The following is a 72,089-nucleotide window of genomic DNA, read 5'->3' as shown; positions in this document are numbered from 1 at the left end:
GAAAATGCAATTGCACGGCTTCCGAGAACTTTTTGGAGAAAATATTTTAAACTATTTAGCTCTCAAAAGAAACGTTATATCACCAACTTCTTATTAATTTCAAAAGAAACCCCCTTGTTTCACCTAATTATGTCATTGTAGATATAACTAATATATATTTGCAAATAAACCCCTGAGATAAAAATTGCATCTATGCTGCTGGCCAAGAGCATGAATTGAATTCCAAAATATTCCAGATTTGCTTCTATTCTGCGCACCCGTACGGAAAAATTCATAACTCCCTCGTCTGACATCGAATTAACGAACCGTTTGAACCGATGGAAAGAGGACTTGACGAACTAACTTTTTCCAGTTCAAAGCTCTTCCAAATTCTGTTGCAGTACCCACTGAAAAAATCATCAAAAGTACCATAGCCGCAGTGACCTGTGAATTAGGACACAAGAATGAATCCATAAGCCACCAAACACTTTGTATCACTGCTGCCCATGCTTGCAATGCTCTGAACTGCTACCAACAATATTTTCTGAGCCACTGGACACTGCAATAGCCTTAAGACTGGCCATCTCATCATTGCTCAGCACTTGGTTGCCAACAATGACAACCTATATGCAACACCTTTTCTTTTTTTTTTTCGAACCGCTCAACCTCTCATGACTTATGAATAAGTAAGAGAAGAGGGACTTCAAAAGTCAAAAGGAGTCTTGAAAGCACTTGAACATATCTGCAGTTATTTGAAAATAAGTCTATGATCCAAGAAAATCCACATATGGAATGCCTCTTAAGTCTTCACTCAGCTTGAGTACAGCATTTTGAAGGCTTATCCTTCAATATGACTGCAATTAAATCCGAGAACGTTATGCACAAGATGAGATGATACCGTTGCTAGGTCCTTCATATTCATTTCTCCAACTGTTTTTTACTGTGATGTATGGTTACACAGAGCTATGACCATGATTGACCCTTTTATTTCACTTCAGGCAGTTCATAAACCTCTATATAATTCAAAGAATGAGTTACAAGCTCCAAAATGATATATTAAAACAACGGGAAAAAGATCTCTACTTGGTGGTGTTTCCTACGCCCTCTCACAGGACACCGTGAGATGACGTTGCCTCTGCCCCCTGGGTAGATACCCAGGCGTTCTCACCCATTGGCTCAGTCTTGTGTAGAGACCATGCAACCAAGTAGAGATCTCTTGCCCTAAAACTACAATGGCAAGCCAATGGCATCCTTCACATGATCCACCTTTCAACAACACAACATATCTTACTTCCTCACCAGCTGATTAGGTAGCCGATCTAAGCTCCCTGTCCTCCCCTCTCCACCATCCCCACCCCAAAACAAAACAAAAAAAAAAAGAAAAAAGAAAAATGAGGAAAAAGACAACTAACAAAAAAAACTGATGCAGATTTGTGGCTGAACTGTCTTGACCAGTCTGGCCATCCAGACCAAGATGAATCAGGTCCCCCGACCTTTTTTCTGGTTTTCTAGGATATTAGCAGTTGAATTATTTTGATTTTTTTTTTTTAATCTTTTATAGTGGGGAATACTAGATAGGATTGGTAGATACGTGGTAGATTAGATTTATTTTCCAGTTTCCTTATTTTAGTTTGTTTCCTAGACCCCTAGTTACCCTTCATTAGTTGGGTTTCTTCTTTTATATAGGTTGTACCTACAATGGCGTTTCAGACTAGAGCTTCAAATTGTTGAATTTTTGTTGAATGTGTGGCCTTCCATCTCTCCAGCAAGACCTTTCTTCTTCTTATTCTTCTTCTACCCTTTATTTTTTGTTATTCTTTTCTTTTGCAGGTGATATCTATGTATGGGTAATACTTGCAGCTCTATGTAACTGAAGCCATCTTCTTCAATTCTCTTATTCCTCTCTCCAAATCAGGGAATAAGCTTCCTCCTCTAGGCCCATGGAACAAGAATTCGCCGAGATCTCGGTAATATCTCACTATTTTCAAAAGGCGAGAAGAGATGGAAGGCAAAATGGAAAACTACAATGTTTCGGCTGAGATTGAGATCTTGATTCGACCGAGACTGAACCAAACCCCCATTTAAGTTATGCTTTAACTAGACCGAGACCAGTCGAGATCTCGACTGGTCTCGTGCTCTGGTTGTCTCGACAGTGAGGGTCCAAGAAACTTGAAAAAATTGGTTTTGATCCCATTTTTCGATGGAAAACTTGCCAGATTGTGTAGAGATATGTCAACAATCATCGACAACACTTCTATGTATTATGCGGAAGAGTACGTGCAATGCTTCAGCTGCACTATGACATGGGAAGCCTATGTATCACATACAAAGACTAACTTGCTTCGAAACTATGGCTTGGAATCATAGAAGTATATGTTAAGATTGATGTATTTTACACTTTTATATTTCTAATGCTTATTTAAGTAAGTTGTTCTACATCAATTGTATGCTTTGATTGCTTTCTATTACTAACTTATGTGTAGAATAGGGCCTATTAGTAATTTAGCACGTTGTAGCCTACCAATCTAGGGTCCGAAGTCAAACTCCTATTCGGACTTTGACCATCTTCCCCTACCCCCACCTACAACACCTCTCCCACTCCCACTCTAATTCTCCCCTCCCTGCAACCCCACCCGACCCTCCACTATCCCCCACCCCACCCTATACAGAAATTTTTAGTCTCAAACGAATATTCCAGATTCTCATGAATGAGTTGGATTCGCTTCCTCGATTCTTGCTGATTTTTGCTGGAGATATTGAGCCTATTGACCGAACTGGAACCATCATGGTCTCGGGTTCTCGGCAGGGATAATATGGTTGGCAGTTGGTGAACTTTACATCCCAGCAGCAAGAGTTCGCTACATTGAGCAGTAAAGGGAAACCATGGGCGAGACAAATCGATGAAGACGTACCCTCTTGATTTGTTGTGGGAGCCTTATGACTTGTACAAACCTTCAAAAGCAAAAACAATAACTAGTATTTGGTATTCGTCTTCTTTATATTATTCATTGTAGCCAGAAGTTCAGTTAATTTTTCTTTTGACATTCATGGAGATTCTTTCACATATTTGTATAGAAAAAAAGACTAGATAAAAAACCCTTTAAGACATTGAGATTGGGTAATTATTTCTTTGTTAGTATATTTTGGTGGTGAATTTGATCCTGTTTCTATCTCCATTATAGGATTTCTTCTCTCTCTCTCTCTCTCTCTCTCTCTCTCTCTCTCTATCTATCTATCTATTTTCATTTCTTTTTTCTCCCTATATTGGGAAGAGATTTGGTGCGAAAATGTTTGCCATCTATGGAACAAAAGAGGAAGGGATGGATTATAGCTTCACAACCAAAATAGAGTATTCAAGCTGAAATGTATATGGGTTCAATTGCTAAGCTGACTATCCAAGAAGTACAATCCTTGAGTGAAGGTTGGTAACTAAATACTCAGTACAGTATGCCAATAGCTAATTGACAAGCAACAAAGAAAGAGATCATGGGGAGGGGCACAAGTTGCAGAGGGTGTTGGAGAAGGAGGAAGACGGGTGGGGCAGGGTTGAAGATGAGGATCGGGCGGAAAGTTGCAGGGTTTTGTTTGGTTTTGAACCAACACGGTTCGGTCGATCTTGGTATATTGGTACCGGTCGGCTTGGGTTTGACTTAAATAACCGAAATATTGTTTAGAAATTTGAAATATTCTAAGAGTGACCATTGGATTAGTATAAATCCACTTGTCGCTTCTAGCTTTGAGGGCAAGATAATGGTAGGTAGCTTCTTGGCAGTAGAGGATCTGAATCCTACATTTGATTTGTGTTAAAATAAACACCACGAAACACAAACAAACAAAAATAGATCAAACAAAGATGACACACAGATTTAACGTGGCTCACACACTAATATGATGTGCTACATCCATGGGTGAAGCTGAAGATGATTCACCTTGTAAATGGAAAAAGATACAAATGGAGATCTCTAAAGAACACCTAAAATGGCGCAAGAACGAACACCCAAAACGGTGCAAGAACTCTCACACAAAAACCCTAGCTCAAAAATCTCCAAATATAACTTGTTTCACTTGCTTACACAACAAGATAGATAAAACATCTAAATACTCCTCCAAGAGGGTCGATTCTATCGCCCCAAGCCCTCCGCTACCATCATAGACCTCATAAAAAGTCCCATTCAAGTCGCCACCAAAATTGTCAGAGTAGTTCAATCTTTGAAATAGGTAAAAGATTTCGAGACACACACAACAATTTGTAGTCTAGATCCCCTGCCCCATTGGATAACTATGTGAACTTTCTCATTTTGTCCATGGGTGTATGGTCCCAATGGCTTTTTCAATAATAACTGTCAATGTCGCCCCATGTTTTTTATTTTTTTTTATTGCTTTGTGAATGAAAATTAAATTAAAAGGAAAGAGTAAAATACAACACAAAAACTAAAAAGACAAGCCTAAAGGGGACCCAAATCAAAATCCCAAAAACAAATAATCAAAGGCTGATACATCAAAAGAGAAGGTGGGAAAGAAATACCAATAAAACGATTATACATCAAAATCCCTGGGGTGGTGGGAGAAACACCAACAGAAGGATGATACATCAAGAGCCCAAGCAAGGGTGAGAGATGTGAGGAAGGTCCCAATGCAATTAAATGCTTATTTCTTAAAGTGTTAGGGCTTGCAGAATGAATAGGGAGAAGTCCATCTTCTTTTATTCGTTTTCCACCAAACGTGATGAATGACAGCCCTAAAGATAAGCTTTCCAATATAATCTCAGATTGACATACCACAATAGCTCGAGGAATTATTATTGAATTGGGCGATTTATATCAGAATTGAAAGATGGCGTATAATGACTCAACCCCTCCCCTGGCATGATATTATCCGCTTTGACCCCAAGCGGTGTCGAGAATTTGCTTTGATACTATTGTAACAACCCCACACGGTGTCGGGAGTTTGCTCTGATACCATTGTAACGACTTAACCCCTCCCCTGGTAGGATATTGTCTACTTTGGGGTTAAGCCCCTTACGACTTTAAAACACATCATACCAAGTAGAGGAGGCCAACCTTTGTCAATACTAGGGGTGTCAATCGGTCGGTCCGGGCCGATTTCAGTATGGCCTAATCGGTCCTCCCTACTTTAGAATCTTGCACCGTGATCGACCCATTTAGGTCCTCATAGGCTAAGCATGGTCCCATTTATAAACGGTCGGTCAAGTACCAGTCTATAATTAGGCTTGTACTAAATGAGCTAAATGTGCATAAATGGACTCATACATATGATGGCATTTATTTGGAGCTCTATGGCCTTCAATCTTAATGGACATACATACGATGACATTTTGAATAATATAAATGGTCTTGAGTATGTGTTCCATTTATCTTTGGCCCATCAACTCTATAATGCAATAATATACAATTATCAATTTTATATTTTTACTTGGCCCATAGTCCTTATTTATAGCTTACGTAATGCAATATGATAAACTAATCAAGGAGATTAAGAAAGGGTATATTTGGGATAAAATAGGAAATTTATGAAGTAATTGGGGTAAAACAAATGGTCAATAAAACAGGATTAAACATGTTGGTCCTTAAAAGTGTCGGGCCCGCTTGGGCGTCCGTCGGGCCATCCCCTTGCACCGAGACCAACTTGTTTAGCTAATGTGCCAAGCCTTAGCTTGACACATTTAGCTAACATGTCAGGCTGATTTTTTTTTTTTTTTTTGATGGAAAAAAAACTAATATAAATTAAAAGGAGAGAAACGTTTGTATAGTATAGATAGAAGGCAATATAGTCGAGTGGAATGTAGCACAGAACCGAGCTAAGGTTAGCAGTGGAGAAGTCCATTTAGATTTTCTACCTACAAATTTGACAGAAGTAAAATTGTCTGTTTCTTCAGCTAAATTAAAAAAAGACCGGGATTAAGTTCCGGGTATTATTCAGCTGGGTACGAAAAGTAATGACATCTTGGATGTTAGCATTTGTAAACCAACATTCACTGAGTTGAAGTCCAGTGTTTGAAGTAGGGGTGTCAATAAAGCCCGGCTGGCCCGAACCCGCCTTGAGCCTGGCCCGAACCCGACCCTGATTTTTCAACCCTGAGGGCGGGTTTGGGTTTAGTTATAGCCTGGCCCTGGCAGGGTCGGGTCGGGTCAGGGTTTAGATCCCGGGCTTAGTCCGGCCCGACCCTGTATTTTCATGATAAATATATATATATATACATATATAATATAGATATTTATATTATAATAACACTAAAAAATGGAAAATAAAAAAAAAAAACACCTCAAAACACTCAAAACCCTAAATCGATTCACATTTCCCAAATGCTCAACCCATCTCTTTAACTTCATCCGCCGTTTGCTTCAAATCTTCTCCAAACCCCATCTCTTTCCCTTCATGCTCTGTTTGCTACAATTCTTCTCCAAACACGATTCTCATAAGCTCGTTCCTTCTCGAACAAGAGAACCCTAAAGGCCGAAACCCCATCTCTTTCCCTTCATCTTCTTTCTTTGCAAATCTTCTCCAAATCCAAATGAAAATGAGAGTCGAACCCTAAACAGCCTAAACCCCTTCTCTTTCCCTTCGGCCTTCCCACTTTGCGATTTCTGCAAATTATCCCCACATCGAAAAACAAAAGGAAAGAATTGTTGAACTTGAAGTCTGAAGTCTGAACTCGTTGAACATCTGCAACTTTGAAGGCGGTTTATAGAACCCCCTTGTGGTATCTGTCTCCTTTCCTATCTATTCTTATACCTATATTGCTAACAGAGAATCAGGTCAGATCAATTCAACTCAACTACCCTACGGCTATACTGTTCTTTCAATTTTTAGACCTGTTTAGCTTATCTGTTGCTGCTATTTAGAGTTAAACTCATTTCTTCAGTAGTCTCTAATTTTTTTCTCTCTAAAGTTATTTTTTGAACTCTGAATCTTCTAATCGATTTTCAAATCTTTTCTTAGACTCAAGTTCTATTGCATTTGATAAGACCTGCTCTTATCTCTTAATTTGCATATCAATAGCTTCTATATTTTGTGATTCCATTTTGAGTCTCTATAAATTTCTTTTTCTATTAGTCAATTAATTCAATTTTGTACAAGTGGATTTCTCGAAAAACTACTTGTTTTGTTATCAAAATTTTATCCTACTCTGCAAACCCATTGATTGAAGTTTCATACCATTTTGATTTGATTTGGTTTGCTGAATTTATTAAATTATCTGAGTTTCTGATTCTTTTCCATGTCTATTTTTTCTTCTATTCTTCTTTTCGGATTATTGTTGTTGGAACTTAGAAACCCATTACTTGATCTAGCTTCAAGTATTAATTTCATGGGATTAAAACACAAAAATCAGGGTCAGGGTCAGGGTCAGGGTCAATCAGGGCCAACCCGACCCTGGCAGGGTCGGGTCGGGGTTGAGGGTTTCTTGGCCTCGCCAGGTTGGGTCGGGTCGTGGGTTTAGGTTAAGGCCTCTAGGGTCGTGGTCGGGTTTAGGCAGGCCCGGCCCAACCCGGCCCAACCCGACCCATTGACACCCCTAGTTTGAAGCCTATTTCCATCCCTGCAAGAGCCCGGTTAGTTCAGCCTCCATTGTATCATGCGAGTCCAAAAATCTTGCAGAAGTTAATACACTTTGGCCATCTATCAAAAAGCAATAATCCCATCTTGCTAAACCTACTGAGGGTTCAAAAATTGACAACCCTAATCAATAGTTCAAGATCTCCCTACCTAGCCAAAGAGGGACTAAAGGTTCTTGACTCACCTCACTGCCTCGTTTCTTGGCTATTGCCTCACTCCCTCTATGGGACACACCCCGCATGGTGTCAGGAGTTTTTCTTTAATACCACTATATTGACCCAGCACCTCCCTTAGCATGATATTGTTCACTTTGGGGTTAACCCCCTCATGGCTTTAAAATGTGTCATACCAAGTAGAGGAGGGCACCCATTATCAATAGTTCAGGATCTTCCTCCCTAGCAGATGTGGGACTAAAGATTCTTGGCTCACCTCACCGCCTCGTTTCATAGTTATTGCCTCACCCTCACTATGGGATACAACATCTCTACTGTGCTCGGCCTCACCACTAGGGTCGAGAGTTTACTCTGAAACCACTGTAACGACCCAACCTCTTTTATCAATAGCTCAAGATGTCCCTCCCTAGCCGATGTGGGACTAAAGTTCTTGGTTCACCTCACCGGTTAGTTTCTTGACCTTGGCCTCACCTCTTCGTTTCTTAGCATAACCTCACCCTCTTTTCAAGACACAGCGTCCCTGTTTTGCTAGCCTCACCACTAAGGTAGAGAGTTGGCTCTACAACCATTTATAACTCCCCAACCCCCTACCAAGCCACGATGTTGTCCGCTTTAGGGTGAAACCCTCACGGCTTTAAAACCCGACATGCCAAGTAGAGGAGGCCACCCTTTATCAATAGTTTAGGATTTTCCTCCCTAGCCGATGTGGGACTAAAGGTTCTTAACTCACCTCACCACCTTGTTTCGTAACAATCTCGTACCGCTAGATCGATATGGACCAAGGGTAAAAAAGAAAAAATCTTTTAAAAGCAAATCATGGGTAAGAAAATCATGGATAATTTCATCTGATCCAACCTGATTCAGTTCTAAAACTGTATTTATCACTAAAAATTTTTAAGATCCACCTCCATTCTCTCTAAATAGAAAGTATTATTCTTTGATGATGTCACCTCATATTAATTAGGAACATATAGGTTGGACCATACAAAGGTGTTGATTTCCTTTGCTTCTTTGATTATTTTAAGTTTTTTCTATGAGGATTAGATCGGTCGTGGTTGCTGATATAGTCAATTATTGCAGATATGCAACTTCCAGTAAAAGGACTCTAAAGTATCCAATTGTAGCTACTAGCTGGCTGCTACAATCCTCCCTTCTTGAGGAAATAAATGATTCCAAATCTCCTTTGAAATGTGTGTAGCTCCTTCCTTTGAACCTTTGATCTAGGCGAAGGCGATAACTCAGACATCCATGTAGTTTCTTCCTTTGACCTTTGGATTTTATTTTATTTTTTTTTGTTTTAATTTCTCTTAGACTATGAAGAAGACTTCAATTAATTTGGCTGAAAGTGTACAGGTAAATAGAAATTCTGGAACTTGAGTGTTAAATGGACCATCACATGGCAATTAAGCATGGGCCAGCATTTTTCTTTCCCTTAAACTTCTTTTTACAAATGCCCCCCTAAAAATATCCATTTGTCCAAATGCCCCCTACAATTTTTCTAATTGCAAATTCTCCCTTACTTTCAAAACAGTGTAGCACTTTGATCTAGTCCATTAATTTGAGACGTTAGACGTTAGTTTTAGGGAATCTAATGATCAAAATGCCTTTTTGATAAATACCCACCAAAATTAAAGAATAAAATGACCAGATTGCCCTCATCTTCTCCAAATGGTTTAGGATTTCAAACTGAAAATCAAACCCTAGAGCATTTGGGGAAAATGAAGTCTAAAATCAAACCTCCAAAATTGAAACTGAAAAATGGAGAATGGGTTATGATGTGTTAGAGCCTAAGTTTCATCGCATTGGATTCTTGATTTATGAGTTCTGTAATCAAGAATGGACAGAAAAAAGCAGCTAGTATATAACAGTTGTACTATCAAATCTGCTTTACTAAGGTAGGTTCAAGAAGTAACGTACTAATATGTCGAAGATGGGAGAGCAAACAAAAGGAAATGAATCTCAGAAAAACAGAGCACCCAGTAAACATTGATTATAACCATTATTCGGGGAGTGTGTAAGCTATCACTCTGTCTATAACCCTACATAGACAAAACGATAAAACACCCACCACCACCACCACCATCACCAAAAAAAAACACAAAAAAAGGAACGAGTGAGTTATTTCATTCAGTGAGTGAAATGGGTATTAGTTCTGAGTTATTTTTTTCCTTCCTGATTCGAGATGATTGTTATCGGCTGCTGACTTTGGAAATTTGGCTCAAATGGAGATTGGATTTCTTCATTTGCTTCATCGGAAGATGCAGCTAGCAACCATGATCGAGTGACAAGGTCAGGTCATGGTTACTACATCTCTGCAAACGATCTCAACAAAAAATTCCCTCATCCGTTGTCTTGATTCATTGGAAATTTTCTTCACTGCAACTTCAATTTTGGAAGTTTGATTTTAAGGTTCATCTTCCCCAAATGGTTTAGGGTTTGATTTTCAGTTTCAAAACCTAAACCATTTGGGAAAGATGAGGGCAATTTGATCATTTTATTATTTAATTTTGGAGGGTTTTTATCAGAAGGGTATTTTGGTCATTAGATTTTCTGAAACTAATGTCTAACGTCCCAAATTAACGGACTAGACAAAAGTGCTACACTGTTTTGAAAGTAAGAGGGAATTTGCAATTAGAAAAATTGTAGGGGGCATTTGGACAAATGAGTATTTTCAGGGGGCATTTGTAAAAAACCCCTAATCCTTGGAGACATACTAGAGATAGAAATCCTTGGAGAAATAATACTAATAAATAGCATCGTTGGAAAACTAGGTTTTCTAACTTGATTCGTCTGGGGACTCCGCCTTGTTAAACCTAGTCAAGGCGAGTCTTTTTTTTTTTAATGCCATAATATGTATGAATTAGTAAAATATCAGAAAAATCTGGTTTTCTGACTCAACTTGTCTTTTAGAAAAACCTTATGACTAGGCTCTGTCAAACCCAATCAAGGCGAGTCATGTTTTTATTTATAATTTTTTATGACATAAATATAGATGAATTAGTAAGAAATCAGAAAAAAAATACAAATATGGGAAAACTAGGGAAAAAAATTAATAAATCACATATCAACGCATTTTGAGTTTTTTTGTTTTATACCATTGAACAAGAGAAGGGAGTCAAGGAGTTGAGGGTTTCTTACTCTTTTAGAATACGAATTTACTGTTTGACTCAACTCAGTTTTAAGTAAACCGACTTTGTGGTTTTTTGAAAAACAAATAAACACGCCATGTTTATCATGACTTAGGTAAAAAATACTGAGTCTTATTTGACTTGAATGATTTATGACCCAATCTCATCATTTTTTACCTTGACTTAGTTTACATGACTCTTGATCGGATTTTCCAAAATTTTGACTCGACTCGGATGACTGGCCCTAGTCAAAACCTAGTTTTCCAACTATGATAAATAGTTCATTTATTACATAACATAAAAATATAGACAATAAGCTATAAAATAATACAGAGAAAATTTTCAATCACCACACTATCTTAGGGTTCACAAACCCCAATAGGGTTTTAGCATGCTCCTCAAAATACTCTCCAGATCAACCCTAGCTCCCACGCGCATCTGAAGCAGCACAGTGAATGGATTCCCATTCTCTATGGCTTAAGGAAAACTCGATCCAAATAATAATCCAGATCACAAGAGCAGTTGGTTTTTTTTATTTTGACTATTAAGCTTAGTAGATCTTATTTATTTCAATTTTAATCTTATCTAAACTTGGGTTAGTAGATGGGTTTCTTTGGCCTTCTAAAGCTGTGGAAGTCCCATTACCAGGGTTATTTTGGTTTTCTCACTTCTTAGAGAACTCGCATGCATTCGCTGCATTTTAAGGTCGAAACTGCCTTGGTTGAGTAATGTCAAGTTGCCGAAAAGAAGCATTTATGGGATTTGTATTGTTTGCCAAATGCCAATTGACTTGGTCAAGAACCAGAACCCCTTGTCAAATTAATTGTGGCTTGGATGTTCTAATCAGTGAGTCCCACATATGGGAGGTACAGCACTACAGCTCATAGTAATCCAAACTAAGCTTTCCTTAATAGACATTTTTAGTTCTTTTTAATTCCATTAATTATTCAAATTCAAATTTTTAAAAGCCAGAATGTGCAGGCCTGATATATATTCTAACTGTTGGATAGGAGATTATGCAGATTGTTCCCTTGTCAAATTTCAGAGTGAAACTTAGTATGAATTTTTTTAAGCTATTCAAATCTTGCTCAGAATTGACCTGTAATGTGGGTTAATGTTTTTGGGCTTAAATCTTACAATATTAATCAAGAAGTACATTTTTTTTTAACCCAAATATTATTTGGAACCGGGGAAGCCCCTAAAGCTTTATTAAAAATAGAAATATAAACAAAATACAAGGGGGAGGGACAAAACCCGCCTTACCCCTACCCAAGGAGACAAAAGGAACACTCTCACAAGTCAAGCCTTTCCAAATTCCAGAAACCCAAACCCCAATTAAGAAAAAAACAACTAATATCAAAAAACTGGTAAATCAGCCTTATCTTCTCTAAGGATGCAGGAAAGATCAGCAGGAAGCTCCCTTTGCGAGCAGAATGATGTACTACATTCTGACTTGCAGGCTAGGTTTGCAAGAAAATCAACAGCACGGTTACTCTCTCTATATGAAAAAATCACGTTCGCTTCCAGGCTATCAATCAAATGAATAAACTTCATGGAACCAATACCAGCAGTTCCATAACGACCACGATCTCGTAGAGATAAGTCGAACAATGGTTTTGGAATCCGAGTTACCATGACAAAATGTGTGGCCCATGTTAGTACACATGCGAAGGCCATCCAGGAGAGCCCTCAACTCTGCTTCCGTATTGGAACAAACGCCATAGAAATTAGCAAAAACCATAAGAAACTTACTATTCTGGTCACGGATAATGCCACCATGTCCACTCAAACCTGGATTTCCTTTAGTTTTGGCATTTTTTTCCCCTGTTGATGGCATTGCCTAAGGTGGGGAAAACATTTTGCACGTTCTGGGGCATGGCTTTGGCCCTTTGATTTGTTTTTCAGTTCTCTTTTGTTCTTAATATATATGATCTTTTAGCAAAAAAAAGAATAATAACAATGCTCATGGTTTCATGGTATAAACCTTCGCTACATTAATGTATCTGTCACTTACAAAATTAGACATTGCTTACAAGGGCATACTTTGCCCTACTGCATCTCAACCAATAATCTCAGTAGAAATTATTTCTGTAACTTGCCTCTTATCGACATTCGGGTGCGTACTAAATGGACTCCCTTCACCTTCCAAGGGTGTGACATTTCCATCCATACCAGAGGAACTGGTTGATGCCCGCTCTTGGTCTTCTTCTCCAAAAGGATTGCAATACCTGTCTATAAGGGAGGGGCTTGTAGGTGGACTTGATGCAATAGATATGGGTGAAGCTTCAATGCTTGATGCAATTCCAGTATTTTTTTTGTGATTTTTAGTTACTCTAGAGTCATGAGAGGAAGGATCCATCTCATCATATTTTTTTTCCATTTCAACAATTCTTTTCAGTGTAGAAGTGTTAGGATCATCACGTCTGATGATGTTCTCATAGTTACGAAAGAAACTAAGTAAGAATATGAAGAGGGCTAGCAGTGAAGCAGCTCCAGTGATGATGAACAATCCCCCAAAACTATCTAGTGTAAGACTAGATGAAGAAACCTTGGTACTAAGGTCTGGATAATTGTGCTGCCCAAACCATGCTTGCTCAATCCGCGACATTTTTACTCCTTCAGTTACATTTAAGACTGCCCTTGAAACATCAGATGCCAGTGGAGAACCTTTTGGAAAAGCCTGTAAGAAATACAAATAGAAGGAATTCACCCACACAAATACTTACAATTGGAGGGGTGAAGGAAAAAGAGAGAGAGAGAGAGAGGACTTACAAAGCCGAATCCTTCAGCCTTATATGTAGGTCCAACCATTGTGTACTTGTCACAGTATTTTGAAAGAAAGAGTTTCATGTAAGGGATCTCATCAAAAGCAGCAGCAATACCACCATTATCACTCCCTTTAGATAAAGCTTCATCCAGTTCTTCTAAACTTGCATAGGTTCTAAACTTGGACACATTAAATCTCATTTGCTTTAGCATCTCAAACACAAATGGATCTTGTTTGTACCCCACATAAGCCCCATTTCTTATGAGCTCTTTTACATCTGTGACAGTGGGTTGAAGCTGTTGAACTGTCAGCATGGAAGTTAGGCTTGCTATGTAACTTGATGTGAGGATGAGCACAACAAAAACCCATATGATAACAACGAACCTCACCAAGTTGCTGAAGACCTCTTCTGTAGCCATCAAATCAAATTTTATTAGTATTAGTCCACTACTACCAAGTGGGTTTTTTATGTAGAAAATATCTATAAAACAAGAGAAGAGGAAGAGTATTTACTATGTGCAAAAACCATTGTTGAGAAGACAAACCAGAAGATCATTCCAAGTTGATTTATAGGTGAACCCCTAAAATCATTGTTTACTCTGTGTTCGAGAACCCAGATGACAAAGCCTGTGAAGATGAAGAAAGCCAGAGTAGTAAACCATAAATCCCAATTTAAAGGCTTCAAGAAAACCCACCGATTCTTTCTCTGATCTTCTTTGATTGGAACTATCATTGTTACCCCAGACTCTGTGAATGGCATTGTAAAATCGACATAGATGGACCGATTAGCTCTGATAGTTACATCACCAACCACTGCATCATGTTTCTGTCATAAAACAATAATTATGCACCTTATAATGGTGAAACTGAAAAGGACCACAACTAATTGTCAGAATATAAATCTAAACTTACTTGGAGATATATTTGGTAGATCAAATCATTGTATGTCCCGGCACTTGTACCATCAGACTTCATGAATGGAATAAACTCAAAGGAAGAGTATATGTCAGTTCCCCAATTACACCATTAAAAACATCTGTAATACCCCGACCCAAGTACTGTCTTTTAATATTAATTTATTACCTTTTTTTTATATAAAGTGAGTAGACTGGATGGAAGGAGATTGATTCTATTATATGATATTGCTTGATTTTGGTAAGAATTCTCTTGTATTTATGATTTTTACTTATGTTAAAATGATTCATGGGCTTATTCTTGATTAATGGCTAGGTATGGGCCTTATGAGATTTTCTTTTATAGCCTATGATTCTTATTTTATTTATGGGCCTAGAACGTAATGTGTTTGATTTTAGGCCCATTTTTGAATTTCAGTTCATTTAGGTTCATTTGATTTGATTTATGAATTTGAGTGAATTTATCTAAATTAATTTAAGTGAATTTAGCTAAGTTAATTTAAGTGAATTTAATCTAAGTTAATTTAAGTGAATTTGACTTGAGTTAATTTAAGTGAATTTAATCTAAGTTAATTTAAGTGAATTTGGCTTGAGTTAATTTAAGTGAATTTAATTTGAGTGAATTTAAATAAATTTGGCTAAGTTAATTTAAGTTATTTTAATTTGAGTTAATCTAAGTGAATTTGACTTGAGTTAATTTGAGTGAATTTAATTTGAGTGAATTTAAGTGAATTTGACTTGAGTTAATTTAAGTGAATTTAATTTGAGTGAATTTAAGTAAATTTGATTTGAATTAATTTAAGTGAATTTAATTTGAATTAATTTAAGTGAATTTAGCTTGAATTAATTTAAGTGAATTTAAGTTGAGTTAATTTAACCTCGCAATGAAACCAAGGGTATTTAAGTAAACTACTTTAGTTAGATATTTTTATTCTTGAGCACTATCGGATGTTAGGATTAAGGCTTAAGTTTTTGACTTGGCTTTTTGGGTATTTCCAAATGGAGACTTGATATTTACCAAAGTGCCATGAATTATAAATAATCCTTATGGAGAAGAAAATTTACATTTTTCTTAGTTCTATTCACTTAGCTAAAGAAGAGAAAGAAGGGAGAATAAAGAAAGAGGGGAGATTGGCTAGAAAATTGTGAAGTTGAGGGTTTCTAAGGTGATTTTGAAGGGGCTATTGGAGGACTAAGGCTCTAATAGAAGAAGGAATTCCATGCACATAACTTTGAAGGTACGAAAGCCTATATTAATAGTTTAATCTTGTTCTCAAGAGAGGGTTTTAGAGGATTGTTAGTATAATAGCATGATTACATAATTTTAATGCTAGGTTACTGTTTTCATGACAATACTGTTATTTGCTGAATTTTCAATTAGTCATGGTATTTGGGGTCCATACAATCAATAAGATTGCAACGCTTCTACATACCAACATGTTCAATTCCTTCTTTCTAGGAAAATGCAAGTGTTACCAGAATCGGGTAAAACCCGATCAATGCGCCCACTTGGGGCTGACATGGGGTCCATGGCCCATTAGGGTTTGGAGCGCATGGCCTTATATTAACTACTGCCGGGGTGTTTGAAAGTGCACTCTGTTGACGCTGCCGCTGATGCCAATCCCCTTGTTATTATTCAACATTAAAAAAAATATTGGGATTTTATTAGGGTTCTTGAGGAAGAAGATGGGTGAAGCAATTCTTCCTCTTCACCCATATCCTTACTCAACCCTAATTTGGACTATTTTTTTAAGATCTATTTTTTTAAATTATAATATTTGAGATTATGAAATTGCCATTGAGATTTTATTTTTGCTTTAATGTGTTTGCAAATTTAAATTGACAAATTTTATTCATGATACTTGGTTGGCTCATGTCACATATATTATTATTGTTTTTAATGTGTTTAGCATGTATCTATGTATGTTGCCAATGCCATCATCCCCTCCCGTGGCAGTTGTTGACCTTTTGACTTGCTCCACTTGTTGGGTTGTGTGGTCGATCTCCACCCACCGGCCTATGGATGTTTATGTATGTTCATGGTTGGAGATCATGATTGGTATTTTATGTAAGTGGACATATTCCTATGTATGTACGTTAGAGATAGTCTTCGTGTGTCATGTAAAGTGCGACGCTCCCTACTTTGTAGATTGATGTAGTAGGACTTTTAAAAGAGATGTAATTATTGAAAAAATGTAATTATATTTTTGAGAAGCCTTGTAAAGGGTTAGCACCTCGCACTGCATATCATACGCTTACACTACCTCGGCATGCCTCTATAAGTACCAATCGGGTTCCTTTGTAGGACTCATGCGCACACGTATGTATGGCGCAATTTATGGATAGGAGATATGCATTCCTCCTTATTTTGTTCGAAATCGGTTAAAATTATATGCCCCTGAGCCACACACATGAGATTTGAATATGAATTTAGCAAAATTTTTGGTCTCACCATGTGGAGTATGGAGCCATTAATTTTAATCAGGGTTTCTGGAACAACTTATTGATGTGTTCTTAATGTTTACCTTGTGCATCATTATGTAATGATATGTGGAAACGAAGGATCCAGTATCTGCTCAATGAGCAAGAATACTTAAAATACTTGATCACTGAAATGACAAAGCCTGCAGAGGGTACTACCGTTGCAATCACCTTGTTTCTTAGCTATTGCCTTACCCCCTCTATGGGATACAACATCGTTGTTGTGCTCGGCCTCACTACTAGGGTCGATAGTTTGCTTTGAAACCACTGTAACGATCCAACCCCTTTTATCAATAGCTCAGGATGTTCTTCCCTAGACGATGTGGGAATAAAGTTCTTGGTTCATCTCACAAGTTAGTTTCTTGACCTTGGCCTCACCTCTTCGTTTCTTAGCCTAACCTCACCCTCTTTACAAGACTCAACGTCCCCATTGTACTAGCCTCACCACTAGGGTCGAGAGTCGGCTCTACTACCATTTATAACTCTCCAGCCTTATACCAAGCCACGATGTTATCCACTTTAGGGTGAAACCCTCACGGCTTTAAAACACGTCATACCAAGTAGAGGAGGCCACCCTTTGTCAATAGCTCAGGATTTTCTTCTCTAGCCGATGTGGGACTAAAGGTTCTTAGCTCAACTCACCACCTCGTTTTTAAAGCATTCTTGTAACGCTGACTCCATACGAACCAAAGATAAAAAAAGGAAACATCTTTTAAAAGAAAATCATGGGTAAATCCATCTGATCCAGCCTGATTCAGTAAGATCTAGTTTGGTATCGACTAAGATCAATTCCTATCCCGATATCAATTACTAAAATCGTATTTATCACTAAAAATTTTTAGGGAGCAATTTTTTGTCTAGGAGTGTAGCCTACGCCAGCACTCCCATGTGTCTATCTTTCTCCTCCTTAAAACAAGGGGCATAGCTGTCTTTTCATATGGGGAGGATAGAGATAGACTCATGGGAGTGTTGGCATGGGAGTATGCCAACACTCCCAGACATAGTTCTTTTTCCCATAATTTTAAGATCCACCTCCATTATCTCTAAATAGAAAGTATTATTCTTTGATGATGTCACCCCATATTAACTAGGAACATATAGATTGGACCATACAAAGATGTTGATTTTCTTTGCTTCTTTGATTATTTCAAGTTTTTTCTGTAAGGATTAGATTGGTCATGGTTTCTGATGTAGTCAATTAATAAAATAATGTAGATATGCAACCTTCTAGTAAAAGGATTTTAAAGTATCGTTGTAGCTACTAGTTGATTGGTGCAATTCTCCCTCTTGAGTAGGGATGTAAATGGATATTCGTAAATTCGTATTCGATCCGCGTTCGTATCCGTTTAAGAGAATCCGAATCCGTCCGAAACTAATCGGATACGAATATGATAATCTCCCTATCCGACCAATTATTATCCGATTCGTTTAGCAGTCCGACGGTAATAAAATATCTGAAATATAACTCTGTGTTTGTCTATCCTTTTAAGTTACCTTATTGGATTTTGTTATCTTATTTTTCTAAATTTATAAGTTAAGATAATGTGATTCTTTTTCTAGATTTGCTATTGGTTTATATATATTGTTTTATGCAATGTGATACATGGAATTACATATCTATTAAAAAATAAAAGTAAAAAACGCAAGAGAATAAAAGACTAAGAAGAGTAGAAGAAAGGGTAGTTACTGAACTCTCAAGTCTCAACCCTAACCCTCATCATAAAAACGGTAAATATGTCAATGGATAGTCGAAAAATCGTATTCGATCCGCATTCATATCCGTTTAGGAGAATCTGTATTCAAAAAATCACTATCTAGAAATTATCCGAATCCGTCCGAATATAATCGGATACGAATATGATAATGCCACTATCCGACCGAATTCGATCCGTTTACATACCTACTCTTGAGGAAAGAAATGATTCTAGATCTCCTCAGAAATGTGTGTAGCTCCTTCCTTTGAACTTTTGATCAGGCCAAAGGCAATAACTCAGAAATTCATATAGCTCCTTCTTTTGACCTTTTGATATTTTTTTTTAATTTTTTCTCTTGACTATGAAGAAGACTTCAATTAATTTGGCTGAAAGTGTACATGCAGATAGAAAGTACGGAACTTGAGTGCTAAATGGACCATCACATGGTAGTTAAGCATGGCCAGCATTTTTCTTTCCCTAATTAAACTTCCACTAATCCTTGGAGACATACTAGAGATAGAAATCCTAGGAGAAATAATACTAATAATAGTTGATTTATTATATAACATATTTAATTTTTGTTGAAGGTCAGGAAATGAACTTTATTAAAATAAAATAATAAAGAAAATACAATCCCTTGAATAACTATTCAACCTTCAACATGGTCATCAGTAGAACAGCAAAACAAAAAAAAAACAAAAAAAACACAAAGAAACACTTTGAAAACCTATATCTAGATCTCATTTGAGCATCCCCTAAAACATCATTAGTATGAAGTTCGAAGCTCCATCTGGATTGTATACGTCATTGACTTAGCTGCATGTTCCTCAAAATACTCTCCAGATCAACCCTCCCACACGCATCTGAAGCACCAGGGTGAAATTTCCAAATCACAAGAGCAATTGGTCTTTTTGGATTTTGACTACTAAGCTTAGTAGACCTTATTTACTTCAATTTTAATGTTGTCTAAACTTTGATTAGTAGATGAGTTTCTTTGGCCTTATAAAATTGTGGAAGTCCCATCTAGAGGCGGATCCCATATCTCCGTAGAGGGGTTCAGATCTGTCCCCACCTGTCTCCATGTGGATAGCAGATTTGAACTCTTGATGGACTTGCATAATTAGAAAAGATCTCCGAGATTATATATGTTCTAGTGTTTTGAAGAATCAGAGATAGAAACAGTTGGCTATACTTGTCAAGAATATAGAAATAATGCAAGTCAAGATGACAACTTCCGGTTGTTGAACCTAAGTTTATGGAAAGAAACAAAACAAAAGAGGCATTACTGTAAGAAAGAAACTCATTGAGATTAGACATTTGTACGAATTTAAGAAGGCTTTTAGATATTTCAAATGGAAAATAAGTGGTGTCAAAGGAGATACGATACAGTTGATTGACCAGAATTAAGTCCAACTTGGATAGCTGGGAGGGTACATCTTTGCTAATTAATGAGTGTCAAATCTTACCCCCCCCCTCCCACCCCACGCGCTTAAGCCAGTGACGTGAAGACCTGGCTCCTCTCCAGCCGTATAGAGAGCTAGACGGTTCAGTGCTCGGAAACCACCCCAAAAACAAGAGGGGTGGTCAGTTAACATGTGGGGCCCAAGTGGGACCCACCTATGAAATGATCATCCAATCTTTGTTTTTGCTGTTGTTTAGCGGGGTTGGACGTTCTAGTTCTTGCCACGGTTGGACAGAATCTTTTTTCTTAACGTGAAGATTTAGGTTAGAATGATTTAAGGTATAAATAAAATAATATTATTTAAAAAAAAAAAATAAAGATATGAATAAACAACTCAATAATTAATAATAGAGACAAGAGATTGCTATCTGATCATGCAATACTAGCACAGAATCAATGAGAGTGTCGTTGGGATATCAATATAATTGTAATATTTTATATTAATGAAAAGTTGGATTTTGTAACCTTTTATTTTCTTATTTTCTGAGCTGTACTAACAAGTCTATTTGAAACTGGTGCAGGTTGTCATCCAGAGTTTTTCCCCAGTGGAAGAAATGATTGTGACCAAAGAGATTGGTCATGAAAGAAGATGTACAACAAATGATTGTTTCAAAATTTTAAGCTTACTAGCTCCATCAGAAAGATTAACAGATACATGCACATGCTGTATATTATAGATTACTAATATTTAAATTTACAATGCCCATGATTTAAAACCTGGGCATCAACTCATAAAGAAGTCTGAGTTGTCTCAGCTCGAGGGTAGAAATTTATTCCCTTGTCATTCAATGGCAACTAAGATGATGGCAATTTTTAAACCTAATTTCCTACTTGCAATTCTTTTCTGTATTTTTATTTTTGCCAGGGGTTCATTCTATGGTTCAAGTAAGCAGGTTCAACAACGGAATAAGCTTCCATGGATTTTGATTCAGCCAAAATCAGCCTGAACCCTAGAAATCCATTGTGGACCGATCAATTTGAATCGACTTGAATTAGAATTGCAATCTGCTGATTCTGATCCGATTTGGCGATTCAATTTGAATTCCTCAAACCATGGTTCATTCCCTTCTCTTGTATTTGCCTTTTTTTTAGGGGGGGGGGGGGTTGTGGTTGCATGAAAGGTTGGAATATGAGAGGTTGGCAACAATGCTATGCAAAATGTCCTTGGTCCTTGGTTTTGATTTTGGCTAATGGTTTATGTCAATTATATGAGATTCCATTCATGGATCAAAACAATTTTAGATAATTTACAAGTATCGGACCTTTGTCCCCTGAGGTTCATTGATCAATATGATTGTACGGTTAAATATTTCAAATGAAAAATAAAGAAAATGAAAACTATATATCGGCAGAATTAACATATACCAAGTGGTGTAAAAGGAGAAACCGTACAATTGATTGACCAGGCTTAAGTCTAACTTGGATAGCTGGGAGGGTACGTCTGGGCTAATCAATGAGGTGTCAAATCTTACCACCCCCTGGCTTCTAGCTAGTTGTACGTCCACGTAACACACCCTACGCCACAAATATAATGGTCCTGATGGTCATGTCCTCTAAATACTTTTGAAGTTTGAATTAAGAAGTCTTCTTCTTACTAAAACTTTAAAACTTAAAAACTAAAAACTAAAAACTAAAAGACTAAAACATTCTTCTGTGGATATTATTTTATGGGATTCATAGTTTCAAACCTCTTCTGTCTTATTAATATAATGTCTTCCTGTTCTTATTCATATCCCACCACCCCTTATAAATAATCTTTTGGGGTCTTTGGAGATCACCTTGTAGTCCAGACCTTAATTGTTCTTAGTGGTTGATGAAGATGAAGAAGAACTCATTCCAATTCCTTTCCTTTCTCTTATTCTCAATATTACATCTCATCAGTTTGTTTCTTGGTGAATTGGTTGCTTCTCAAAACAACATAACTGTCCCATTTGATGTTGGAGTGATTCTTGACTTCGATAAAGATGACTCGAAGAAATCTAGTACCTCCATGTCAATGGCGCTCGAGGACTTCTATGCAAAGAACAGTTTTTACAAAACAAGAGTGGTTCTCCATACCCGAGACTCAAAGCAAGATATTGTTACTGCTGCTTTCATGCGTATTTCTCATCCTTATATTCATTCCTTTCTTCCCTCATCAGGAATTTCAGTTTTCATTTCTAATGCAAATTCCTGAGTGCGGGGCGTTGGTGCATTGGTAAGATTGTTCTATTGTGACCAAGTGGTCACGAGTTTGAAAAACAGTCTCTGTGCAAAAGCAGGGGTAAGGCTGTTGCGCGTATATTATGACCTTCCCCAGACCCCGCAATGTGGGAACCTCATGCACCGAGTACGCCCTTTATTTATAATGCAATAGCAAGTAAATGATGTCACCTACATTCATTTCTTAATATTTATCTTTTATAATACATTTTCTTAATGATTAGTTGCTATTAATTAACTGTTTGTTTATGAAATTTATCTCAAGATATTCATGTTTACCATGTAGCAAGTATTTTGTTGGTTCCAGTCAAGCTTTGACATCTTGATTTCCTCCATCTAATATATTTGATAAAAATATCAATTCTTATTATTGTAGTAGGAGAATAATAGTAGGTAGGATCATAGGTGTAAAATTTCCCTCAAAGCATAAAATAGTGGAAAGTCAAAGCTTGATTTTTATTTTTTAATTTTTGCTAAAGATCCAAGAATAAATTAATGAAAAGAATAAATTACAGGATTAATAGATTCAAATTAAAATTACTAGGAAAAGGATCTCCACCTTCGGCATTGCCATCAGCAGGGGTCCTGATGACTCCAGAACTAACGGACCGAGACCAATCTCCTAGGTCAGGAGAGAACCGACCCTTTAGGGTCAGAGAACGTGTTAATATCGGGAACCGTTCCCACCTGTCACGGGGGATTGTGCATACGAGGTTTGGTAAGGTCGCATTAGCCTCCAGGAAGTACACGGTCAAGTACGACCTATCTCGGTAGGGATGGTTCGGGTCAAGCCAATCTTTCGAGAATCAACAACCAGCCCTAACGTCCTCCGTGAAAAGTGTAACGGTCCCATGATCTACGTACCATTATCCTATCCATAAGGGGTGAAACTAACAGGAACTTATCCACAAGGCCGATAAGTAGGCCACCATCCCTAAAATCACTCATGGGACTCCAATCTCGCCCAAAGATTCCTCCTGAGAATTCTTACCTAAACAGGACACTCCTCTCTTCTACAGCCTCTCCTAATGGTGATTATAAATATGAGGTGATATCCCTCCCTATAGGGATTCTATTCGACTCTCTGATTGATTATCTGTTGCTAAGCATGACCCAGGAAGGTGCCTTGGTCAATGAAGGAACCCTCCCACCGTCGCCACCTCTTCCAGAGGATCTTTCCACTGTCTTGGGCCCAAATGCCCCTGCTACGGTTGGTTAGATCAACGATCTTTAGCAGAACGCCCTTTTTAGGGATATACTCAAGGAAATGCTGGCGTGGAGAGCACTCGACCCAACGCCAGCCATTGCGCTTGCTCCTACCCTTCCACCTCCGCCTCTAGGGATACTGACCCAAGCTCGAGAGACAAAATGCACCCATCCCAGGCACGGAGATGGCCAAAGAACTCGGAGTCGGGCTAGGTCATCACAGCCAACCCGAAGAAGTGTACCCCCACCAGGGATAGTTAGGACCGGAGACCTGCCAACCAGGGCTCGCAAAAACTTGGCACCCGCCATAGAACCGTCTGCGACAACGCGTCAAGAAACATTTAGCCGGACTAACCAGAGCCACACTCGGCAATCTCACCCACACACATCGCAAGAAGAAAACTCGAGGTTGGTGAACCAAGGAAGCGCACTAAGAGATGGCAGCCATGGGGAGCGAAAGGTCCAGACTACAAATACGGGGATAAACCAACTCGCGAAAGATGAGCTTGACTGTAAGCACAAGGACATCAATGATAAATTGAAAGCGCTAGAGAAAGGGACCGATCCCGAAGAATATTTTTGACCGGGCTAGCATCCATTCTCGGCTGAGATAAAGAGGGCAAAGTTTCCCCGAGGATTCAAGCCACCCAGTTTTGAGACATACGATGGAAAGACCGACCCTAACGACCATATAAGCTACTTCAATGCGATGATGACGGTCTATGGGGGATCCGACGTCATATCGTGCTGATCCTTCCCCATGTCCCTTAAGGGACCAGTCGCACTATGGTTCTTCAAGCTGAAACCAAACTCCATAAAGAGTTTCACGGAGTTAGCTCAAGCCTTTGTGAGCCGTTTCCAAAGCATTGTGAAACAAGAGAAGAAGGCAACGAATCTGTTGGCAGCAAGGTAGCGACCTGACGAGTCGATATGGGACTACATCACTCGCTTCAATGGAGAATCCCTAGAGATAAAGGACCTGGACGATGGTATGGCCTTCAATGCCCTGCACAATGGGGTCACGAACCATGACCTGGTCCGGTCCCTATCCTTGGAGCCGATTTACAATATGACTGAGCTACTGGATTGATGCTACTAGTACACAAACATGGCTCAAAAGGCGGCCGATGGCAAGGGCTTGGAGAAGAAGAGAACAAGTGACAAGGAAGAGAAGAAGGTAAAAAAAGACAAAAATTTGATCGGTATCAGGACCGAGATCTTAGCCCTGATTACACGCCGTTGACCACCTCCAGGACCAATATCCTCAGGGAAGTCCATAATCGAGGACTGTTGCAATTGCCGAGACCGAAAGATAGAAACTAGAAGAAATACTGCAAGTTCCATAAGGATGTCAGGCACGACACTGAAGATTATTGACAACTGAAAAGGGAGATAGAAGACGTGATCCAGAAAGGTCACCTCTGACGGTATGTCAAAAGGGAAGATCGGAGAGAAGGAACCTGAGGTTAAAGAGCCACTCATGCCTAGCCGAGGAGGGAAGATCAGACCAGAGATCGCGATGAACGAGAACGACGAGATGGACCCTAGGAAGACCGATGAGAAGATCGTAGGTTCGAAGCTGAGATCAACACGTCAACTGAGCCAGCCATACTCACCATTTGTGGAGGATTGGGGCACGAATCCATCCGTAAGGCCAAGGCCAAGGCCCGGTTTGTAGGCATAGCAGAGACGGTGGAGAAAAAAGCGAAGCCTTACCCATCCATCTCCTTCTCGGATGAAGATCTCGAAGGGCTAAGCTGGCCACACGACTATGTGGTCATGGTTTAGGCATTGATAGCAAAGAGGTTGGTGCACCGTATCCTCATAGACACAGGAGCCTCAGTAGTTTTGCTGTCCTACGATGCATACTTATAGTTCGGGTTCTAGCCTGGCACCCTCAAACCAGAGAGTGCGCCTCTTTATGGTTTCTCAGGGTCGCCCGCATAAATCAAAGGCTCGGTAGAGCTCTTGGTAACGGTTGGGATGGTCCCCTGGCAAAAGACTGTAAAGGTCAACTTCATGATGGTTCAGGTCGCGACTGCCTACAATGCCATTCTGGGACAGCCCAGCTTAAACAAGACTGGGGTGATCGTCTCCACCAAACACCTGAAGATGAAGACCCCACCGAGAACAGAGTAGGAGAATGCCAGACCAAGCAAAAGAAGGCAACAGATTGCTACATGACGTTTGTTAAACAAGTCAATGGAAACTACCGAGGAGTGGCCTTCACGGTTGAAGTCAGTGAGAATCGCGACGAACAAAAATAGTAAAGGGGAGAGCCCGTGGAAGAACTGATCAATGTCACGATTACTGATACTGATCCTACCAGGACGGTCAAAGTCAGAGCGTTGTAAAGTAGCGAAGAAGTGAACGAGCTCGAGACCTTCCTGAGAGACCATGCCGACATTTTTGCATGGTTGGCAGCGGACATGCTAGGTATACCCCGGCATGTAGCTGAGCATGCCCTGCATATTGACCATTCAAAGAAACCGATCCAACAAAAGAGGACCTTTGCTCCGGATCGACAGGAAGCAATGAAAGAAGAGGTAGAGAAACTCAAAGCATCAGGCTTCATTCAGGAAGAGCAGTTCCCTATGTGGTTGGCCAACGTCATTATGGTACCAAAACCGAACGGGAAATGGAGAATTTGTGTTGATTACACTAACTTGAACAAGGCTTGTCCAAAAAACAAATATCCACTTCCCTGAATAGACCTCCTGATTGACGCCACCACAGGATATGAAAGGTTAAGCTTCATGGATGCCTACTCGAGCTACAACCAGATCCTGATGAAGAAAGAAGATGAGGTGTATATGGCCTTTCGATCCTACCAATAGAAATTCTGTTATAGGGTTATGTCGTTTGGCTTGAAGAACGTGGGAGCGACTTACCAAAGAATGGCGAACCACATGTTCCGAGACTAGATCGGTCGGAACATGGAAGTCTATGTCGACGACATGCTTGTCAAAAGTGTTCGAACTCAGGATCATATATCTGACCTGAAGGAAGTATTTCAGGTATTTAGGAAAAATTAGATTAAGTTGAACCTGGCGAAGTGCGCCTTTGGGGTCAATTCAGGAAAATGATACATGGTGTTATAGAGAGGGATAGAAGCCAACCCTGCTAAGATCAAAGCAATCCAAGAAATGGCACCACCAAGGATGGTACGGGAAGTGTAGACATTGAATGGCAGAGTCGCAGCTTTGGCCCAATTCATGTCTAGATTCGGAGACAATTGTCTTCCAAGACGCCAAAAAACCTTAGAACTACTAAAGACTTCGCTTGGATGGAGGAATGTTAGCGAGCATTTTAGGATCCCAAGGTATACCTCTCCAGCCCACCACTATTAGCACGACTCGAGCCCCAGGATAAACTATCAATATATCTAGCCACCTCACCCATTGCTATCAGTGTCGTGCTCGTGAAAGATGAGGATAAAAGATAAAGGCTGATATATTATGTTAGCCACGTCCTTCTAGATGCAAAAAGCAGATACTCAAGGATCAAGAAGTTGGCCTTTGCTCTGGCGGTCGCGATGAGGAAGTTGAGGCCGTACTTCCAAGCCTACCTCATAGATCAGCCGCTGAAGAAGGTGATCCACAAGACTGACGTCTTGGGACCACTGATAGCATGGGCAGTGGAGTTAAGTGAGTACCAGATTGAGTATTAGCCAAAGATGACAATAAAGGGCCAGGCTCTTATTGATTTCCTGGTCGAATGCACTTTGACTGAGGATGAACAAAAAGAAGGAGAAACCGATACAGGGAACGAAAACAAGGCCCCCTGGACCATGTTTGTGGACGGTTCGAGCAATAAAGGAGGAAGTGGGACAGGGTTCCTACTCACCAGTCCAAAAGGCTTCGTAATACAATACGCTTTATGTTTTGGTTACCCGGTGTCCAATAACAAAGCTGAGTATGAGGCATTGCTAATAGGATTGAAGACAGTTCGAGCAATCCAAATTGAGAATTTAAAGGTAAGAAGTGATTTGCAACTAGTCACGAACAAGGTAAACGACGAATACGAGGCAAAGGATGACTAGATGGTGGCCTATTTGGCTAAAGCTTGGGTCATGATCGAAAAGTTTGACACATTTGAGATGGAATGAGTATCAAGAACCAAGAATGTGGTGGCAGATGCGCTCTCTCGACTTTCCAACTAAACCATCTTACTAAGAAAAAGAGGTGGCCCAGATCGAGACCGAACCGAGCTGGATGGACCCCATCATAAACTACCTAAGGGATGATATCTTGCCCGAGGACCGAGCAGAAGCCAAGAAAGTAAGAGTCAGGGCCGCGAGTTACACCATGATCAATGGAAAACTTTACACGCGATCCATTACAGCTCCATTGTTGAAGTACTTGGGCCTGAGCAAAGCCCAGTACACATTGGCCGATCGAGGTCCACTAATGCATCTGTGGGACTCATATGCGTGGACGTGCACTAGCATATAAGATATTGCGCCAAGGGTTCTATTGGCCAAGGATGTAGGAGGAGGCAATTAAGTATGTAAAGACGTGTGAACAATATCAGAAGTACGCACCCATCCCACACCAGCCCGCTACCCAACTGACCTCAGTCCTCAGTCCTATACCATTCGCGATGTGGGGAATGGACATCCTCAGAGATTTTGTACCAGCCTCTGGAGGAAGGAGGTACTTGGTTGTGGCCATCGACTACTTCACAAAGTGGGTCGAGGCCGAACCTCTAGCCAAGATCATTGAAAAGCAAATGGAGAAGTTCTTCAGGGACAAGATAATATAACAGTTTGGACTACCATGGGTGCTTGTCACGGACAATGGAAAATAATTTGATAATCCGAACTTCAAGGTGTTTTGCGAGCACTACCATATTGATTTCAGGCCAGTAGCGGTCACACACCCTCAAACAAACGACCAAGTATAAGTAACAAATCGAACGCTACTGAGCGAATTAAAGCGAAGGCTAACCGAAGCAAAAGGCAGATGGTTAGATGAAGTCCTAAGTCATTTTATGGACATACTGGACTATAGTCCGTACACCCACAGGGGAGAGCCCGTTCCGCTTGACCTACGGAATTGAGGCCCTAGCACCAGTTGAAGTGCTCGCCGCATCCCATAGAGTACTGAACTTCAATAAACGAACGTGCCAGGACAGACTCCGTGTAAACCTAGATTTTTTAAATGAAGTACAAGAAGCCACTTCAATGAGGAACGTAGCCTATTAGCAGAGGATGGCCCGGTACTTTAACTCCAAGGTCAAAGAACGACTATTTAGGCCAGGTGGCTTAGTCCTCAAAAAGGCAAAGGCCTCACAACTTACGAAAGAAGGAAACACTCTCAGCAAACTGGGAAGGGCAGTACATAAACTCTAAGCAAATACGCCCTAGAACGTACCACTTGAAGACTCCGAGGGGCAACAAGATACCCCAACCTTGGAATTCAAAGAATTTGGAAAAATTCTATCAGTAGACTTGTAACATCTGCCGAAACTCAATAAAGTACAGTTCTCCAGTTCAACACGGCTCATCTTTTCTTCGTCTTTTCTTATTAGCTCTTTGATATATGAAAGACCGATCCCGAAGATCGGCACTAAAGTCCGACCCTAAATAGTCCGCCCAAAAGTCCTTAACAAGGCACTAAAGATCGATTCTAAATGGTCGACACAAAAGTCCTTAGCAAGGCACTAAAGATTGACCTTTAATGGTCGGCATAAAAGTCCTCACTGAGGCATAAACAGACAATCCTAAATGGACGGCAAACATTCCTTAAGGTAAGGAAAACCATTTCTAGATGGTCGGAACAGTAGTTGCATTTTCAAAAAATATATATATAGACCGAGCCATGCCTAAGTGATCAGAATGCAAGGACGTGCCAACGAGAAAGCCAAACCGAGCCATCAAAATAAACAGAAGTAAAAATTTATTGTCCCGGCCCCACAGTCCCTTACAAAACATGGGGCCAAGTTATCCCATACAAAAGAGTTCAAAAAAAGAGAAGGCGTTCAACAAGCACGTTGGGTGGGATCAGATTCAAAGAGGAAGCGTAGGGTCGGCTAGGGGATCTTAAGGGTTAGGCTCTTGAGGCACAACAGGAAGGATCTGGTTGACTCTGACCCCAACCTCGACTGGACCACCAGCAGCAACGACAACCCTGTCTTGGGGAGGAACATAAGCATCGAAGTCATCGAAATTGAAGGTCTGGTCCTTGCCAAGGACATGCTTCATTGTGTCATCCACTCCAAAGCCATACACATGCTCCGTGCACTTCTCAATATACTCTTTGAGCTCGGGGGACTTCTTGAAATCCTCCACAGCTTGTGCACGGATCACCTCAGTGTCCACGATGGTCTTGTTTCGAAGCTCGACCAGCTCCCTCTGCAAATCCCAGATCATTTCTTTGGCATCCTCAGCCTCCTTCTCTAGGGAATCCTTCCGGTCGGTCAAAGTTCTCACCGTCTCCTCTGCCTCAGTCAACTTATCTGATAAACCGGTCTTCTCCAGTGCGAGGTCTGATATTTGTCGCTCCATCTCCTCCCGCTTCTCCCTCCCATGGAAATACAGGGCACAGTACTTCTCGAATAGAAGTGCCGGCTCGACCAGCTTGGAAACAACCTAAACGCAGAAAACAAATTTTAGAAAATGAGCGATAAAGGTTTAGAAAGGCAGAGTAAAAGACTTACAATGGTCATCTCAGAGTAGAGAGAGCTGGCCAACTCCACATCAGTGAACCTGGCTAGAGCAGTTCTGTCCCTGGGCAACCGAGCTCAATCCAACCACTCCCGAGCCACGACCTCGTCGTTGAAGCAAGAAACGCCCTCACGGATCTTCCATCTGGGGATGAGGATGGGGCGTTCATCCTTCTCTTGGCCTACAGGGACCTCGAGGTCATCCTTAAGATCAAGGATCTACTTCCCTCAGTCTGCCTAGTCAGTTGGGCGAGAAGACTTCCTTGATCGATATTGAAGAGTTGTGTCATCAGCCTCGAGGTCTTTCCATTCCTTTTGTTCGAAGGAGACGGGGCAGTGGCCGAGCCCCTCCGTTCCTGAGGTCGGGCGTCGGTGGCTGGACCCTTGTCTTGGGGTAAATCGAAGGAGGGGCCTCCCTTCTCCTTCTGCCTCTGCTCAGTAATCTTCCTCTTCTGAGCGGCCGCTATTTGGAACTTGTTGCTGTCGAGAGTGATAAAGCAAAAATGGTCAATGTTGAACCAAATAAGAAGAAAAATAGTAGGTTAGATCCTCCGAACCGAGAATACTCACTCGGGGGGGGGGGAGGGGGGGAACTTAACTTCCACCGGACTAATACGTCCTCCCGCTGAAGCCTATGAATGTTGAAGAGCTCCCCTTCCAGGCTAGTAGCTAGAGATTCCTGATCTTACTGACTCAGCTTGGGTATGGGATTGTACCTGCTTTAGTGGGATATTCCTCCACTCTAACATGAAAAGATTTCCCACAAACGAAGCAAAGAAGTATCGATCCTTTCAGTTTTTCACCAACTGGGGCATGTGACTAAGGATCTGCTCGGTCTTGAGGGAGCTCTTCAAGCCGCGCAAGGACAGGTAGTACCATCCCCCAACAGACTTTTTCAACATGAAAAAATAAGCAAAGAGATCGGCTGAGGATTCGCGGTGGAGCTGAGCAAAGAATATGAAGAAACCAAAGATCTATTTCCACGAGTTTGCTAGCAGTTATCCTGGGCAGAGTGTGAAATGGTTCAAAACATCAACCACGAACGAATGGGCTGGGAGGCAAAGACCATAGGTAAAGGCGGTCTCGTATAGGCAAACCTCGTCCGCCCAAAAGTAACAAGCCTTGTCATGTTTGTCCAGGGTACGAAGAACGATGTCGAAAGGGATAGGGAACCGATCTTTAATGACCTGCAGAGCCCGATCATTGAGGACACTAACGTTGCCAAGAGTGACATCTCCAATGATGGATCCCTCGAACTCGTCATCCTCTTCCTCAACCTGGGCCTCCTCAATCTCTGGGCATGAGCCCCACCTGCCACTCGCTCGAGATGGGGTTGAGTGGGTTGGATGATGCCCCCTCTCTGGGCCGCCGCCGAAGCAGAGGCCAAGTTTTGGGAACGACAGAATTGGGCCTCTAATTTCTTCGAACCGAAAAGGGCAGAGGGTTGGTTAATCTGAGTATCCTCAGAATTCACTCCCAAGTCATGGCTCGCACTTATCCTCAGAATCTCATGGCGATCGGCGTTGGGACCTCGGTATGAACTGTTAGAAGACATTGGATTAGAAGAACTTACTGGTCAGTTCGACAAACAAAGCTCCAATAGAATACACCTCCAAGCCGAGCCACAAAATAAGACGCGGAGTTTGACCGAGCCAAAGACCAGAAAGCACCAGACGAGCTGAGAGAAATTTCTCTAAGGAGCAAGCAGAGAAACGCGAAAGGAATGAAGTGGGGTACCACTATTTATAGATGGAAGGAGAAAAATGAAAGGACACTGCCAACGGTTGAGATCGATGGAGATCAGTGATCGAGAACAGGTGATGGCAAGGCTGCCCGAGACGCCATCATTACTTAGACCCATGTGTTGCTCGTGAATCGAAACATCACGCCTCACTTTTTCAGAAAAGATGGTGGGACATTAAAGTCCCCTTGAAAAATGAAACATCTGGATAGCACGTGAACAAGGATTGGACCGGACTCACCCTGGAGCGCAAGCGCTCCAGGGGAGTGAGGGGCAAGTGATGAGTCCAGAACTAACAGACTGAGACCGATCTCCCCTTTAGGGTTGGAGGACGTGTTAATCTTGGGAACCATTCCCACCTATTACGGGGGATCATGCATACAAGATTTGTTAAGGTCGCTTCGGCCTCCAGGAAGTACATAGTCAAGTACAACCTATCTCAGTAGGGACGGTTCGAGTCAAGCCGATCATTCGAGAATCAACAACCAGCCTAACGTCCTCTGAGAAAAGTGTAACGGTCCCATGATCTATGCACCACTATCCTATCCGTAAGGGGTAAAACTAACAGAAACTTATCCACAAGGCCAATAAGTAGGCCACCACCCCCAAAATCGTGCATGGGACTCCAATCTCGCCCGAAGATTCCTCCTGAGAATTCTTACCTAAACAGGACACTCCTCTCCGCTGCAGCCTCTCCTAATGGCGATTATAAATATGAGGTGATATCTCTCCCTATAGGGATTCTATTTGACTCTCTAATTGATTATCTGTTGCTAAGAGTGCTAAATTTGGCATCGGAGTGTTCGAGACCGGCACAGCTCCGTCACTTTTGTGCTAACCTCTTCTTGCAGGCCCCAAAGGTCAGCTCGCCTAGTTTTTGACGCAACAGTTCCCTAGCCCGCTACTTAGATAAAACGAAATCTAAGTAGTGTTCTGTTTTTTTTCTAAATTTAAAATTAATTTAAGATTCCAATCAAAATTGATTACAGTAGTCTAAAAATGTTATCTGAAGAAGATCAATGTTGCTCTATTCTTTTCGATTGGAATTCCAGTACAATTGCTTTCTTTGTCTATTTCTTGTGTTAATTCCATTAGGAGTACTTCTAATATAATCCTTAAATTGGGAAGCAGAATTTATAGATGAAGATATAGGAAGGAAAAAGGATGTACAAAAGTTGTAGCTAAATTTCAAGTTTTGTTTTCTATGAACACAGCAATGGACCTAATAGAAAATGTACAAGTTCAAGCCATCATAGGACCAGACAACTCAGGACAGGCCAAGTTCATGGCAGATCTTGGGGACAAAGCTCAGGTTCCTATTGTTTCTTTTGCTGCAACAAGCCCTTCGCTTTCTTCAGATCTTAATCCTTTCTTCATCCGCACTGCATACAATGACTCTGCTCAGGTGAAAGCCATTGCTGCAATTGTTCAAGCATTTGGTTGGAGGGAAGCTGTACCTGTGTATGAAAACAGCGAGTATGGTAATGGAATTATACCATATCTGGTTGATAATTTCGAAGCAATCAATACTCGCATCCCCTACAGAAGTGTTATATCTCCTAATGCCTCAGATGATCAAATTCTTGAAGAGCTATACAAATTGATGACAATGCAAACTAGAGTATTTGTTGTGCACATGCTACCCTCTCTTGGCTCTCGCTTATTTTTGAAGGCAAAAGAAGTAGGAATGATGAGTGAAGGTTATGTCTGGATCATCACAGATGGGCTGACAAATTTCTTAAGTTCCATGGATCGTTCTGTTATTCATTCTATGGAAGGTGTGTTGGGAGTAAAGCCCCATGTTCAGAGATCCAAAAAACTTGACAGTTTTGAAGTTTCATGGAAAAAGAAATTCTTACAAGAGAACCCAGATACAGTCAATGCAGAACTAGATATTTATGAACTATGGGGATATGATACTGCTTGGGCATTGGCAATGGCAGCAGAGAAAGTTGCAGGGGTGAATTCCAGCTCACAGAAGTCTAAACTTTCCCTGAACATTAGCAGTGTAGAATCTCTTCGAGTCTCTCAAATAGGTTTGGAACTTCGAGAAGAGATTTTAAATACCCAGTTTGAAGGTTTGAGTGGGGAATTTAAACTTGTTGATGGGCAACTACAATCATCAATCTTTCAAATAGTGAATGTAATAGGCAGGAGTGAAAAGGATATAGGGTTTTGGACACCAATGAATGGACTTTTCCATGAGTTGAATGTGACCAAGACAGAGACATATCCAAGCTTAAAGGATAAGAAGCTTCGTACTATCATATGGCCTGGTGATTCAACCACTGTACCCAAGGGTTGGGAGATTCCTACAAATGAAAAGAAGTTGAAGATTGGAGTTCCAGTGAAGGCTGTGTTTACAGATTTCGTGAATGTGCAATGGGACAATACTAATGCATCCACAGTCACTGGGTACTGCATTCAAGTGTTTGATGCAGTAATGGGGGCATTACCATATACAGTCCCTTATGAGTACATTCCATTTGCAAAAGCTGATCACACATGTGCTGGGACTTACAATGATATTGTCTACCAAGTTTATCTCCAGGTAATTAAGTTGAACTACTCTGTGGTGGTCTAATTTGTGTTTCATGATATATATATTGTTTTATCCTAATGCTAAAATAAGGGATTATAATACTTTTTTGAATGCTGAACAGAAATTTGATGCTGTTGTGGGAGATGTAACTATTATTGCAAATAGATCCTTGTATGTAGATTTTACACAGCCATATACCGAATCCGGTGTGTCAATGGTGGTGCCAATCAAAGACAACAATAGGAATAATGCATGGGTATTCTTGAAGCCTCTGAGCACAGATCTTTGGTTAACAACTGCAGCTTTTTTTGTCTTCACAGGCTTTGTGATCTGGGCCCTTGAACATCGAATAAATGATGATTTTAGGGGCCCTCTTCATCACCAAGTGGGAATGATCTTTTGGTTTTCCTTCTCCACAATGGTTTTTTCACATAGTAAGTTCTCTCTTCAGTCTTCTTCCAATGTTTTTTTTTCATCTTTCTATTATCAAGAACTGTCTTTCCATTAGGAAAATGAAGTTATCTCATATAAACAATTTCAGAAGGGTAAGTCCATTATACTCTTATACTGTTATTTCCATTTAGTGTCTTTGAGCTTGTGAGTTGAGCGTCGGAGTTATAAACTTAGTGTATTGAACATCTACTTGCTTACAAAGTATTTCATGTCATAATTAACTGAGTTTTCACAATATCATTTTAATTAATTATGTAACATTTGTTTTAATTTCTAATTTCTTTTTTTTTTTTTAAGCATAAACTATTCAGTATGTCCCAGACATTTGACATAAAGGGTATGCCAATGGATAGAAAAAAACAGAGTGGCCAGATCTGAATTAAGCATATTCCAATAAAAGTTCCATCTTTTGGTTGCCGAAAATCATTAATGAATGTTTTAATGGATGCAGAGGAGAAAGTGATTAGCAATCTTGCGAGATTTATATTGATTATATGGCTATTTGTTGTCCTTATCCTCACATCAAGTTACACAGCAAGCTTGACATCAATGCTCACAGTTCAGCAGCTCCAACCAACCATAACTGATGTACAACAGCTACTGAAAAATGGGGAGAATGTCGGTTACCAAGAGGGTTCATTCGTGTTCGGGTTATTGAAACGGATGAACTTTAATGATTCAAAGCTTAAAGCGTATAATACTGCACAAGAATTGGATGATGGTTTATCCAAAGGCACTGCCAACGGTGGATTTGCCGCCGCTTTTGATGAGATTCCATACCTCAAGCTTTTTCTCTCACAATATTGTTCTAATTACAGCATGATTGGCCCCACATATAAGACTGGTGGATTTGGCTTTGTAAGTCTCTTTCCTTCTCCCATCTTCCTCCATCACACACATTGTTATGTAATGTTACTGGCTTTTAAGTTGTATGAATGTTTATCATGATTCATTTAATTTGTAACTTCCATAGGTCTTCCCAAGAGGTTCTCCTCTAGTAAGTGATGTTTCAAGGGCAATCCTGAATGTAACAGAGGGAGACAAAATGACACAGATTGAGAAAATGTGGTTTGGAGATACCAATTGCCCAGACTCTAGCACCACTATAACTTCAGGCAGTCTTACAGTAAAGAGCTTTTGGGGCCTATTCCTCATCACTGGAACCATTTCATTTATAGCATTCCTTGCATTTTTGATTCATTTTTTCTGGAGGTATCGAAATATGTGGAAGAATAATGATCAGAAAGTTACCCTGCGGCAGAGAATTGGCATCATGATAGAGCAGTTTATGAGGAAGGATTTCGAATGTTTTACTTTCAGGAATCGTGAACTCCAAATCCAAAATACTCCAGATGTCATGGGTGCTACTAGGAGTCCCTCAGTCATTTCCGAACACACAAATGGGAATTTTGATCAAGCAACAACTTCCACTGGAACTGCTCCCCCAAGTCCAAGTAATCCAATAGCTGAAGAGATATCACCTACTATTGAACTTAGCAATCAAGTAAGTAGTAATGAGTCCGAGATCCCTTGAGGTGACTAATGGAAAATGATTTCTTTTTTGGTGACAAACATGTAATATCAATACTGCGTTTCCTAGCTTTAGACATTGGGATTGTACCATCCACCATCACCTCCTCAGGCTGATGATTAGAGATCTCTTCTTTATGCCATATGATTCAAAGCATTTTACTTTTGATGGATGACTGTAATAAACACTTTAAGTCTTTCTTTTTAGCTTTGAACAATTACTTTAATAGTCATCTTGACATACTAATGTCTTGATTTCTGTTCTCTCTATATGCATGTTTGAATTCTATTACTTATATAGTTGATCTGGCTATTATGGATTATTTAATATTTTACTTATATCTATGCATTTGCTCAGGGGGAGCATTTACATTTGTGTCATGCATACTTTAGGGGGGAGTTTTTACCCACCTAACCCCTTCTTTTGTTGATGACAAAAGGGGGAGAAAGATTTAGATATATGTCATTCTCAATGTTTCAATATTCGTTATATGCTGAGTTTTAAAGGCTTGAATTAGTGATGAGACATTGATATGATTTATCTAATTATTTAATATAGCTCGGATAACCTCAGTCTTATATGATTCATGATAAATTTTTTATCTTGAGAATCAACTGTTTGTCATCCTTAAAAGGAGGGAGATTGTTGGGGAATTGCCTATTCAAGAATCTCATATTATTCCCGATTCGTTCACAACTAAGTTTTGATGATAAAAAACACTTGAATATACTTAACATATATGCAACGTTTTGTAGTTACTCATAATGATAATGAGCAAGACACTATTCTATTGGAGTAACAATACTTGAAGAAGAATCAAGACTGGCTTGTGGAGAACAAGACAAATCATGCTTATCAAGTCAAGTCAAGGTAAAGCTTCAAGACAAGATATAAGATTAAAGTCAAGTCAAGGCAAAAGAGAATATCGAAGCCAAAACAAACTCGAAGACTGAAGATAAAACTTCAAAGATGCTAGTGTGCACCTAGACTGCTTTAGAACACTCGCACACTTGCATTTGCATACTTGCATATTCATATGAGAATGGACCAAGATAGACCCTAGGTATGCCAAGGACCCTTAAAAAGACCAATAATATGTTATAATACCATTGGTGTAAAAGCCCCAAAAGACACGACCAAACCAATCAAAACAGGGCTGATTTTGCACCAATCGGTCTGATCGATCCAACAACTGGTCTGATCGGTTAGTAGCAGTATGCACTGACCTTAACTGGCTGCATAGAGGTTGGTAACCGGTCTGACTGGTTGATCCAATCGGCTAGAGAGAGTTCAGCTAGTATCAAGCTAGGTCAAGCCGGTTGTCCAACAACTATATTTTTCAAACGGCTCCTTCAAGTCATCCAACCGGTTTATGAACAGGTCGACGTAAAATATCACTGTTTTTTTTACCGTTTGAGATTCCAATTCCTCATACTTTTTGGCTATAAATAGGCCACTGAAGGATAAACTTCACACGAATTTTGAGGCATTCAATACTACTCTTTGGAGAGCATTTGATAAACGTTCTTTGTCCTTTTATTATCAACTTTGGAGTTGAGCATCATCATTATAAGATTCAGTTTTTGAATCAATTCAACCATTGAAGGCTTGAATCGTAGCGTTTGAATATTTTCATCAAAGAAGCCTTGAGATAGCCTTCATCTTGTGCATACACTCAATCTCACATCATTTTGCACAAGGAGTATTCTCTACATAAGTAACATCATTCCTTACACTATTTATTTGTTTATATTTGATTCTTAGTGTTGATATAAGACTTGGTAGAACTCTTGATCAAACTAAGGGTGCATAAACCAAGACTGCACTTAGGTGATTGCATGGATGCTCTTATCCTAAAATATTCTATGCATGGACCCTATTATCCTTAAAAGATTGTTGTAAATGATTCTCTCGTCTTGAAACAAGATTGTGTAAAGTTGCTGTAAACGATTCTCTCGTCTTAAGTGTACAAAGAAAATGCCAGATGAGTGGAGGAGAAGCACTGTAGTTCCGGTTTTTAAGAATAAAGGTGATATCCAGAACTGCAATAATTATAGGGCATAAAACTAATGAGTCATACCATGAAACTTTAGGAAAAAATCATTGAAGCACACTAAAGAAGAGAAACTGATATATCGGAGAACCAATTTGGTTTTATGCCAGGGAGATCCACGACAAAAGCTATTTACCTTTTAAGGAGGCTTATGGAAATATTTAGAGCCTTCAAAAAGAATCTCCATATGATCTTTATCGACTTAGAAAAGGCCTATGATAGAGTCCCTAGAGAGCTCATTTGGCAGGTCCTAGGGAAGAGAAGGAGCTCAAGTAACTATGTGGATATAATCAAGGACATGTATGAGGGTGTAGAGACGAGTGTCAGAACTGCAGAGGGCCAAAGTAGTGAATTCCCTATTACAATTGGATTACACCAAGGATCAGCTTTAAGCCGTTTTTTGTTTGCACTCATCATGGATGATTTAACTAGGCACATCTAAGATGAGGTCCCTTGGTGTATGCTTTTCGTTGATGATATTGTTTTGGTAGATGAGACAGTGGAAGGGATTAATACAAAGCTGGAGTTATGGAGATCAAGCTTGGAATCACGAGGTTTTAAGCTAAGTAGAACAAAGATAGAGTATATGATGTGTAACTTTAGTCAAACCAGGAGAAGTGATGAAGTGGTGAACTTGAGGAGCGACATCTACCACAAAGTGAATGCTTTAGATACCTGGGGTGAACCATTAACAAAGAGGATGATATAGAAGATGATGTTTCCCACAGAATTAAAGTAGGATGGATGAAGTGGAGAGGTGCATCGAGAGTGTTATGCGACAAACGCATGCCTATTAAGCTTAAGGGGAAATCCTACAGGACAGTAATAAGACCAGCCATGATTTATGGAGCAGAATGTTGGGCGGTTAAGAAGAGTAATATATAGATAAGATGAGTGTAGCAGAGATGAGGATGTTGAGGAGGATGTGTGGCAAGACCAGGAGAGATAGAGTAAGGAATAATTGTATTAGAACCAAATTGGGAGTTGCACCAATCCAAGACAAGCTTCGTGAGAGCCGCTTGAGGTGGTATGGTAGACCTTTGGGTGCACCGGTAAGGAAGAGTGACCAGATTTAGTTTGACAGAGCTAAAAGAGGTAGGGGCAGGCCTAAAATGACTATTGGAGAAGTGGTAAGAAAGGATATGCATGTGGTAGGGCTCGATCCTAGTATGACCGCAGATAGAGTTGTTTGGAAGACAAAGACCCATGTAGCCGACCCCTTGTAGGGGAATGTTCCTGGGATGCTGCTTTGACTACTGCTTTGACTTTTTTCTTTTCTATTTTCTATTCTTCTTCCTTTTACTTCTTTTACTTCCTTTTACTTCTCTTATTTCTTTTACTTTCATAGCCCCTATCGGATCTATGTAGCCAACCCCATTTAGTTGGGATAAGGTTATGGTTGTTGTTGTTGTTGTTGTTTGTACTGAAAGGAAACATCTAGTGGAATTCTCTCAAAGTGTTGAGAGGAGTGGATGTAGACTCTTGGAGTTGAACTACTATAAATTGCTTGTCTTTGGTGGTTGTTTGTATCATTAATTTTAATTGTGCGATTAATTTTATAAAAAGGACCCATTCCACTAGATAGAACATATTCACCCCCCTCTAGGTTTCACAAAAAGTTGTCCACTCTCTCCATTAGGTAAGCTGATGCCATTGTAGGATGGATACATAAAAGAATTTGTATTCTGGTCCCTCACACTAAATCTAGTCCACCCACGACTTCTGATGCCACATCTCCTCCTCATTGGTCAACTTTGCCTTCGAACGTCTCTGCAAATTGTTTTCCTTTACTTGAGTAGCATCAGTGCTTGGTAAGCCTTGAAGAGTTGCAAGATCATCCTTCAGAGATTTGATTTTTGTTTAAACATTTCCAAAAGTTGAACGATTCCATCTCCAAAAAATAGTTTTGCAATGACCAGCTTCTATAGCAAAATATCTGAGGCAGTTTCTATTACAGCACCTGAAGGTGTGAGCACTGGTCTATCCTTGTAACTGACAACTCACTTTCCTGGTTCTTGAAAAGACACTCAATAGCCAGCTCTCAAAGTAGAAGAGAGAGCAGGATCACTAGGACTCTGGATCCCCTCTGGTGACTGGATGGTCCATTCTGAGAGAGATACGGTAGAGTGGAGTAATTGTGAGGATGTGGGGCCTGCTGTAGAGGAGCAATCCTCTCTCTCTTTTCCCTTACAGGAAATCTCCACTGATTGGAGACGAGCCACTTCGGTATCACCAGAGGCAATGCAGTAGGGTGGATTAAGGGAAGAATCTGAATTTGGAAAGAGGGCTAGGTTCATTTCAAAGATCTTTCTATTAAGCACTTGGAACCATTGATCCAATGGCTGTGGGTTATTGAAAACCTTCCATTTCGATATTTCCAAATTTCCCGACAAATCAAGGCTTTGGATGCAAAGGCCATTTGACCATCTCTGTGGCTAAAATTAGTAGAGTTGGACCATTGAAGAATCCACTCATGAATAGGTAACTCAGGGGTGTCTGGGATTATAATGGAAAGAGAGGAGCCAAACCATAAACGTTTACTCACTTGGCAATAAAATAAAGCATGCGCCACAGACTCTGCCTCCTGTCCACACTGGGGACACAAGTCATCATCTACCATATTGAGCTGAAGAAGATTTTCCTTCACTGTTAACCTATTTGCACAAGCTCTCCAAAGAAAATTCTTTACCCTTGGAGGGAGTATTACTGTCGAAAGAACCTCCCATACCTTTTGAGGAGGTATACCATATTCTTACTTCACAGTGAATGTCCATGACTTGAGCCCCCAAATAAGAGCATCCTCCTCCCCTTGAACTTTCGGGGTTTGAAGGATAGCCTCTCATTTAAATTGAACTAATATATAAATAGGACTTACTACTAAGACAAAAAGTTGCAATGCTTTGTGGCCTTTCTTAATGTCCAACAGTGAGAATCAATTTGATTAAAATGATCAACCTATCTCTTCTTCAAATCTACAAGGTGGGAGTTAATGCGACTGAATGATCATCAAAGTCATCAAGCCACTCAAGAGTGGATTCTTGAAAATTGAGAAACTCTTGGTACCGATGAGGGGGCTAAGTAGAGTGTTTAGGTGAGAAGGATGAGATGGTTGAGATCCTCCAACCGCTTCTTCCGCTTCTTTCTCCCTTTTGTTTTCAATTGATCGCATCATTCTTAAGCTAGAATGGTTTATTGGAACAGAATCTGCAGACAGTGAATTTTTGCACCACCCGACAATGATGACAACACGGACATGGACAAATGACGACTCTCTTAAGTCACCCATAAACCCATGAAAAACATCCAGACACAAGAAAAATGACCGTACCGATCCAAAACTTTGTCGATGTCTCCCAGAATTCAAACGGAAAACCGTAAAAAGTCAGCAATGTCGTACAAAGATCGGTGGTATCGCCCGGAGCCCAGTAACACTGACCAAGGGTCAGTAACACTGGACTCAAGCTTGAGTCGACTGGACCCAATTTTCTTGGACCCTCTATAAATAAAGGGCCCCTCTTCCTTTAAAAAACATAGTTTGATAGTGAGGAAAGCTTAGAGGAGCTCTGGAAAAATCCTAAGAAAGTCTTGAAAATCTGGAAATTTAGAGAGAGAAAAGAGAGAGGTTTTGGTCCCAAGAGAAGTTCTTTCTTTTTTTTTAGGCTTTAGTTTCTATTCGTTTTAGTCCTTGAGGGACCTGTTGGTGATTATGCATGAAAGCCCTGTCGGAGTCCAAGAACCCCAGTTGGTGATTCGGCAATACAATGTGGAAACCCTACCGGAGTCCAAAAAGCCTTGTTGGTGATTTAGCAATACAGCACGGAAGCCCTACCGGAATCCAGGAAACCCTAGCAACATACTTTTGATAAGCCGTTATTCTGCCCGACAAAAGAGAGTCATGTAGTCTGTCCATCTCCACCTAAGTCGGGTGGTGACTCATTGCGCATTTTTCGTGTTTTTCATAAATTTTATCGTCAATTACACATTTTTATTGTGGTCATTTATTTTGGAATTATGTAAATCGTTTAAGCATATTTTTTCTATTTTTGTAGTTGTTTGCAAGAAATAATTACCGTAAGCATACGGATCAATCGAAGCTACAGGTTGAACACAAGTAGATGTATGCCACTTTATCTTACTCACTTAAAAGCATTGCAAAATGAACCAAATTAATTAAGGTGTTGGATTAAACTAACGATAATTAAACTAATGAATCCTAACTCACAAGCATCTACCGAATCGAATCTTAACTCACATCCATCTAACAGAATTACACATCTAACGAATTGAATTGACATCCTAACACATATCCATCTAACCTATCAATACTAACGTGGATTTGAAGGAATAAATCGCCACAGCCACACACCACAACCACACAAACAAAAACAAATGAAAAATAAAGCTAAGAGATTAAAGAGGTAAAACCCGAAGGTGCTTGAACCGGACTGAAATTGCTCTTCTCTACCACACTTGAAATGCTCCTACCAAATCAGAAATATAAAATAAAATTAATTAAATTAAAAGCTTAACATAATGCATGATGATGATAGTGAATAAAAAATAAAATTTCATAAGCATGGAAGAATTAGAGAGGCAGAGAATGAGAATAAAAATAAAAAGGGTGGAGAATTAAAGTCCTAATAGAATGGAGGGAATAGAGGGGATGAGAGTGAGATTAAAATAAAAATAAAAATAATGGAAGAAATAAGAGGTTAAGAAGAAGAAGAAGAAAATAAAAATAAAAATAAGAACTTGAACCAATACTCCCTTCTACCAAACTTGAAAGTGAATGAATTGCTTAAGCGTTGAATGGATGTAGTTGATGAAGCTTGAAAAACTTAAATAAACCTTGCATGGCTTCCTCTTCCAAATCTCCAAGTCTTCTCACAAGAATTAGAAACTTAGACTAGAAAGCTTTAAAATTAGAACTAGAATTAAGAGATTACAACCATATTGAAGACAATAATTGACTTAAAGCATGCATAAAATTATTACAACCATTGAATTAACCTCATAAAATCAAACTAGAACTAGAAAATAAAAAATTAGAAGGAGAAGAAGAAGAAAATTTCATTAAAATTCAACTAGAACTAGAGCAAGAATAACCTCTTCAATCCCAAAAGCAATTGGGTATTTTTAGGAGAAGGAGGAGAAGAGGAGAGGAGAGGCTTTGGAGAGAATCTCCCTAGAAAAGTAATATTCTCTTCTCCTTCCTTTACAAAGTTGCTTGAACCCCAAGGAAAATAAAAAAAAATGGAAAGTAAGAGAGATACAAAGTTTGGTCCAATAGACCTGCTATTTTTCAAAAAGTAGATTTTCCAATTTAATTCTTGTGCTTCCTTTTCTTTGTAGGAGTCTTCTCCAAGTAATATGATCAAGGCATCTCCAATCTTTGACTTTTCAACCTTCCAAGGATGAGAGAATATTCTCCACAAGATATCTATCCATAGTCAAATTCCAAAAATACCCTTGGAAAGTTGGAGGGGAGAGAGAGTGATGACTAGGATTCCACTCAAGAATTTATTCAAACCCCACTATACCCTTCAAAAATCGTGGAGCCTTGCACTCTTCAAAAATCGTGGGAGCTTGTGGGTCATGTGTGCTCAAAAAGATCTTGGACAGTGTGGGTCCCCCATTGTGTGGATGGCAGCTCTTATCTCTCTTCAAGATTTGAAAATCGTAGAAAGGGTCCTATACTTGTCGTAAATCTCAGTCCTTGAATAGAAACACCTTCTTTAATGTCAAAAGTACCCTTGGGAAGTGGCAGACAGGCGTGGGCTTGCATTCCAGCTCATTTCTGGCCCATTATTCTTTCTTAACCAGAAAAGAATAATCGCTTGCATGGTGACCTAAATGAATGCGTAATTGCATTCTGTCACGTCCATCTTGCTCAAAATTCAGTCCTCTTTATAGCCATGGAAAAAAATATGGTGACTTTACGTGTAGATTAGGAGATGCAAGCTCTTGATAGCCCAGAATAGCATAAAATGGCCAAAAACCTGAAAAGAATAAGAAAGCACCCGAATAACTCTGTTCAATGTGGTAAAATGCATGCTTTATACCCTAAGATTTCACACATAAATGTGCTCATCAGATTCCCCCACACTTGAACTTTGCTTGCCCTCAAGTAAACAAAACAAAAAACTAATCTAAAATGCAGAAATCCTAACTCACTTTCGTAGGAATCACGGTTGCACTTAGCATGTGCAGCAAGCCTTTAAACCCCTAGGTTACCCCTAGTGGACGAGTTTAGTCTCGTAGGTGTTTGCAGTGAATGTACACCCAAAATTCAATAAGTAAGAATGCTGTAAATTTTAATCATGGCATAAGTAGGATAGTGCACACAAGCTCTAAAAATTCTCAACTAAAGATCAAGGAGCCAAAGATTCCCCCACACTTGAATTTTATCACCCCACATCAATTCAAGCAACAAGCATGTATCAAGATTAAGGGATCTCCTCATATCTTCTGAACACTACTCACCTTCAGGTAAACCACTCATAGCATCGATGGAACCAAAGACTTAGGCTTTGAGCATTTTTTACCATACTTTCTTTTCAGGCATTAAAACAAAAACTTTTCTTTCTCAATGGTAAACTCTATTTCTACTCCACTACTGTTCCCTGAATGACAGGGTGGAGCATGCACCAGACACCTAAATACTTGGTCGCTTCGCTTTTTGCATATATCTATAAAGACTTTGAGACATTTATGCAAGAGTTTTTTCGAGTTTCCTTCCAAGGAATTTCGAACAAGTCACCCTGCTTCCTGAGGCAACAGTGCCTTGTCTAGTTCCAAGGAATTCCACTTTCCTTTCTTGTTTCTTTCTTTTTTTTTCTTTTTTTTTTTCATTCACTTTCATGCCTTGCCATAAACAAATTGGTCTCAGCTTCTAGCCAAAAGATCAAAGGGTCCATAAAACACATAGAGAAATCTAGCCATCAAATGAAATGGTGCTCATATTTTCCAACTCAGTCCCTCTCACCGGATACATACCAATTACTGTCCTTGAAAAGGGATTTCTTATTATTTCGCATGCTAGGACACCTAATTCCCTCTTTCTCTTGCTTCGCAATCAAAGAAATGTATGCACAAAACCAAAACTACCGCCGCAATCAAAATTCACCAATTAAGTTCACACACCCCCCCCCAACACTTAATCCATGCAGTGTCCTCAATGCATGCAGAAAATAAAGAATAAGGACAAGGGAGGAGATGAAGGGGGCTTACCAGATATAATCAACATAGAGGATCATGAAGAGTCATGAGCTCTACAAAAAGTACTAGGGGCAGCAACAAAAATCTCAATCCATGGCCGGTAAATGTAGAAAGAGCTTCAGAACCAGAAAATACTCGACCATGAATTTTAGTAAAGCGAGAAATAACATGGAAGTTAAGCACAAATGATAAATACCCAACAGGAAAATCTGTCCTCATGGGACAGTGGAAAATGAAGGCAGTGAAAAATAGTCCATGTAGACAAATCCTCCCATTCCCTCCCATGGTCAATGCAGAATGCATGTCATTATCGTAAAAACCAACCAAGAATGGATTGCAGTAAGCATCAAAAGGATCATGAATATCAGTAACCTCACCAAGATAATCATAAAAAATGGGAGGTTTACTCAAATCAATCCTAGCAATAAAACTATTTGCCCTTTGCATAACTTGGTTTGCCAAATAAGGATCACGATAATATGCTTGAAGAGCATCATGACTAACATTGTCCTCCTCAATAAAATCATCAAACCTAGGAGGTTTAGAGAAATCAACATACAGGACAATTGAATTGTCCAAATGACAATTATCTGGGTTTTTCAAAGAGAGAGGGGGAGATCGAATTTCCTGGGTTTCTATGCTATTATGAAAATCTGATTCTAAATCAATAGAAACACTAGGTTCACTAAGATCAAAAATTTCAGGCAAAAGTTGTACTTCCCCAGGTGGCTCATCAAACTTCACTTCACTAACATCTTCAGGAAACTCAATCTCAACAAATAAATCATCTTGAAAATTATTTTGTGGGGGTTGACTCTCATTAACTTCAAACTGGGGTGGTGGAATTTCAACATCATTAAACGGGGGATGGGGCGGTTCATTCTGAACTGGAATCTGGTAACATAGATTAGGTTCAGGCTGACAATGTGATTTACCCGTTTCCTCCTCCTGCATCATGGTGATCAGTTAAGAGAGTTGCTTCTCCATTGTATTACTACTTTCTATGAAAAGGGTAAAGTTCTTCGCAAACTCACTTATTCCGGCCTTCTCACCCATTTTTTTAAACTCAAGGGGTTGTTGATGTGGTGCAAGGAGAGGTGGCTCATTGAGATTCAATGGAGGGTTGGGCATTGGAGGACCAAACTGACCATGATAGTGGAAATTGGGTGGTCCAGCTTGGTTATTCCATTAATCCCACGAGAAATTGGGATGATCACTCCACCCCTAATTGTAAGTGCAAAAAAATTGTACTAAAATAGAGGACTCACATTCTCATCACCATAGCTACCTCCATAAAGATTAGGGCATCCTTCCATAACATGCATAGTCTGGGGATGTAACCAACCAAAATTTTCTGAAAGCCCATAGTTGGGTTGGGGAACAAAATTGTACTGGGGTGGTGCAAAGTTGTTCTCTAACTCGCTACTTTTGGCCGTCCTAGCCTGTTTAAACCTTTCCCCCAAAGTCATTGGTGGAGGTGTATCTCCCATTACTCCAAACATGCATAAACTAACCACCTATCCAAAATTGAGGTCTCCCTAAAACATTTTTTTTTTTTTTTTTTCAAACAAAAAAAAGGAAAATCACAAGAAACACGAGGGAATTAATAGACAGTTCATGCATTTCCCTTAAGGATTGAAACAATGGTTCGAAAGCTGTAAAGTTGCCATATAGGTTCACAGCAAGGGAACCCGTATAGTCTTCAATAGCCACCTACGTGCGACTCCAAGTGGATTCTGATGTAGAGTGGAGGACTACTATACGTTTTTGTTTCCAAACAAAATCACTCACTATGTTGCTTTCCTGTTATCAAAGTTGGTCACCTCCAAAGATAAGTCACATGACAATCCAAACCACCCAAACGAATCAAGGTGTAGCGTCATATGTAACTAAATCTTATGAGGGACACCATAATAGGCTGGGTTTGGGCACATGAAGAATTTTAGATTGGGCGCACAGTCTTTGAAACAAAAGAAAAACAAGATGAGGGTTTCTTTTTTTTTTAGAAGAAAAAGAAAATAAAATAAAATACTCTGAATTACTTAAAAATAAGAAAAACAAAGTGGACAATAATCTCCCCGGCAGCGGCGCCAAAAACTTGTTTACAAGAAATAATTACCGCAAGCGTACGGATCAATCGTAGCTACGGGTCGAACACAAGGAGATGTATGCCACTCTATCTTACTCACTTAAAAGCATTGCAAAGTGAACCAAATTAATTAAGATGTTGGATTAAAATAACAATAATTAAACTAACGAATCCTAACTCACAAGCATCTACCGAATCGAATCCTAACACACATCTATCTAACAGAATTACGCATCTAACGAATTGAATTAACGTCCTAACACATATCCATCTAACCTATCAATACTAACGCGGATTTGAAGGAATAAATCGCCACAGCCACATACCACAACCACACAAACAAAAACAAAGGAAAAATAAAGCTAAGAGAATAAAGAGGTAAACCCGAAGGTGCTTGAACCAGACTGAAATTGCTTGCTCTTCTCTACCACACTTGAAATGCTCCTGCCAAATCTGAAATATAAAACAAAATTAATTAAATTAAAAGCTTTACATAATGCATGATGATGATAGTGAATAAAAAATAAAATTCCATAAGCATGGAAGAATTAGAGAGGCAGAGAATGAGAATAAAAATAAAAAGGGTGGAGAATTAAAGTCCTAATAGAATGGAGGGAATAGAGGGGATGAGAGTGAGATTAAAATAAAAATAAAAATAATAGAAGAAATAAGAGGTTAAGAAGAAGAAGAAGAAAATAAAATTAAAAATATGAACTTGAACCAATACTCCCTTCTACCAAACTTGAAAGTGCATGAATTGATTAGGCATTGAATAGATATAATTGATGAAGCTTGAAAAACTTGAATAAACCTTACATGGCTTCCTCTTCCAAATCTCCAAGTCTTCTCACAAGAATTAGAAACTTAGACTAGAAAGCTTTAAAACTAGAACTATAATTAAAAGATTACAACCATATTGAAGACAATAATTGAATTAAAGCTTGCATAAAATTATTACAACCATTGAATTAAACTCATAAAATCAAACTAAAACTAGAAAACCAAAAATTGGAAGGAGAAGAAGGAAAAAATTTCATTAAAATTCAACTAGAACTAGAGCTAGAATAACCTCTTCAATCCCAAAAGCAATTGGGCATTTATAGGAGGAGAAGAGGAGAGGAGAGGAGAGAGCTCCACGATTTTGGGAGGCTCTCTCCTTCTAAAACTGTGGAGGCTTTGGAGAGAATCTCCCTAGAAAAATAATATTCTCTTCTCCTTCCTTTACAATGTTGCTTGAACCCCAAGGAAAATAAAAAAAATGGAAAGTAAGAGAGATACAATGCTTGGTCCAATTGACCTGCTATTTTCCAAAAAATAGACTTTCCAATTTAATTCTTGTGATTCCTTTTCTTTGCAGAAGTCTTCTCCAAATAATATGATCAAAGTATCTCCAATCTTTGACTTTTCAACCTTCCAAGGATTAGAGAATATTCTCCACAAGATATCCATCCATAGTCAAATTCTAAAAATACCCTTGGAAAGTTGGAGGAGAGAGAGAGTGATGACTAGGATTCCACCCAAGAATTTATTCAAACCCCACTATACCCTTCAAAAATCGTGGAGCCTTGCACTCTTCAAAAATTGTGGGAGCTTGTGGGTCATGTGTGCTCAAAAAGGTCTTGGACAGTGTGGGTCCCCCATTGTGTGGATGGCAGCTCTTCTCTCTCTTTAAGATTTTGAAATCTCATAAAAGGTCTTGTACTTGCCGTAAATCTCAGTCCTTGATTAGAAACACCTTCTTTAATGTCAAAAGGACCCTTGGGAAGTGGCAGACAGGCGTGGGCTTGCATTCCAGCTCATTTCTGGCCCATTATTCTTTCTTGACTTGAAAAGAATAATCGCTTGCATGATGGCCTAAACGAATGCGTAATTGCATTCTGTCATGTCCATCTTGCTCAAAATTTAGTCGTCTTTACAGCCATGGAATGAAATATGGTGACTTTACGTGTAGATTAAGAGATGCAGCACCCGATAGCCTAGAATAGCATAAAATGGCCAAAAACCTGAAAAGCACAAGAAAGCACCCGAGTAACTCTGTTCAATGTGGTAAAATGCATGCTTTATACCTAAGATTTCAAACATAAATGTGCTCATTAGTAGTTTTTCATTATTATTTTGTATATTTGATATCATACATGTTAGTATAAATTAATTCATCATGGGAGAACATTCAAAATCAAGCATCTAGTGGAAAGACTAGTTTAACCGGGTGAAGTGGGTGCCACCTTCCCACTCTCGTAACCTGACAGCTTACTCAAATTCTCTTGGCAGACCATATGGAATCATGTAGCCCTTATAGGGCTACACCAATCAAGTCCTAGACTCTAATCCTAGGTGGTGACTCCATTTTATATATTATATGACCTTAAACCCTCAATGATTGTGCAACCCCTTCTTTATAGAATCCCCTTTTAATTCTTCTTCACCCTTTTCCTCGAAGGGAGGACCATTTTCGAGAGGAACCTTGACCCACAATTTGAGGAAAACACCCCCGATCTTCATGGTGGATCCTTACAGTGGCAAATCCACTAGGGACGCATTGTCAAGCTTTCAACACTAGATGCTACCATTGAATGCAAGAATGTTCTCCCTTATGCATCATTTGTATGATAGCATGTTTGAATAATTATAGTATATGTATGACAATTGTACTAAGTGCATCATTCATTGGACTTGGAGTGAAGTCAAATGATGAGGGTATTCCCTGTTGTGCCTCTACCCCCGGGGAGGTGGGGCACACCATACTAAGTACTCTGAGATCAATTGATAGCCGCTTCCTGGACAAGAATGTTCAAAGTGAATTTGAAAGACAAGGGTACTCCCTGTTGTATCTCTATCCCCAGGGAGGGGAGACACATCATACTAAGTACTCTAAGTTCAATTGATGGTCACTTTCTACATTGCACTCATTGCACACATTGCATGGAAAATACTCAGCCACGTGGCTTAGTCATTTGACCCCTTGTGTAGACTTGGGTAATTCACGATTATGTCACACCCCTTGATCTTTACTAAACGGGTTTAGAGTCATAAGCGAGGATGGTCACTAGTGTGTTGTGGGGTACATTCGATACTCAAAAAAAGGCACTAGTTCGACCCTTCTGAGACTGACTGATCTACTCCCTAGGTATATCAAAGGAACCATGTACTTACAATTCGCTTCCCGAGCATTAGGTATATTAGTTCTATCAAGGGTAACCTTTTATGTCCTATCATCCCATCCACTGCATTTATCATGTAGGAAATTAGACCATATATGAATAAGGTACGCCACAAGCTAACCTTGTAGATAGTTGGGTTTTAGACTAAGTTTCTCAATATTATACTTTACATAATATATTGTGCCTATAAAAAAAAAGAACTTGGACTATCCCGTGTTATGACAGCATGTTGTTTGGCATGATATGTCCATTAATAATAGAGTTCAAATTGTCCCGCGATAAAAGACACTTTATATTAGTATAAGATATACAATTAGGAAATTTTTGTCAGAACCATTTTGGATCTTTCTCATGTACGTGATGGTGTTTGAGACCATCATAGAGACTAACATTGTTTGTATATATTTCATGTATATATTGGTTGTACATAAGTAATATATACTAGAAAAAAGAAAACTAGTACAGTCGAATTAAATTCCTTGTGACCTGAGATAAGTTTTTCTACTTATGTCAATCACAATTCCACATCACAAGAACTTCTCCTTACCCACGTAGGCTCATCAAGGCAATCGATTAGCCCAAATCAGCCCAATTCGATCTCCATATATACCCAAGCTTTTGGATTTTCATTTTCTCTAGTCAACTTTGTGAAGCACAGTCCAATCATACTATCATCAGGAATAGACAATATGGATCCACAATGAAGTGATTCACCAGAAGACCAATTAGGGTAGCAAGTGAACCAGGTGCAGACTGAAATCTTAGGGGTCAAGCAGCTCATGACACAGATATTGCAGGCAGTGCATGGATAGTCTAAAGTAGAGATAACTCCTACTTTCGATGAGACAGAGCGAAGAGCGACTCCTACAGCTTCAAGAGCGCATGTCAGAATTGTGATAGAAGAGGATGAAGAACCTGTTGTTGACACACCCCAAGATCGCCCCGAGACTGAAAGGGAGCAAAGAATGAGGGAGAAAGTTGAAAAAACTTGAAACTTTAGTCAAGGGCAAGACTCATGAGAAACCAGAGGATGACTTAATGTTCTTTCCAGAAGGGAAAATACCAGAGGATTTCAAGTTGAAACTAGACAAGTTTGATGGGACAAGGGATCCTAAAGCTCACCTCAAAATCATTATCACTGTAGCAAGGACTTTGAACCTTGTAGAGAATCAGATGAAAAATGCATTTTTATATTCACTAGCAGGATCTGCATTGAGATGGTTAACATAGATGTGAGAACAATGACATGGCGGCGGATCACCACATGTCCTCCACCCCATCCCTCTTTTGGGGGAAGGAGAGAGGTGAGAAGAATGTATGTAGGAGTAGCCACCTAGAGGAGGGTATAGGACCCAAAATTGTAAATGTATGACTCTCATGATTATGCCCTTCTAGGAAAAAATGGTCCGTTGGTCTGGGTACAGGTCAAGTTACAGTTCGGGAAGGTATTAGATACTCCAATCCGTCCGGACTTGCCGATCTTCTATTACTTGACTAGGTAGAGTTATAACATGCTTTTGGGAGAGAATGTAAGTGGAGTTTCTGGCAAAAAATTGGTAGAGCTACGCATCGAACTTGATCCCAGAAGGGAAGAGGGAGAAGCCCTCTATTTATAGATCAAGCTTAGGCTTCAGTGGTGCCACTTAGCCCTTGGGAGGCCCTAACCAAGCTTGGACAGCGCCGCCCAAGCTTGGGTGGAGCCGCCGGGCTGCCGACGGGGCTTCCTAGCCTCGAGCAAGGTTGCCTACCTCTGACAACTCCGCTCGGCCTACGACATGATTGTCCAGGGCCAGGCAAAGCCACCCAGCTCTGAATTCGCTTGTCAGTCATTGAATAGGGCCATTCGGACATCAGTGTGATGCATGGATCTCGAAGTAAGGCATCATATCACTCATGTACCATGCAGGATTCGGGCGAAGGCTGTCGAATCAATTCTTAAAATTCTTAGGAACTCAGAAAAATAGCATCGTACCATGTCTGTACCATGTGGGATTCGATCAAAGGGTGTCGAATCAATTCTTAAAATTCTCAGGAACTCGGTCAAAGAGTGTTGTATCACTCTTGTACCATGTGGGATTCAGCCGAAGGGCACCGAATCAATCTTAAAATTCTCAGGTAGTCGGCCAAAGAGCACCGTATCACTCATGTACCATGCAGAATTCTATCGAAGGATGCTAAATCAATATCAAAATTCTCAAGAACTTGGAAAAAGAGTGGCGTACCACTCCTGTACCAGGCGGGATTCGGTCGAAGGGTACCGAATCAATATCAAAATTCTCAGGAACTCGGCCAAAGAGCTTTGTATCACTCCTGTACTAGGCGGAATTCGGCTGAAGGGTACTGAATCAATATTAAAATTCTCAAGAACTCGGCAGAAGAGTGTCATATCACTCTTGTGTATTCGGAATTTAGGCCGAAGGGCGCCGAATCGACCTTAAAACTCTCAGGAAATTGGCAGAAGAGTGTCGTATCAATCCTTTACCATGAGGTATTTGGCTGAAAGACATCAAATCCTCTCAAATTTTCCCCAGTGAATTGGCCAAAGGACGCCAAATTAATCTTAAAATTTCCAAGACTTCTGGTCGAGTGGTGCCTTATCACCCTCACTTTTGGTCGAGTGGTGCCTCATTACCCTCACTTCTGGTCAAGTGGTACCTTATCACCCTCACTTTTGATCGAGTGGTGCCTTGCCACCCTCATATTTTGGCTAAGAAAAGCTACATCATATGCATTTATTTTATGGATTTTTCATATCATTTTCATCATATTGTTTTTGCGTATTTGAATTTTATCATAGAGCCTTATAGTAGGTAACTTGAATGATTAATCGACCAATTTATCGAAGAGTGGTTTTATCGTTTCAACACCATCACCTATGATCAATGTGATAGTAGAACATGCTCTTGGTGACAAAATCAGATGATCTTTTGTCTTCGCCCTTCGGCTGTTGGCACAAGCCTCGGCTAAAGAGGGGCAAACTGTAGTTATTGAGTTTTTTCACCCCCGACAATAATGACAACACATACATGAACAGATTACGACTCTCTCAGGTCACCCATAAACCCATGATAAAGAGCCAGACACAAAAACATGACCGTACCGATCCAGAATCGGTCAACCTCCCATAATTCGAACGAAAAACTGTAGGAAGTCAACATCACCGCCTGAAGAAAGACGACACCGCCCAGAGCCCAGTGGCACTGACCGAGGGGTCAGTGGCCTGGCCCGAACTCTCGGTGGCCCCATAGGAGCTAGGTAGCACACCCAAGACCTGAGTTATGCCACCTGGGGCTGGGCAGCACCGCCCAGGCTTAGGCGGCACTGCTCAGGCTAGGGCGGCACTACCAAACCTAAATGGCCTAGCCCAGACCTGGGTGGCCCCGCTTAGACCTGGGCGGCACCACCCAACCTGGGTTAACTCAGCCCAATTTTCTTGGACCCTCTATAAATAAAAGGCCCCTCTTCCTTCAAAAAATAAAGTTTAATAGTGGGAAAAGCCCAAAGAGGGAGGTTTTGGTCCCTAGAGAAGTTCATTCTTTTTTAGGCTTTAGTTTCTGTTCGTTTTGGCCCTCGAGGGCCTTGTAGGTGATTAGGCGCAGAAGCCCTGCCGGAGTCCAAGAAGCCCTGTTGGAGTCCAGGAAACCCCAATAACATACTTTTGATAAGCCGTTGTTCTACCCGACAAGAGAGAGTCAGGTAATCTGTCCATCTCCACCTGAGTCGGGTGGTGACCCATTGCGTATTTTTTATGTTTTTAGCAAATTTTACCGTCACGTACACAGTTTTATTTTGGTCATTTATTTTGGCATAATGTAGATCGTTTAAGCATATGTTCACTATTTTTGCAGTTTTTCATCATTATTTTGCATATTTATTATCATACATGTTAGAATAAATTAATTCATCATGGGAGAACATTCAAAATCAAGCATAAGACTACACGTAAGGAAGACATTATTTATTGCAGTGATTTGTATGATCCAATTGAGGAAATCAAAGCCAAACCAGAAAATAAAACTAAAAAATAATGGGACAGGATGAATAGGAAAAACCATTGATACTATCAGAAAGTGGGTTGATGATTGTGTGTTTCATCATGTTGCTAAAGAGACTAATGCCCAAGCACTTTAGAAAAAGTTGGAGAATCTTTACGAGCATAAGACTACACAAAATAAAGTTTTCTTGATTTGGAAACTTGTCAATTTGAAGTTCAAAGAGGAACGTTCTATTGCCGAGCATTTAAGTTATTTTCAGAGCTTAGTGAATCAGTTGGCTCCAATGAAGATGACTTTGGAAAATGAACTGCAAGCATTACTACTATTGAGCTCCTTGCTTGACACTTGGGATACTTTTGTAGTGAACAACTCTACTCCAGATGATGTGTTATCATTGAGCATGATGAAAGATAGCGTTGTTCAATGAAGATACCAGGAGAAAATATATGGGGTTGGATAGTTCACATGCTCTTGTCACAAAGAACAAGGGTAGAAGTAAAAGTAAGGGACCAAAAAATAACAGTAAATCCAGAGGTAGGTCAAAATCCAGAAGAAGGCAGAAAGTGTTATCATGGTGGTAAAGAATGTCACTTGAAGAAAAAGTATTGGGAAAAAAAAAAAAAAAAAAGAATTCAATTGATAAAAATACTACAGCCACTGTGTCTGATTCTAAAGATTTGATGGTGCTTTTTTTTTTTGAAGAAGAAGAATGTAATCATGTTGCAGACCAAGGTATTGAGTGGGTTGTTGACTCAACAGCATCCTTTCATGCCACTTCTACAAAGGAGTTCTTCACTTCTTACAAAGCATGAGACTTTAGGATTGTGAAGATGGGAAATAGCAGCTACTCAAAAATTTTTGGAATTGGTGATGTGTGGGTGCACATTAACTCTAAAGGATGTGCAACATGTTCCAGACGGACACCTAAATTTGATCTTTGTCAATGCTTTAAACCGGATCGGATAAGATAACCATGTTGGCAATGGAAGATGGAAACTTGCCAAGGGATAACTGGTACTTGCTAGGGAGAAATCTGTCATACATTATATAAGACATACATAAAGTTGTGTGTGAATGGGCTGAATGCAATTCAAGATGATTCTTCACCAAATTTCTACCACAAACGACTGGCTCACATGAGTGAAAAGGGGATGCAAATTTTGGAAAAGAAGTCTCTCATTCCCTTTACCAAATGTATGTCATTAAATCCTTGTGATAACTGTTTATTTTGGAAACATTATAGAGTATCATTTAATAAGTTATCTATTAGGAAATCTAATATGTTAGATTTGGTTTACTCTATGTTTGGGTTGAGTCACTAGGTGGCAATAGAGCTTTGGTTATTTTATTGATGATGCTTCACGAAAAGTGTGGATATATTTTTTAAAACAAAAGACCATTTTAGCACTTTTAGAGATTTCATGCCATGGTGGAGAGAGAAACTGAAAATGAATTGAAGTGTCTCTGTACTAATAACGGAGGTGAATACACATGTTCAGTTTGAAAGCTATTATTCAGAGCATGGAATCCGACGTGAGAAGACAGTTCCTGGTATCCCACAACATAATGGTGTGGCTGAGAGAATGAATCGAATCATTGTGGAAAGAGTCAGATGCATGTTAAGAATGGCTAAGCTACCTAAGCCATTCTAAAGTGAAGTTGTTCGTACTGCCTGCTACCTAATCAACAAATCTCCATCACTGCCTTTGAGTTTTTATACTGCAGAGAAAGTGTAGATAGGTCCAGAGATTGCATACTCCCATTTAAAGGTATTTGGTTGCAAAGATTTTGCACATGTGCCTAGAAAACAAAGAACAAAGTTTGATGATAAAGCAGTTCCATGTGTGTTTGTTGGCTATGGAGATGCAAAGTTTGGTTACAGTTTATGGGATCCAGAAAAGAAAAATTATTAGAAGCAGAAATGTAGTCTTTTATGAGAATGACAGATGGGGAAGAGGTGCAAGAAGAACATGGTGATTATGATGAGTCAGAGAAAATTTGTGGTGAAGACATGTCAAATGCAGAAGGTGTTGAGCATGGGGAGCAGCCTCCTCCATCAGAGATTACAGAACCTCATATCAGAAGGTGTACAAGAGGGCACCAACCATCAACCAAATATCCTAGTTTTGATTATATTTTACTTACCGATGAAGATGAGCCAAGAAACTTTCTAGAAGCACAATCTCATAAAAACAAAGAGAACTGTACTAAGGAAATACATGATGAGTTTCTTGAAAAATAATGACACTTATAATTTGGTAGAGCTCCCAAAAAGAAGAAAAGCATTGAAAAACAAATGAGTATTCAAGCTGAAGAAAGATGGTGAAAAAACTAGTGAAGTACAAAGTTCATTTGGTAGTAAAAGGTTTTGGTCAGAATAAATGAATCGATTTTGATGAGATCTTTTCCCCAATTGTGAAGATGAGTTCCATTCGAGTTATCTTGGGTTTAATAGCTAGCTTGGACCATGAGTTGGAGTAGTAAGATGTTAAAACTGCTTTCCCAATGGTGATTTGGAGGAAGAAATATATACAGTACAACCAGAAGGTTTTGAAGTGCTTTAAAGGGAAAGAGCACATGGTTTGCAAGTTGAAGAAAAACTTGTATGGATTGAAAAAAGCACCAAAGCAGTGGTACAAGAAATTTGATTCATTCATGGTAGACCATAGCTTCACAAGAACCTTTGCAGATTATTGTGTTCATTTCAGAAGATTCTCTTATGGTAACTTCATTATACTTATGCTTTATGTTGATGATATGCTAGTAGTGTGACAAGATTGTAAGATGACTGATAGGTTGAAAGATGAATTGTTCAAGTCCTTTGACATGAAGAACTTATGTCTTGCAAGACAAATTTTGGGAATGCAGATTGTTCGTGAAAGGAAAGCAAAGAAATTGTGGTTGTCACAAGAACAATATGTTGAGTAGGTCCTTGAGAGATTTAACATGAAAAGTGCTAAACCAATTAGGACACCTCTTGTAAGTTACTTCAAGCTAAGTAAGAAGACTTGTCCCTCCACTGAAGAAGAAAAAGAAGAGATGGCAACTATTCCTTACCCATCTGCAGTTAGGAACTTAATGTATCCAATGGTTTGCACACGTCCAAATATTACCCTTGCCGTTGGTGTAGAGAGCAGATTTTTGGCTAATCTTGGCAGAGAACATTGGGAAGCACTGAAGTGGATCTTCAGATATTTGAAGGGTAGTTCCAAGTTGTGTTTGAGTTTTGGGGGTTCCAAACCAGTCTTGGAAGGCTTTACAGATGCAGATATGGCAGATGACCTAGATGGTAGAAAATCTACTTCAGGGATCTTGTTTACTTTTGCAAGGGGAGCTGTGTCATGGCAGTCCAGATTGCAAAATTGTGTTGCTTTATCTACAACTGAAGCTAAGTATATTGCTGCTACAGAAGCATGAAAAGAGATGTTGTGGATGAAGCGTTTCCTTGGTGAATTGGGTTTGAAGCAAGAAGAGTAGGTAGTATTTTGTGTTAGTCAGAGTGCTATGAACTTGAGCAAGAATGCTATGTATCATTTCCGCACGAAGCATATTGATGTGAGATACTAGGAAAAGAAAAATCGGGATGGACCATAGCTACGTGAAGTAGTGGAGAAGCAATTACTACAGCTTAAGAAGATTCATACTGAGAAGAATCCTTCAGGTATGATGACCATGGTTGTTCCCAGGAAGAAGCTTAAGCTTTAATAGCACTAGTTGGGATGGACTCTGGCCAAGTGAGGAGTCTCGTGGTGGATCTCCTTCCTCATGGGCTCCAGGGACAGATTGTTTATGGGGCCCAGACCCTTTATTGTCCAGCCCAAGCCCCAAGCCAAAGTCAGAATATGAAATGTCATATTTCAATAAGGGGTTTTGGGCATTGGAATGTGAAGAGCCTCTAGGGGCATCGTTTTGTTTTTTTCTTCTTCTTTTTGGTTAGTAGTGTGTGTGTGTCGTTCTCAAGGGAAGAAGCATCTCACAACATAAAAATCAAGAGAAAGAAAAGAAAAAGAAAAAAGAGGAGAAGGAAGAAGAGCAAGGAGCTTGGGATCGTATTTGGAGCCTTGGTGTTTCTACTACAACTTTGAGATCTCATCAAAGCAAAGAGACTTTGTGAGATTTGTGGTGTTTGTGGTGAGTACTTGGTTTGGCTTCTTTTGAGGTAATCATTTTTGTATTATCTCCAATTGCTTGTAAATCTCAAGTTTGGGTAAAAACTTGAGAGAAACATTGTGATCCTATTTTTCTCATAGTGGATTGGTGCTAGATTTGCTCAGTGGTTTTTCCCCTCTACACTAGAGGGTTTTCCACGTAAAATTGTTGGTGTTCATTGTGTGATTGTTCTCTTGCAATTTTATTTCTCTTATTTGTTTGTCTTAAATTTGCTTGGAAATTTTACATTGGATTATTATTGGTATTTCTCAACTCATACTGGGCAAGCGGATTTGATAATCCATACAAGAATTGGGAGAAGTTGTGTCACATTATATAGACAAGGGGTGATAGACTTCCACTTGAATTGAAACTAATTAGCCTAAATGGTGGGAAAAGAATGCAGGCCCAAACATGATTGACATTCATTCGAGAGAAGAATTTTTAATAGCTCTAAGTGAAGCTGAAGATAAATTGGTGGTTGTTGAATTTTAAGGCACTTTGTATGCCTCTTGTTGGCCAATTTGTTTCCCAAGGTAACATCACTTATTTCCATATTTTAGGTAGATTATGTTATACCACCTCTTTTCTTCAGAATATATATTTGTTATGCCTACATCTACGTGCCAAACTTGAAGGTAGTTACTTCTTCTTTTTTTGCTTGTGGAAACCTTTAAATTCAAACAAGTATTATATGGAAATTTGTTAACAAATAGGATTTGCAACTTAGCAAGGAAGAGACGGCGAGGACTGCATTGGTTTTTTTCTTTGATAATTAATAGAAATGAATCTTTGGGATTTGGTACACAAAATAGCAGAAACATCTGATGCATACAGCTTTGTTAATTGGGTGTTATTCAATCACTTGTCATCTTTCTCAATGAAATCGTTTAACACAACATGATATACATCAGGCTGTGTTTAGTATGCATTCCAGGTTAATTTCACAATCTTGGGTGATAAAAATAGTTGTTTTTGTCGTCTGAAAAAGCGAAATTGACCTAGAATGCATTCCAAAAATGCATACCAAACCCAGCCTGAGGTCTCTCATTCTGTCAAACAATTTCAACTGTAAATTGATTCTGTCACAGCTTGTATTGTGGTTCTGTAAATGATGAATCATGCTGATAAACCAAGAATACACGGGCCAATCCCGATTTGCCACGTGGCCTGACATAAAGAGAAGGATGACCCAGGCCCGGCTACGTCAAGACTCATCCGATTAATCCAGAAGGAAGAGACCCAGCAAGTCACTCAAGGACCAAGACCCCCGCACGGGCCAACCATGACATCACCACCAGGGTTTACATCATGTTCTCACTAGAGGGATCTTATCACAAAGAGATGTGACCTTATCTGTACTCAACCCTCAAGGATCTTATCCAACATGTGAGGAACACACATATCTACCTAGTAGGGAACCTCTTCCCTACCAGGACTCTACGTCTCATAAAGAGACACCCTACTACGTGATAGACTCTTCCACGAAGTATACTTATCACCAACAAGGACTCTCCACACCGCCATACTCAACTATAAATACTTAGGTATTCTAACCCATTATTCATCTTGAATGCCAGTAATTCATCTATTGCTAAGCGAGATCTAACTTAGGCATAGGAGAGTCCTAGGCCGGAACCACACCGGTTCTCCCTTGTCCCTGACGTCCTTTTGCAGGTTACAATACCCAAAGGACCTACCAGAGATTTCCTAATGCAATAGATTGGTGCCGTCTGTGGGAACGACTCTAGCCAACATTTCTACTAGCTCACTTCCTCAAGTACTCAATGGCACCGCGTAAGAAGGCCGCTCCCTCTACCAATGCTCTGAGGGAGAGGAACGAGACACCACCACTAGAGAGCTCTCGTCTGGAGAATCGATCATCAAGTACAAGAGACGGAGAACCCGAAGAACGTGCACGTTGACGCAGGAGTGATAAATCTTGATGAAGAAATACTCAGGGAAGCAATAGCTAATCCAAACGCACCAGCAATAGTGGGTCAGATTAATGACTTACAGAGATAGATTCTCCAAGACCAAAACCTTTTTTGGGATTATTTGAGGCAGCGGGTGACTTCCCGCAGGAGGGTGGTGCCATTACCCAGGACAGAACCAATCCCTCGACAGGAGCAAAATACTAGGGGTCACTCCTTGGAGGTGAAAGATCGGAGAGACCCGCGAGACGCACAGGTTCGGCCCATCCATAAGGAAATGCTTCACATCATCCTAGGAGAACTGCGGATCTACCGATCTGATCGGAACGTGGGGCATCATAGACGCATAGATCGGTGGAACCTAATCAGAATGGTTTGATCAAAAGATCGATATTCCAGGGGCGATTAGGAGGAAGTCGTAAACCAAGGCCAAGTCGGACGCGTCAGGAAGAGAGTTCCCCACGTTCTTATCAAGGCTCATCACGTCGTAACCTCTCACCATCACGTCAAAACTCACCACGAGAAGAAACATCAAGAAGGGGTCGAGAATAGGTTCGCAGTAAGCGCGCACCAGGCGTGATGGACAGTCATGTGATGAAGAGTTAGATAAAAGACTCTGAGAGTTGGACGAGAAGTTGGAATGATTGAAGAAGCAGACAAAGGGTGAGACACACTCCATACCAGGCCAACACCCATTCTCGGTAGAAATCAATGAGTGCATCTCTCCCCTCCCTGTTCAGGCTACCTACCTTCGAACTTTACAATGGTACCACAGATCCCAATGATCACATCAACTACTTCAACGGGATGATGACCCTATACGGGGGATCAGATGTTGTCTCATGCCGAGTATTCCCGGCATCCCTCCAAGATGCAGCCACTTCATGGTTTTCAAGGCTTAAGCCTCGATCTATAAGTACCTTCACAGAACTCTGCAAGTAGTTTGTTGCTCGCTTCCAAAGCAGCGTCAAGCAGAAGAAAACCACGGTCAATTTATTGAACGTGATACAGAATCCAGGGGAGTCCCTCAGGGAGTATGTCACCAGATTTACGAAGGAATCCTTGGAGGTCAGAGACTTGGACAACCAAACTCAACATGCAGCCCTGGCCGGAGGCATCAAGGACCTAGACCTCATCAAGGATTTAGCACGGCATGATACTAGGATAATGAAAGAGCTACTGGAGCGATGTAATGAGTTCGCTAACATGGCCGAAGTATTACAAGCCCGAAAGAAGGTGATCAAACCAAAGCCCCAGGAGAATAAAAGATCAGCGTAGGATGATCGCGGAGAAAGAAAACGGCCTAAAACTGAGGGTCAATAGGAGAAAGGTGATCGCCGATCGAAAAAAAGTAAGCGTCACCCAGAGAAGACTAATCGAGCTAGAAGCCCCGACTACACTCCCCTGAACACCACAAGGTCGTAGATCCTCATGCAAATTCAAGACTGTGACTTACTCCACTGGCCTCGACCCATGCTCGTGGGACCTAAAAAGCAAAATCCCAACAAATTCTATCTCTTCCACAAAGACACAGGGCATGACACAGAAGAATGCATCCAACTAAAGAGAGAAATAGAACAACTCATAAGGGCGGGGAACCTGAGCGGGTACGTGAAAGGAGGCCGAGAATCGTTTGCCGAGAAGGCCAGGATCGAGAAAGAGAGGAGCCATGACACGAAGAGAGGAGAACAGATCGCGACGGAGATAGAGGCCACTCAGAACAAAGAAGGGATGGTTTGGGACCTAGCAACACCAGAGGAGCCCCAATCCTTACTATATTAGGAGGACCAGGGCAGGAGTCCACAAGAAAGGCAAAAGCCTATGCTCGGTTTGTCGGGGTGACGGAGGTGCCAAACAAAGTAGCCAAGATAGAAACGGTAATCTCCTTCTCGAATGCTGACCTAGAAGGAATAAGCTTACCACATGAAGACGCCCTAGTGGTGTAGGTGGGGATAGCCAATCGAGCTGTACATAGGATGCTGGTTGACACTGGAGCGTCTGTGGACGTAATCTCACTAGAAGCCTATAGACAGTTCAGGTTCAGCGATGATAAGCTCAAGCCTGAGGCAACCTTCGGAGACCACCCTCGGCAAGCCACGATCATGGTTACCTTCATGGTAGTAAGGTCAATCGTATCCTTTAACGGCATTCTGGGGTGACCAGCTCTAACTGCCCTCAAAGGGATAGTATCACCCATACATCTGAAGATAAAGTTCCCAACAAAGAATGGCGTTAGAGAGATCAAGGGTGACTAGAAGAAAGCCAGAGAGTGTTACGCGCTGTTTATCAAGAAGAATAATGGCAACACTCGGGGGATGGCTCTATGTGTAGAGAACCTCATTAGCGACAAGAGAGATGAGCTCACAGAACGAAGGGGAAAACCGGTAGAAGATCTCATCCCATTCCCTCTTAGCGAGGATGAACCCACTAAGACAATATAGGTCGGGTCATTACTAAATGAATAATAGAAAGATAAACTGGGGTGATTCCTGAAGGAGAACTCGAACGTCTTCGTATGGCCGGCCTCAAACATGTCAGGCATACCTTGGCACATTGTCGAACACAGGTTGCACGTAGATCCAGTTAGGAAGCCAGTACAATAGAAGCGGAGGAATTTTACCCTTGACAGACAAGCGGCAATCAAAGAAGAGATCGAGAAGTTGAATCGATCGGGGTTCATCAGGGAGGAGAAATTACCCACTTGGCTCGTGAACGTTGTGATGGTTCTAAAACCAAACAAAAAGTGGAGGATGTGTGTGGACTATAACAACCTGAACAAGGCATGCCCGAAGGATGAATACTCCCTACCAAGGATCGACTTGCTAATCGATGCAATTGCAGGTCATGAGATGCTGAGCTTCATGGATGCATACTCAGGCTACAACCAGATCCTCATGAATGAGGAGGATGAGACCTACACTACCTTCAGAATAGTCTAGGAAAACTACTACTAACGCATCATACTGTTCGGGCTAAAGAACGCAGGAGCAACCTACCAGAGCATGGTCAACAAGATGTTCAAGGCACAAATTGGGAGCAATATGGAGGTGTACGTGGATGACATGCTCGTGAAAAGCGTCAACGTCAAAAACCATTTTTCCGATCTCAAGGAAGTGTTCAAAGTATTGAGGAAAAACCAGATGAAGTTGAACCTAGCAAAGTGCGCCTTCGGCGTAACGTCAGGAAAAATTTTAGGCTTCATGGATTCGGCCCGAGGCAGAGAATCTAATCCGGCAAAGATCAAGGCCATCCAAGAAATGTCACCACCCCGAACAGTAAGAGAGGTGCAAAGGTTGAATGGAAGGAAAGCGGCCTTGATAAGGTTCATGTCGTGAGCTAGGACAAGTGTTTGTCGTTCTTCAAAACATTGAAGAACAAGTTCTACAGACTTCACATGGACGGAAGAATGCCAGAGAGCCTTCGAGGAGTTAAAAAAGTACTTGGAAAGTTCACCATTGCTGGGGCGACCAGAAGCTAACGAAGAATTGCAACTCTACTTGGCAGCAACCCCAGTAGTAGTAAGTGCAATGTTACTGAAGGAGGAAGGCAAGTAGTAGAAGCCCGATCTACTACATCAGCCACTTGTTGATTGATGCAGAGAACAGATACACTAAGATCGAGAAGATAGCCTATGCACTCGTGATCATGGCAAGGAAGCTAAGGCCATATTTCCAAGCCCATACGGTCATAGTACTCACAGACCTACGGTTGAGGAAGGTGCTACACAAGCCGGACATATCGGGGCGATTGATCACCTAGCGGTGGAGTTAAGCGAGTATGACATCAAGTTCCAACCTTGAACGGCAATCAAGGGTCAAGCACTGGCGGACTTTATAGTTGAATGCACTTTCCCAGAGACCGAGCTAAAAGAGGTGGGACATGAGGAGCATGATCGAGGATCGTGGAAAATGTTTATGGACGGATCGAGTAATGCGACAGGGAGTGGGGCTGGGTTCATGGTCACCAGCCCTGAAGGTTTTCAGATTCAATACTCAATTTGGTTCACGTTCCCAGCCTCAAACAATGAGGCAGAATACGAGGCAATTCTTGTTGGACTATGAGTCGCAAGAGCAATCCATATCACCCACCTAGCCGTCCGAAGTGATTCCCAACTCGTGGTAAATAAAGTAAATGGAGAGCATGAAGAAAAGGATGAACGTATGGCGTCCTTCTTGACACGAGCTCGTGATTTAGTGTCTGAGTTCGAGAAGTTAAAGATGGTTCGAGTCCCGCGGAGTGAGAACGTTGCAATAGATGCCTGATCAAGGCTAGCAAATAGTGAATTCCAAAACTTAGCCAGCGCGATATACATCGAAGTACTTCATGAACCAGTGATGAGCACATTTATGTGTGAAATCTTAGGGCATAAAGCATACATTTTACCACATTGGACAGAGTTACTTTGGTGCTTTCTTGTGCTTTTCAGGTTTTAGGTGAATTCTTGTGAAAATGGAGCAAAAGATGCTAAGATTAGTCGGAAGCGCCAGGAGTCGAGAAAATCAAGTTTGGATTGAGCACTGAAAGAATCACGCCAATCAATCAAATTTGAATATGATTACAGTGGCCCCCTTAGCATAATTTTGAGGTGTTAATAGTATGGATGCGTAGCCCGTCGAGTCAGCTTCGCAACGGTTCAAACGGCACTTGATTCTGAGTTGAAACGGAGAAGTTACGGCCATTTCCGTGGATAGGGGTTTATTTGTAATTATTAATAGTCGGCCGGGGGTAAAGTAAAGCAAAAGTTCGGATTCCAGGGGCCTTAGTGAAATTATCAGAAGTTATCTTTCTGTCAGCCGAAAGATTCCATTTGGAAGGCTCTGGAGCAGTCCAACTTCAACTTGAGATATCTTGGGCTCTCGAACTCCAAATTGGACGAAATTTGGGTCTATTTTGGGTGATTTTTTGTAATGAATACAACAGTGAGTCCCATATAAGCATCCCATGCTCCAAGTTTTTTTAAGGACAGATTTGACATTTCATTAATTGTGAGTGGAATCCTAGTCATCACCCTTACTCTCTCTCTCCTCCAATTTTTCAAGGGCACTTTTAAAATTCTACTTGGGATAGATTTCTTTTGAAAGATATTCTCTCATCTATGGAAGGTTGAAAAGTCAAAGATGTCTTGATCTCATTGCTTGGAGAAGACACCTACAAAGAAAAGAAAGCACAAGTTAGAATTAGAAAATTACTTTTTAATAAATAGAAGATTTATGTATCTAGGATTCTTTTCTCTCCCTCTTTCTATTTTTTTTTTTTTTTTTTTCTTGGGATTCAAGGCATTGTAAAGGAGAAAGGAGAAGAGAATATTCTCTTTTCTTAGGGAATATTTCTCCTACCACTTCCCTCTTCTCTCTTCTCCCTTCCACCTATAAATACCCTTTGCCCTTTGGGTTGTAATAAGTTAGTTCTAGTTCAGTTTTTAAGTTAGTTTTAGTTTAGTTTTTATTCAGTTTTTAGTTCAATTAATTAGTGAAATTTCTTCTTCTCTTCTTCTAGTTTTTGGCTTTCTAAGTTCTAGTTTGATTTCATGTTTTCAATTCCATGGTTATAATGCTTTTGATTCATGCTTTAATTTTATGTCTTCAATATGGTTATAATAGTTCTAGTTTAGTTTCAAGCTTTCTAGTCTAAGTTCCTGAGTTGATGACAAGACTTGGAGATTTAGAAGAGGAAGCCATGCAAGGTTTGTTCAAGTATCCAGGTTTTTACTCTCTAAACTCTTAAACTCATTCTCCCTCTCTTCTATCTCATTCTCTCTTCTTCTTCTCATTCTCCTTCTTCTTTTATTTATTTTTTTTTATGTGGTTGTGATGTGTGGCTGCAATTTATCCTTTCCAATCCGCGTTAGTTTGATAGGTTAGATGGATATGTGTTAGGACGCCAATTTAATTCGTTAGATGCTTGTGAGTTAGGACGCATTAATTTTTGTTAGTTTAATTAGTTTAATTTAACACTTTAATTTGGTTCACTTTGCATTACTTTAAAGTGAGTAAAATAGGGTGGCGTATATCTCTTCGTGTTTGACCCGTAGCTACGATTGACCCGTATGCTTGCGGTATTATTTTAACTCAAACAACCAGCATACAAGGAGAAATAAGTCAATAAGATCGAAGAAGGGCCAAGCTAGATGGACCCCATCATCAACTATATACAGTGTATTGCTTGAGGACAAGCTCGAAGCTAGAAAAGTAAAAATTCAGGCAGCCAAGTATACGATGATTGATGGAGAGCTATATAAGAGAGCGGTCACGGCACCGCTACTCAGGTGCCTAGGACCCGAGGGAGCTAAGTACGTCTTAGCAGAGGTGCATGAAGGAATATGCGGAAGCCACATGGGAGGGCGAAACCTAGCCTAGAAAATCCTACGTCAAGGATATTATTGGCCAAAGATGCAAGAAGAGGCCATAAACTATGTTAAGGCCTGCGAGAAATGTCAGCTATTCGCCCCGGTACCTCATCAGCCAGCAACACAATTGACTTCCATCCTTAGTTCTATACCATTCGCCATGTGAGGGATGGACATTCTTGGAGACTTCACATCAGTGACCGGGAATAGAAAATACTTGGTGGTGGCAATTGACTATTTCACCAAGTGGGTCGAAGCTGAGCCATTGGCGAAGATAACGGAGAAAGAGATGGAAAATTTTGTTCGCGATAAAGTGATCTACCGGTTCGGGGTATCAAGGATTCTTGTCACAGATAATGGGACACAATTCAATAATCCTGTATTCAAGACCTTCTGTTAAACGTACCACATCGACTTCCGTCCCGTCTCCGTAGCTTACCCACAGACCAACGGCCAGGTAGAGGTAACAAATAGAACACTGCTCAAGGGGATCAAGAAGAGACTAGATGAAGCAAAATGAAGATGGGTGGAAGAACTTCCGAGTGTTCTGTGGGCATATTGAACAACGGTGAGGAATCCCATGGGAGAAAGCCTATTTCGACTAGCGTACAGAACCGAAGCTCTGGCACCAGTTGAAGTCTTGGCCTTGTCATACAGGGTCTTACACTTCAACAAACGAACATACGATGATGGACTTCGAGCAAATTTGGACTTCTTGGACAAGGTTCGTGAAATGGCGTTACTCAGGAACATAGCATACCGGCAGCGAACGACCAAGTACTATAATTCAAAAGTCAAGGAGAGGTTGTTCCACAAGGGTGACCTAGTACTGAGAAGGGCTCGAGCGTCACAACTAAGGAAGGAAGGAAAATTATCGACAAACTGGGAAGGGCCCTACATAATTTCCAAGCAGATACAACCAGGGACATATCGCTTGAAAACTCCGGGGGATAAGAAAATAGATCGACAGTGGAACTCTGAGCATCTGAAGAAGTTCTACCAGTGAATGATCAACCACAGTCATTTGAGTTTAGTTTAGTTTATTTCAATGTTTCAAAGATTTTTTAAGTTTTTTGAAGATTGAAGATTTTGAAGTAATAAAAGTTCTTAGCTGCACTTCTCCATTGCCGATCAAGTTCGCACAAGCACCAAGGCCTTCAGCCACGAGGCTCTATGCCACCAAGACCTGTAGGTCACAAGGCGTTCATGCCAACCAAGTCCTGTCAACCACAAGGCAATAATTCCACTAAGGCTTGTCGGTCACGAGGCGATAATGCCACCAAGGCCTGTTGGCCACAAGGCGATAACGCCCCCAAGGCCTGTAGGCCAAGAGGCAATAATACCATCAAGGCCTGTTAGCCACAAGATGACAAAGCAATATAAAGCGCAACATACACAAGAAAAAGGGTGAGGACCCAACTACAGAAATTCAAAGAAGAAGAAGATAGCATGGAAGATGTGAAAATAATTACAAGTGTATGCCTCAAATTCAACATCCCAAAAAGAAAGCTTTAATATTGTAAGGCAAACTCAAAAAATATATCAAGGAAAAAGGGGAGCAGTAATGACAGCGTCTCCGTCGGGGGGTGGCACCCTCAGAGATGAAGCAAATGGAACTCTCGACTGAGAGAGAACTACGTCGACACCCTCCTCTAAACGAACATCTACCACCTCATCCACGTCCGTAGCAACTTGCGGCACATAACTCAGAAACTCAGAGAAGTTGTAGCCAAGAGTCCTCCCAAGGACGTAACCCACAGTGTCACTTAAGCCCATAGAGTAGACCTCATCATTGTATGCGTAGAACATATCCTCCCAAGCTCGAGATTCCTAAAACTCCACCACCGCCTGCTCGCGAGCCTGGACCAGGTCGACCTCATGCTGCTGCCTCAAGGCATGTAACTCCTCCTCAAGCGCTCGAACCCTGGCAGACAAGTCCGAGCTCTAAGCCTCCAAAGCCACCCTCTAGGAAGACAAGGTACTGATATCCTCCGTCATCTTCCTCTCCGGACGACTCCCTCCTCGCAAGCAGCCTTCCGCTCCAAAATGTCCCTCTCCAAGCGCCGCACGTGCGAGGCATACTACATATTTGGAAGGCATACTTCTCGCAGTGAAACACCGCCTCAGCAATGCGGTAAAAGACCTACAACCATGATAACATTAGCAAACCACCGACATATGAAAGCAAGAAGATGAAATTAAAGAGGTGCAGACTTATAAAAGCCATGTCTCCATAGAGAGACTGCATCAGCCTAGAATTGGTCATCCCCCGTATAAGCTCACGATCAACGGGAAGCCGGCTCTTGTCCACCCACTCCCGGGCGATGACCTCACTCGCTGTGACAGAATCCCCATCGCGGATATCCCAAGGAAGGACCAAGGGAGAAGGGGTCGAACCCTCACCAACACCCGCAGAAGAGGCCACCGTCTTACCCTTAGAGGAGGGCGGATCGAAGCACCAGAAGCGGCGGGGGGAGGAGAGGTAGTAGGAGTTGGTCGAGGAAGCTTGAACACCAGAGAGCCCCTCCCTGTACCTGGAGGGCTGGGACCGGCCTTCCTCTTGGCGCCCACAGCAAGAACTACGGTAGGAGGAGAAGTGGGGAGTGGGGGAGCGCCGACATCCCCCACCTTGGTAGAAGAAGCATCCTTGTGAGGACACGCGGCCTTGGCAGCTGCCTGTAGGGCTGCCTTCTTCTTAGGCTGCATTGGCTCGGAAACACTCGGGATCAGGTCACAGATTCACTTGTAATACTTGTATTCACTTAGCCTTAAAGCTTCAAGTGGAAGTTAGCTACTCATTTACTAAGGTTGAGGTAATCCTTCCCTAGTAATTTTTTAATATATGTTGTGAGTCCTCTTGCTTGAAATCAAGAGTAGTTTGTTGTGTTGAGTCTTCTTGCTCGAAATTAAGAGTAGTTTGTTGTGTTGAGTCCTCTTACTCGAAATAAATAGTAGTTGCTTGTATTGAGTCCTCTTGCTCTCAATCAAGAGTTGTACGAGTTCTCTTGCTCATTCTCAAGATTCTTTTAGTAGAATTCTCTCTAAGGTGAGAAGAGTGGACGTAGGCAAGTGTTGGCTAAACCACTATAAATTTTAGTGTTATTGTTGCAATTTATTTGCTTTATTTTAATAACATTTTTAATTCCGTACAAGTATTTTTATTTCACTACTTTCACCTATTCACCCCCCTCTAGGTGAATTCATAAGTATATGTATGATAATTGTACTAAGTGCATCATTCATTGCAGTTGGAGTAAAGTCAAATGATGAGGGTATTCCCTATTGTGCCTCTACTCCCGGGGAGGTGGGGCACATCATACTAAGTACTCTGAGATCAATTGATAGCCATTTCCTAGACAAGAATGTCCGAAGTGAATTTGAAAGGCGAGGGTACTCCCTGTTGTGTCTCTACCCCCGGGGAGGGGAGACACATCATACTAAGTACTCTAAATTCAATTGATGGTCACTTTCTACATTGCACTCATTGCACACACACATTGCATGGAAAATACTCAGCCACGTGGCTTAGTCATTTGACCCCTTGTGTAGACTTGGGTAATTCACGATTATGTCACACCCCTTGATCTTTACTGAACGGGTTTAGAGTCATAAGCGAGGATGGTCACTAGTGTGTTGTGGGGTACATTCGATACTCAAAAAAAGGCGCTAGTTCGACCATTCTGAGACTGACTGATCTACTCTCTAGGTATATCAAAGGAACCACATACTTACAATTCGCTTCCCGAGCGATAGGTATATTAGTTCTATCAAGGGTGACCTTTTATGTCCTATCAGCCCATCCATTGCATTTATCATTTAGGAAATTAGACCATATATGAATAAGGTACGCCACAAGCTAACCTTGTAGATAGTTGGGTTTTGGACTAAGTTTCTCAATATTATACTTTACATAATATAGTGTGCCTATAAAAAAAAAAGAACTTGGATTATCCCGTGTTATGACAGCATGTTGCTTGGCATGATATGTCCAATAATAGAGTTCAAATTATCCCGCGATAAAAGACACTTTATATTAGTATAAGATATACAATTAGGAAATTTTTGTCAGAACCATTTTGGATCTTTCTCATGTACGTGATGGTGTTTGAGACCATCATAGAGACTAACATTGTTTGTATATATTTCATGTATATATTGGTCGTACATAAGTAGTATATACAAGAAAAAAGAAAACTAGTACAGTCGAATTAAATTCCTTGCGACCTGAGATAAGTTTTTCTACTTATGTCAATCACAATTCCACATCTAAAGAACTTCTCATTACCCACGTAGGCTCATCAAGGCAATTGGTTAGCCCAAATCAGCCCAATTCGATCTCCATATATACCCAAGCTTTTGGATTTTCATTTTCTCTAGTCAACTTTGTGAAGCATAGTCCAATCACACCGTCATCAGGAATAGACAATATGGATCCACAATGAAGTGATTCACCAGAAGACCAATTAGGGCGGCAAGTGAACCAGGTGCAGACTAAAATCTTAGGGGTCAAGCAGCTCATGACACAAATATTGTAGGTAGTGCATGGATAGTCTAAAGTAGAGATAACTCCTACTTTCGATGAGACAGAGCGAAGAGCAACAACTCCTACAGCTTCAAGAGCGCATGTCAA

At 40.4% G+C, this 72,089-nt stretch overlaps 1 protein-coding gene across 1 annotated transcript; it reads left to right on the top strand.

The window, feature by feature from the left end:
• The first annotated feature begins 14,844 nt into the window (after positions 1 to 14,844).
• Positions 14,845 to 55,457, top strand: LOC122659192 (glutamate receptor 2.7-like). Its single transcript, XM_043854329.1, has 7 exons — positions 14,845 to 14,852; positions 22,055 to 22,272; positions 33,203 to 34,539; positions 34,652 to 34,964; positions 35,435 to 35,841; positions 35,957 to 36,487; positions 55,245 to 55,457. The coding sequence occupies exons 1-7, from the start codon at positions 14,845 to 14,847 to the stop codon at positions 55,455 to 55,457; spliced, it is 3,027 nt and encodes a 1,008-aa protein (XP_043710264.1).
• Positions 55,458 to 72,089: the final 16,632 nt, after the last annotated feature.

The sequence above is a fragment of the Telopea speciosissima genome, chromosome 4 (assembly GCF_018873765.1).
Source record: "Telopea speciosissima isolate NSW1024214 ecotype Mountain lineage chromosome 4, Tspe_v1, whole genome shotgun sequence".
In the NCBI taxonomy this organism is placed as follows: domain Eukaryota; kingdom Viridiplantae; phylum Streptophyta; class Magnoliopsida; order Proteales; family Proteaceae; genus Telopea; species Telopea speciosissima.
This window is presented reverse-complemented; position numbering and strand designations above follow the sequence as displayed.

What these genes read in the sequence shown, in the direction of transcription:
- LOC122659192 (XM_043854329.1), top strand. An exon ending in TGTTACTGCTGCTTTCATGC is followed by an intron (nt 22,273 to 33,202) that starts GTATTTCTCATC and finishes CTATGAACACAG; the next exon opens with CAATGGACCTAATAGAAAAT. An exon ending in CACAATGGTTTTTTCACATA is followed by an intron (nt 34,965 to 35,434) that starts GTAAGTTCTCTC and finishes TAATGGATGCAG; the next exon opens with AGGAGAAAGTGATTAGCAAT.